Here is a 59,902-nt window from a genome sequence, read left to right as displayed (position 1 = left end):
CAGTGACTTGGCTCCGTTGACAATGGAAAAAGAACCAGTTCTTTGTCAGTGCTCATTTAAGAACTGGCCCTGAACCAGCTCCTGCTTCTTTTTGGTGGAAAGGCCCGAAGTGAAGGATAGCCATGCCACGCCCCTCTGAACCATTCTGCCACCTGGCGACGTCATCCTTCCTCCTCTCGGAGGCCCTTCATGCTCGGTGCAGCTGCGTGTACTCAAAGTATGCGTGACGTAAAAATCGTCACCCGCCCTTTTGCGCAGGGTTCCGCTTGCGGCCCCACTGTGGTCAAACTGGGGTATGGACAGTCCTGCCGAACAAACGTTTTATTTATGTATTTTTTTTATTGAAAAAATATGGCAACAGTAGTGGGACAAGGAGGAAATAGGAAGACATTTGTTCAGTATTCAAAATGCGGGGTATGAGGAGTGGAGAAGGCAGTGGAGAAGAAGAGACCGTCTATACTAGACTAAGAAGTATGGGCGAGAAAGAAGGAATATGATGGAGGGATTGAGGAGAGAAGAAATGGAAAGAGGAGTGAATGAGATACTGGTGTGGGGAGAAAGTGGAAGGGGCAGGGAATGTCTTAAACAAGTTCCTAAAAGCAACGGGGTTATTGGTGGAACTATGGAGCGGTGGGAATTGATATTGACCTTATTCCGGAAGTTTGCGTGGGTGGCACCATGCACGTAATCACACTTCCGGTTTAGCTCCGGGCTACTTGGTTTGCGATACCAGTCTGTTTAATTGTTTGCAATTTAAAGCACAGTCACAACAGCCAGATTACATCGCTGTGGTACGACATCATGGAGGAGAAGTAGGCCAGTGTAGGCTTTGTTTATTTGTTTATTTGTACATTAAAATTCCTCCTGAGCTCCTCAGTACATGTGTGGTCTCTTCCCATGTCGTTCTCTCCATGTTTCTGTGACAGACAGTGAAAGACAAGTAATAGCAGAGTCAGAAAAACAAAGTTTTACACAGGGAAATACAATATAGCAGACTATTGGTGCAACAGAAAGTATAATAAGGGATGTAGGCAGTGTAGGTTTTGTTTATTTGTTTATTTGAACATTATATTTCCTCCAAGGCTCCTCAGTGCATGTGTGGTCTCTTCCCATGTCATTCTCTCCATGTTTCTGTGACAGACATTTGAAAGAACTAATTAGCAGATTCAGAAAAACAAAGTTTTACACATGGAAATACAATAAGCGACTATTGAAGCCTCATCGTTATAACAGGATGAGGCTCCACACTACACATTTCGCACTCCTGGTTGAACAGCAACATCCAACAAAACCAAAATAAACTAGACGAAATAATGAACTATCTGAATCGAGGAACAAAAACACAACACTAGCACAAATCAACACACAACAATTCCAACAATAACCCTCAATACCCTCCGGCAACACATAACCTGAACTCCCATCATGCCCTGCAGCGACCAACTCCGTGATCGCTACAATACTCTTCACCACTAGATGGCAACACAGAACTTTGACGGTGAAATGGAAACTTAACGAGAAAAACAAAAGCCATTTTTTTCCCCACACCTGAAAAACACAATTTTTAGCTCAGTTGGTTAGAGCGTGGTGCTAATAAGTTGAAGGTCACGGGTTCGATCGCCGTTACGGGCCATACAGTTTTTTTTAAGATCATATAAGATAAGATAAGATAAGCCTTTATTGATCTCACAATGGAGAAATGTACTTGTTACATTCTGCTCTTAAGGACACCCGAGATTAGGAAAGACAAGAATACTATAGTAAAAAAATATACCAGTGTTGGCAATGCAGGTTCAGTCCTAACAAGTGGTCAATTAGTGACGTAGATGCAGGGGTTATTGCACATACTGTTGCATGTTACTTTACAGTCTGGTTGTACAGTCTAACAGCAGTGGGGATGAAGGACTTGCGGTAGCGCTCCGTCCTGCACTGAGGGTGTCTCAGTCTGCCACTGAGAGAGCTCCTCAGCTCCTCTACAGTCCCGTGCAGTGGGTGGGTGGTGTTGTCCATGATGGAGGTGGCCTTAACTACCACCCTCCTGTCGCTCACCTCCTTCACAGAGTCCAGGGGGCAGCCTTCCGAAATAAGGTCAAGAGAGAGGTAGAACCAGAAGATGGCGGCAATGCAACATACATGGATGCAAACTGCCGTAAAACGAAGAAGAAGAAGAAGAAGAAGAAGAAGAAGAAGAAGAAGAAGAAGAAGAAGAAGAAGAAGAAGAAGAAGAAGAAGAAGAAGAAGAAGAAGAAGAAGAAGAAGAAGAAGAAGAAGAAGAAGAAGAAGAAGAAGAAGAAGAAGAAGAAGAAGAAGAAGAAGAAGAAGAAGAAGAAGAAGAAGAAGAAGAAGAAGAAGAAGAAGAAGAAGAAGAAGAAGAAGAAGAAGAAAAGTGAGTATGTGACGCTACATACTCACGTGCAGTAGGTGGCGCTATGCACCTGAAAGCTGTTTTGCAACTCGCCAATAAATGAAAGAAGAAGACGAGGAAGAGCTCGTAGAAATAAGACTGCTGACAATAAATTCTCTTCTGTGGTCCTACGCTTCACTAAACAACCTAAAATAATCCAAAACCGCATCTGTCATGGCTAAAATGAGACTCGGAGTTAATAACGGAGAGGTTTAGAGGTCTAGAACGAGAGAGGAGCAGGTAAGTTGACAATGTTTACATGTTATTAGCATTTTAATGCTAACAACATGCATGTTAATTCTGAGCTAGCTCACGCAAGTCTTTTATATTGTATTTATATACCAAATATAAAGCATGTAAACGACATATATTACCAATATACACACACTGTATGGTTACGTGTTGCATTTTGACAGCGACAACGCCCATGACAATATCTTGTTTTGTCATTTAGCTCTTTAATCTCCAGTTTATGTTGCGTTGTATTGGTTTATGCGGCTGCCAGGAAACTAGCTATAACTTGACTATAATAACGTACATATTTACATGGGAATGTTCATTCACACGCACTGTAATTGGTATAATTTAAACGGTTCATGACCAGTTCATGTCCCATAGATGTCATGTTGTCATGGTGGGTTTATCCCCCTTTTCTCACATTTTGAAGCACAATGAAAACACGGGTTACAGAAACACACCACATCCAGTGAAACACAAACAAAGGTTTACTTAATAAGGATGCGTGATTATCTTTGTGCCAGTTTTTCCAACTTGATGGCTTTGAGCCGCAGGATTTGTTGGCAAGTTGTTTGCGGTTCCTGGTTAATTGGTTCAGAGTGAATCTGCTTTGTCTTGTCAGAGATGTTGTGAGCTCTTCTATTGTTTCTGTTCAGGGATGGATCCGTCTCAGAGGGAGCGGATCTCCGAGATAGTGGAGGAGGTGACCACGTCGGGACAGCCCCAGCCGGACCAGGACAAGATGAAGGAGCTCAAGAAGATCTGCAAGTAGGACGACGCTGACGTTAGTGGTCACTGGAGCCAAAGCTGATTCTTATAGTTTAGCTGTTTGTATCGAAACTATGAAACGTGACATTAAAATATCAATTTCCCTTCAAAACTTTAAACATTTTCATTGTTTTTAAGGCCCAATGAGATTAACAAGGAGACCGAGTTTGTTCTTTAAAATCGTCACCCGGCTCAAGGTTCACTCCCCCTCTTCACCTCACCCCTGTGTTCCTCTCCCAGAGTCTCCAACGACTGTATCGACCACGTGTATCACTCGGTGATGTCTCAGCTGAACCAGGACCACGCCGAGATCCGTCTCTCCGCCTTCCAGATCGCCAGCGAGCTCTTCTCCAGATCGCACCACTTCAGGACGCTGCTGGTGGACAACTTCCAGGTGAGTGTGTCGCTGAGTGATGCACCTCCTCCTCCTCCGAGGGAGCTCCTCACCACCTCTATGCTCCTCCCTGCCCCTCCTGCAGGAGTTCCTGGAGCTGACCGTGGAGACGGACCTGGAGAATCCCCTCCCTCCTCCGAAAGAAGTGTCCCGGAAGCTGAAGGTGCTGGCCATCCAGACCGTGCAGGCGTGGCAGGTGGCGTACGGCTCTGCCTACAAGAAGCTGGCTCTGGGTTATCACTTCCTCAAGCAGGTGAAGAAGGTGAGGAGAAACAAACACACACACACACACAGGCTCACGCACACACACGGCAATGCAATCACGATATTTCTACTCCTGTACGACTTGGAGTGTGTGTGTGTGTCTTCAGGTGGACTTCCAGGATGTGGAGGCCCGGACAGTGGCCGAGCGAAGGAGGGAGGAGGACAGATGCACCAAGATGGAGAGGCTCTACAGAGAGAGGGTGGAGGTGGCCACCAAGGACATGGAGGGTAGATACCACCTCAGCCACATCACATGGGTCCCGCGTGTCCACCTCACATTAATACTTGTTTGTCTGTCAAGAGTCCCAGCAGGAGATCCAGGACACGCTCACAGAGATGGAAAGCTGCCTGAAGCTGCTCTTCCCCGACTTCAACCTCACAGACACGCCCCTGGACAACAGCAGCCCCCCGACTCCCACCAGGACCACAGAGGGTCCTCCAGACGAGGACAGTAACCCCCCGAGTCCAGCTCCTCTCAGGACCAACGAGGCTCCTCCAGATGAGGAGCAGCCCTGCTGCAGCAAGGAGCTGAGCAGAGGCGAGAGGAGTCCGGTGAGGGAGGAGGGTGAAGAGGAGGAGCCACCCGATAAAGATTTGTTCGTTAGGAATTCTGGGATCATCTCTCACTCCTACAGTTTGGACCTGAACCTCAGCCCTGGTCAGTTCACTCACATTTGTTGACACGTTACGACATTTTTGAAATGACAAGACAAGACAAGCGGCTGTCTGTCATGTTCAGAATAAGAAAAATGATCACGTGTTTAAAATACAGTTCTGAATAAAAAAGGGCTTTTTCATAAAAGCTGTAGTTCAAAGCGGTTGAAAGTGAGGTAATAGGCTGTGAGGTTATTTCGCCATTCTATTGACCAAATTGTCCGAATGAGGATGAAATGAGGAATCCTGGCAGAACGGACCGAGTTCATCCTTGTGTCGCCACGCAGGTCTTCACCTGAAGGAGACGGAGGACAACGAGCCGGTGGTTTCCACGGTGATCGACCTCCATCGTCTGATCACCACCAAACACCTGCCGGCGGTGCAGAGCTGGGTGCAGGTCGGTCCTCCGTCACACGGGGAGCGAACCGTCGTCCTGCAGTGTGTTTAAAGTGTGTGTGTGTGTGTGTGTGTGCAGGTGTTCACCCGGTCCAGAGCAAACCATCAGCTCCTCAGGAGGTCTCTGGATCTGAAAACGTCTCTGGAGGCTGTTCTGCAAAAACACCAGGAGCTTCACATTGACTACAACACCAGGGTCCGCAGAGTGGTACGTCCCACAATTGCATTGCAGCTCCTGGTTATTTGACACCGACACCAGGTCCTCAGAGAGGGTCTGACCCTAAAAGCCTCAGAGGAACCCGGCAGAACCAGCCTGTGATTGTTCAAACAATCAGGCTTAGAGCCTCTATAGCAGGGGTGTCAGACTCATTTCCACCGTGGGCCACATCAGCATCATGGCTGCCCTCAAAGGGCCACATGTAACTGTAAGACAGTATAAATGTAAATAAATAGAATGTAAAATAAATGTAACCACTCCTCAATTTTAAATAACTCCGACTTCATTACTTATTCATATTACAAATATTACATTTGTATTTGCATAGATATGAAAAAAATATATTAGCTAGTTGCTCTGTTGAGTCTAACTTTGACATACTTCGCTCTGCTTGGTGCCAAAATGTGGACGAATATTGTCTCTTTGACAACCGACTCTCCTCAGAACACTGAAGACAAACTCTTTTTTTTCTCCTGGAAGCACAAACATGTTTTCTCCTTCCCATCGTTCATGAAACATCCTTTCTTCTGCATCCATTTTTCTCTTCCTGGACATTTTGGGATCGTTTGTATTCCTAAATTCTACTTGGTGAAAATTGAATTGATGTTTATACAGTGCAATATTCACGGGTAGTATAATATTTATTTGTTTATTCATTTAATCGAGACGACACACATTAATGAACAATCGTATACAAATTGTACGCAAATTGTAAACGTGTCAGATTGGAGCAAAAATGTTAGTTTACATGTTTAGTATCATAAATTTGATTTCAAATGATTTGATTTCAAGGAGTCTCTATAAAGCTTTTCTACCGTGAACATCTCAGTACTCACAAGTAATCTCTCAAGCGGTCAGTTGAACTGGTGGAAAATAAATCCACTTTATTTCCGAAAACCACCACAGCTGACTGACTGACTATTTAAAATGAATCAAAACTGCTCCGAAGTCAAAATAACATCATCCTGGTAGCACGTTGCTCTTCTGAAATGTGTGTATTCATCCTCTTTGAATCATTAAGGATTCAAAATGTGGATTAAATGATTTTTTTCTTCTCATATTTGATACTTGAATAATTATCTTTGTGCTATTTGTATCTACAGAAGTCAGTGTAACTGACCTGATCCTGCGTAGTTCACTATTTGAAGCCAAAAATAAGTCCTTCAACACAAACCTTTTCCCAATATAATCTGTTATTTTCTACAAAGGGGCCTCGATGTAAGTTTTCAGAAGCGTGGACGTATGTTCAACATTAAATCTCTTCCAGATGTACAACAAAAAATAGAGTTTTTAACACAGAGCGGATGAGGTGGGTGTTGTTACGAAGCCTGACCACCAGGGAGCAGCAGAGCACCGTGCATGACAAGCGCCAGCGTCTTACCAAATATACAGTTAAAATGGAACACATACAATCTGAATCGATCTCTAAATTATTACCATGGAGGGAGGATTTTTTTTAACGTCAAATTAATGAGAAAATATACTCGCATTTGCTTTCTTTTAAGTTTTATTAAAAATAGGATTTGAATGAGAGTTGTGCACTAATTCTCCTCATGTGCACCATCTTGTGGTGTTGAGGAGAAATGCAACTCGTGGGGTGAATAGCGATGCTTCTTTAAAAAACAAAACAAAACAGAAAACATCTGAGGCAAAGTGACACAATCTTTCTTCAAATGAACCAAGAACATTAAAAAAAAGTTCCCGTGTCTTTAAGAGCTTAAAACCGTCATGCAGAGTTTTTACTGTGTTCACCAGAACTGTTCCAGTTATTTAATTTAAGAACTTTGACATCTTCATTAACAACTTAAAACTCCTTCAATTATTTTAGCTGGTCTATTCTCTTGTCCTTTTTAAAAAAAAATCTGTTCATAGCAGTTTTAAACCGGTTCAGCTGCTTTAGGGCTTTGTTTTTCAGGTGAATTCTTTTTAAGTAACTTTTAGCTGATTAGATGATTTAACTATTCCAGCTGCTTTAACTCTTTTAAGTTGCTTTTAGCTATTTTCGTTCTTTCTTTAGGAATATTTGGATTTGTAACTTTTTTTTTTTAAGTAATCTTTTTTGAGTTTTTAAGCATTGCTTCAGATGCTAAAAAAAAAGATGGCGATTATATAATAGCTCCATATTGAACAATTGTAGCTTTTTTTCCAATATTTTTCAACCATTTGACCTTTTTTTAGGCTCAATATTTTACTTTTGGTAGCAATTTCTCTTCCCTGTTTTAACTAAGGGTAAAAGCTTGCATTTTCAAATCTATTTTCAGTTGTTTTTAGTAATGCTGAACTGGCCCCGGTCCTTTTTCGGTGGAAAAGCACGTGAAGCAGCGCCCACTGCAGTGGCACCAAAGTGGAACTCCTCCGTAGGAGAGTTCACCACAGGCCGGCAATGGAAATCATTTTTAATGGCGGCGTTTCTATAAAATCCTCGGGCGCTTTCCCCTCTTCCCTCCTTGCAGAGTGCTCCTCGGGATCAGACATGCAGACTTATTTAAACACATCTGTTTTTACGAGTGTCTTCAGTCACTGAGGGCCCCATTCATACAGGCCAGGGCCTTGTTTACTGCTGATAACCCATCTTATCACGGCACAATGGATGTGGCCGCCTGTTTCCCCCCGCAGATAAAAAAAGAAAGACTATCCCTCTCCGCCCCTCCCTCCTTCTCATGTAGACATTCATCCTCTCAGTCGTGGAGCAGCGGCGTGCGGCTGCTCTGTCTCTCCTCCCTGAAATACACTGTGTGCACAATTATTAGGCGAGTGAGTATTTTGGCCGTCTCGTAATCTTTATGCACGTTTTCCCCAACTTCAAGCTGTATAAACTTGAGTGCTTATTGGATTTAAGAGTACCAGGCCATGTGTATTTGCGTAATGAGCGAGGGTGTGGCCTAAGGAGATCCACACTCTATATCAAGGTGTGCAGAATTATTAGGCAGCTTCTCTTCCTCAGGCAGAACGGGCCGAAAAAGAGTTTTAATGGACTCTGAAAAGTCGGAACATTTAAAAAAAAAAGAAAAGTCTTTCAGAGGGATGCTAAGATATTTGGGCGTGACCACAGAACCATCGAATGATTTGTTGCAAATAGCTAATAGGGTCGTAAGAAACGTGTTGAGAGAAGAAAAAAAGACGCAAATTAACTGTCAAAGATTGAAGAATAAAAGGTGAAGCGACCAGGGAACCCATTATCTTCCAGTGCGGCCAGATTCTAGAACCGCAACCTCCCCCCGGGGTGCCCAGAAGCACAAGGTGTTCAGTGCTGAGAGACGTGGCCAAGGTGAGGAAGGCTGAAACCACACCACCACACAACAAAACACACAAGTTGAAATGTCAAGAAATATCTGAAGGCAGATTTGTCAAAGGTTTTATGGACCGATGAGATGAGAGGGGACTCTTGATGGACCAGATGGATGGACCAGTGACGGACACTGAGCTCCACCTGGACTCAGAAGCCAGCGAGGTGGAGGTGGAGGTGGAGGTGGGGTACTGCTATGGGATGAGCTCGTTGGACCTTTTCGGGTTGAAGATGGCCTCAAAAGTCAACTCCCAAACCGACTGATGGTTTTTTAGACCACTTTCTTCAAGCAGTGGTCCAGGAGGAAGTCTGTATCTTTGAAGAAGACCATGATTTTTTTATGCAAGACAATGCTCCACTGCATGGCCAGCCACAGTAAACGCCTTAGGGATGGAAAAAAAAAAACAACTACTTTTTGCTGCAGGGGGTGCAGTCGTCTGGTGTGAGAGCGAATGAGGAAGGTCAAACCTCTCAAAGAAGTTGTTCAGCAGGGTTGCTTTATCCTTTGTCCTTCTTGTTCTGGTCCAGAAGGCCTTTGATGTCAGTTGCGATCCAGGGCTTGTTGTTGGAGAAGCAGCGTGGCCGTTCTTTCAGGAACCACAGTTGATGTCGTCTGTGGTGCAGTTAACAGCCACCTCCACCTCCGCTTCACCCAGAGCAGGCGATGGAGACGAGCTGTATGCATCCTTCACATTTGCATACAGCAGGTCTATTGTTTTGCCCCCCCCCCCCCCCCCCCCCCCGCCCCGTGTTGCGGTCCACACTTTGGGTGAAAGCAGCGAGTGTCGGGTCCGAATGTGCGCTAAGAACGTAGAGACATTGAGGGAAAAACCCCAAGTGTGTCCTCCAGGACTGGAGGGAGAGGGAGACAGAGCAATGACAGACTCCGCTGTATTAAATTACACTCTGCTCCAGGAGGAGGGCAAATTGGAAGTGATGGACCCACTGGGACTGACATTGTGTGTGTAAATATGTTTTTGGACGCTGTGGTATTCAGGAAGTGTAAGACAAATTAATTTCAGTTTAAAGAGCACAAAAACATAAAATATTGAGGAGATGGTGAACGGCCATATCAGAGGAAAAAGCCCCCATCTAAGAAAATTTCTCTCAGATATTAACAACAAAAGAAAGTTAGTAAAATCATGATGCACTTAAATAAGAGATCATAGAATTCATATTTTCAGACTCGGAAAACATAAAAAAAAAAAAAAAAGCTTTGTGTGTTTGCAGAAGTTCAAATTGAGACAACAGAAAATGTTCCCGTAAACTCGTCTTCCCACCAGATTCACTGTAATTCTGGTGAATTTTAAAGCTAAATGTGTGTGAATTAGGCTGTCTTAACAGTTATTCTAGAACAAATTGTGTATTCCAGGTAAAGAAAGCCACATTTTTGTGACAGTAAAACCTGTGATGTAGGGACGCCCTACAATCCAAGGCGAGGCGTCCCCTGAAGACAGGTGTCCCCCTCTTTGAAGGGACGGGTCATGAGGACAAATTGTAGGACCAGTTGATGTTGAACGAACCGAAGCAATAGTGAACTAATACAAGATGTATAGAATATGAATACATATATATGTATATAAAATTTATACAAAATAATTATTTAATAAGATTTAATTCAATTCAGGGACCACATACAGTTTCAGTTTCATCCTGAGCAACCAGACTGGTAAAATATTGCTTTAATAACCTTTAAATTTACACTTCAAAGTTGTTTTGTCATGGTCACAGTGTATGGAAGGAAATTATTTCTATATTTTTACAAGATCAAACAGTTTGTACTGAAAACGATTACAATCTCAACATAAAGCCAATTTTAATGAAACATTCTGATGCAAAATACAATATAATTTTTCAAAAAAACCCGGTAGAAATCCTTGATAACCTCCTTGCTTGGTGGGACCAGATTGGAGACTCTTGTGGTCGGTTATGTTCTCTGCTGCTAAGGGAAGGTGAAACTTCTGACCCTCTGCGGGGATTTTTTGGGATCGTTACGTTACGAAACCAACATGGAAGTGAACCAAAGGGCCTAAATATTCCAATAATCCGGTCCAGCCCAAATATTTTGACCGTTTCAGTGTCGCTTGAATTTTTTTTTTTAGCATGAAAGAGATTTCAGTGAGAGAACCAGCCTCTTGTTGAAGCAGCTCAGCTCCTCCTGCAGACTCCAGTTTCGGAGCGGTCCCAGCAGCAGTAACCGAGCAGAGCTGCGGGTAATTTCAGCAGAACGTATATAATAATGACTGTTTTGATCACAGATTGAGACAGCCTGGCAGTGGGGGGGGGGGGGGGGGGGGGGGGGGGGCAGACAGCTGAGAATAAGCTGCTTGAGAAAGAAAGATTTGGGAATCTCCGGGGCTGGCTAATAGACCTGCCAGGCTATGTTAGTGAAATAAAGATGTCACCTTATACATCATATAAGCTGACTGCTCCTCAGAGACAAAGGGGGGAGGAGGAGGAGGAAGGGGGGGGGGGGGGGGTAATAGAGTGAGGGAGGAGGAGGAAGAGGAGGAGGCATAGATCAGGGCAGGATCCCTGGGGATCATTTGGCGCTGTTAATGAATGGAAAGCGCAAGGTGGTAATAGAGATGTGGGATGTCACGGCGAATCAGAGGCCAAGCAGGTCGGACTCTGCGGGGAAGCTTGAGGCCTAATTAGTTTGTAAATATGTTGGAATCAATCAGGGTGGACGTGCGCAGCCGTAGATTAGACGGGACGGGAGAATGATTACGGCAGAATATCACTGTTAAGCTCACTGTGTCTCCAAATGTGAACGCCGGCTGATCCGAGAGGTGGTAGAAACACCTCAGAATATCACAGCCTGCTTTAAGAACATTACAAAAAAGAATAAAAAAATGTTGATTTGAGGTAAAGATACTCAAAATCACAAAACTGTGTGAGGAGGAGGCGAGATGTTTTGGAATCTTTTATCAGTTATTGGTCACTTAAAGATGAACTCCAGCATCACTCATAAAATCTTATTAAGTGAAATGTTTAAATGTAGTTTCCGTCGACTCCAGAGGCAACACGCCGGCCCGCCGGCCCCCAAAAACTGGTTCACCAGCGATCAAATCTGACCCGCCGGATGATTTGAACAAAATTGAGGCACCTGTTTCACGGAGGCAATTACACCCTCCATTGACCTGTCAGTAAAATATTGACAGTTGTCGATATGAGGTGTGAAAGAAAAACAAATACACAAATCGTGTTTTCTGCATAAACATATGTAAGCCTTGGCTCATCCACCCAAAAAAACGTCTAATGATGTCGCTTTGGTATGAATTACTAACACGCAACTGTGGTTGATTGGTTGATTTCAAAGACGTGAATGATTGAGATTAGTATTGAGGATAATCCAAATGGAACCTGGCCAGTGAACCAAGCCGTCCACCTATTTGATATCTTTTGTAAGGGCAGCTGAATTTAGTATTTGTAAATTTGCCCCCTCGATAATGTTTAGAGCACCCAAGGAATTTTAGGTGTTTAAAATTGAATGGAAAATCTGTAAATAAGCGGGGGGGGGGGGGGTGTTTACAGTAAGCACACTATACATGACACCAGCCCGACGTGGTTAGAAGAGCGTTTGTGTATAATGTGTTCATTAAGCCGGCTGTTTCCAAGTCGTCCTCGCTTACAGGAACTGTCGTGCGATAATGGCATCATTAAAGACGTTTTCTATTTCAGCTTAAATGTAGAACGAAATCATATGCGTGTGTGTGTGTGTGTGTGTGTGTGTGTGTGTGTGTGTGTGTGTGTGTGTGTGTGTGTGTGTGTGTGTGTGTGTGTGTGTGTGTGTGTGTGTGTGTGTGTGTGTGTGGCCAGGTGGAAAGCTATATTAACCTGTCAAAGCAGACAATGGAGACATCTCTTCAGGCTCTTTCACCTCCTCCTCCTCCTCCTCCTCTCCGTCCCCTCATCCTCCTCTTCCTCCTCCTACTGCTGCCGCTTCCTCTCCACCTCCCATCATCTTCCTTCTCTTCCTCTTCCATTTCTCCTCTTCCTCCTCTTCCTATTATGCCCCTCGCCTTCTTTCTCCTCAGTCTCCTCCTCCTTCTCCTCCTCCTCCTCCTGCTGCTCCTCTTCCTTCTCCTCCTTCCTTCTCCTCTCCTCCAGCTGTTCCTCCTCTGCCTGCCCCGATGTCGCCCTGTGTTGTTTAACCTGCCGCCCCTCCTGCTCCTGCCCTGTGTGATGTTAGTGTTAACCCCCCCCTCCTCCTCCTCCTCCTCCTCCTCCTCCTCCCCTGCCATAGTCCTGACTTATGGCTGTGCAGTAATAATTTGCCAGACCTTGGCAGGCTGAATGTACATTAGCATATAAATAGCAGATGCACTCAGTGCCCATCACAGTCGACTACATTTAATTTTTGGTTTATAAGATTGAATGGGTTTTTAAATGCAGTGCCATCAAACTTGCCAAGAGACAAATGAAGTCAGGGGAGCAGTTGTCTGAGGCGGTGCCCTCACATGGTTTTTATGAAGGATAAGAGTCTTACTTGAGGAGATGGAGAAGAGGGGGGGTGGAGGGGCAGGGTGCGTTGGGGGTTCACACGCACACACACACACACACACACACACACACACACACACACACACACACACACACACACACACACACACACACACACACACACACACACACACACACACACACACACACACACACACACACACACACACCTGTGGAGGCTGCAGAGTGCTTTTAGTGAGCAGAAGCTCACGTTCAGGTTTGTCCTTACTTGGGTTGCACCGATACCGATACCAGCATCGGGTATCGGTTCGTTACCAACCATGAGTACTCGTAATCTTTCTCGTAAAACTGCCACCAATACCCCAACACCCGATACCACTTTATGGCAGCACGTGGTTTATGGCACTTCACTGTTTTCTTACAGTATATGTGGCAGGCCCATTCTAGAACAAATTTTGAATGTCAGTATATCTTCATGTAGTAATGTTGTTCAAATAACGTCTGTGGGAAAAAAAAAAAGTGTAATTGATCCGTACCGTAGCCGGAGCCAAATCTAGTGTGCATTTTCCCCGCAGAAAATAGGTTAAAAAGTAGGCGGGTTTAGAGCTCCGCAGATATGTGACGTTGCAGCAGTCGTCTCAGCCGAGGTCGGCAGATCTGGACCTTATGGATCCTCTGTTGTTGTTTACGTCCTCCACTTTGCACGAGTTGTTTAGTTAACTTTAAAAAAAAATATTTGTAGCCACAAAGCTGCAGCTACAACTTCTGTGTTGATTCCGAGAGAGCGAACGCCAGTCGAACCGGCTTTGTGCCGCCGAAGTCCCGGCCTCCGTTCCCGCCTTGCCTCTGCTCATTCAGGACCAACATGAAAGTTGCACAGCAAAGAAAAACAAAATACCAAACAACCAAGTGCAAAGCTGAATATGTTAACAACAGAGGATTCATAGAGCCGACATATTAAAATGTTGAAGGCGTGTAGTAAATCACTGACTAATCAGCAGACGGCTCCTCAAAATCAGACCCGTTCTATGGTCCTGAGTACCTCAAAGGAAGGGCGGCGGGAAAGCGTCAACCTTTGGCGTGATTGTTTCCGGAAAATCCCAAATTCTGTAAGTGGAAACCTGAACCCTAAAAGACTATACCAGTCCATTCCCGCACTTTTTGTGTGGTGGAAACGGGGCTTAACATACAGCCGGCGGGCCCCGGCGGGGCCATCTGAGGGTCACATCCAGCCATAGGGGTGGGGTAACTTTTTGAAGATCCAACTCAATGCTCAGCTTGTTTTAGTAAAACTAGCAGCGCTCATCCATTATGTCAAATTGTACTTCACATTAAAACACATTTTCTGTATTCACAACATGTAGCCACCAGCTAATGCTAAACATTTAGCCACCAGCTAATGCTAAACATTTAGCCACCAGCTAATGCTAAACATTTAGCCACCAGCTAATGCTAAACAAGTAGCCACCAGCTAATGCTAAACATTTAGCCACCAGCTAATGCTAAACAAGTAGCCACCAGCTAAAGCTAAACATTTAGCCACCAGCTAGCAGTTGCAATAATCTGTGAAATGTGAATAAAAAAACCAAAAAAAACGGGAAGCAATGCTTTTCAGAACAAAAACAACTTCTATGTTGGAATTAAGAGATTTTACTACTTCATGACTAATGTCGGCTTATCTGGCGCATCATAACACAGGAAAATTAATGAGTGAGAATGGAATTGTTTCTATTTACATGTCATGATCGTCGAGGCCTTTTTAATGGAGCGTTGTGAATTAAAGCCGGCTGTATCTTGCTGTGTTAGTGGCAGAAAAAACAACAACCCCTGTAATATCCATCGTGTCAGAGTGAATTGAATGTGTTAGTCCTGGATTATTTGTGGAGTAGCAGATTAATGGAGAGCATGACGTGATTTCAGCCCATTTCCTCCCCGATGTTCAGTTCGTTAGATGGCCTCCTCGGCCATCACAGCAGTTTTATTCCCCAGGTAACATATGGCCGTTCTTTTAGCAGCCGATTCCAGCACATCGCTTTTTATTTGGTTGTTAAAGCACTGCTTATTTTTCTTCCTCTTGCTCTTTTCCCATTAGAAATCTCCTTTCTTTTATCTGTGAGTAAACACTGCCATTACAGTAACACATCTCCCTGCATTACATAAACAACTTTTTTTTTTTTTTTATACTGCCGCACCGAGGAACTCTTTTTATTTCTATCTGTTCCTGTTTTTAATGTTATACTTACCAATATTTGTTTTGTCCCTTTTCCTATTACACTGACACATGGCTGCACTTTACTTTCCCCATCCCTTCTAATTTGTCGGCTAAATCTGGAGTTTGGGTTTACGAAGCCTCTTTTTTTTTTTCTTTTTTTTTATCTCCTCTGTGTTACTGTGTGATTTTCACCCCAGAGAATAAACCAAAGCTCGGTTAAAATGCAAAATAGACCCCCCCCCCCCCCCCACACACACACACACACACACACACACACACACCCTTTCACCCAGCCAGGCAGCAGAGACGACACGCCGGGAATGGAGGCCATATTTTAGCGAACCCTGCGCTACTCGTCAGCAAAATGTTTCTGGAGGAAAGCTAATTCTGCTGCGAGACTTACAGCTCTGCCACGCCGGCCGACAGCACCCGATGCTATCAGGATTAAATTAAGGTGAATTAGAGACAAAGAGGCAGGAAGAGGGGGGAAAAGGGATGATGTTAGGGCAGGATTTTCTCCCAGCCGGGCGATCACTTCTTCGTCTCAGGTCATTGATCAGAGCAGAATAAACCAGCCGGGATTAAAGTAGACGAGCACGAAACCTGCGCGTGGGTGCGTGCGTGGATTCATCGTCCTCCGAGGATGAAGGGGTGCAGCACTGCAGTGGAGTAATGGACAAAGTTTGCTTTGGTGTTTAAAATGTTACACTTGTGTTTATCTGCGGCAGCTGAAATAAACAGAATGAACAGAAATAGTCTGTGGGGAATAAATATGTAGTGAAAACTCGAGGTTTCAATAAATTGTTTGAGTCTGGATTGACATGGATGGATTGTCTAAAAACACGGGATTAAAAGGTAAATTATAACAAGTTCATCAATATTTTCCAATATTCAGTTTTATGATTGAATTTGGAATTATGTAGAAATACATATTCCAGTGAAAAAGTAATAAAAAATCAGAATACAGTATTTAGCGGTGTCCAACTTACTTACCCTACGAGGCGGTATGGCTCGGTTGGTCGAGTCGTCTCCCAATCGGAAGGTCGCAGGTTTGATTCCCATCTCTGCCTGCTTACGTACCGAAGTGTCCTTGGGCAAGACACTGAACCTCAAACTGCTCCCGTTGGCGTGACGGCACCTTGGCATGGCTACAGCCTCATGTGGTGTGTGAATGGGAGAGTGTGATGAGCGAAGTCGCCATAATAATCTTTGAATTTAAACTTTAGTTTTTATTGGTTGTGATGCAGAGTATACAATAGGAAAATGTCCATTTTCATAAAAAAAAACAAAAACAATTGCTCCAGAAAATCACGACCATCTCACCTCGGGTCTCAGTGGCAGACTGATGGAAGCCAGACTGCCATTTTGTGCCGTCGGCCGGTCCGATCGCCATCATGTTAACATTCATGTTGAGTGTGCACTCCAAATATTTTTAATGATAATGTAGCGTTGGATATGAATTCCGTCTGTGTGCATCCTTTATTCTTTGAGAGCTGCCTCCATAAAATATACATTTAATTGTACTTGATTCTATTTTTCACTCCATACGTGTGTACATTTCAAATCATAAAGATGCCTCGTCCCTTCCCAGACCCCCCACAGAGGGAAGGGGAGGAGGATTAATGAGAGCTAATTAGACTTTAATTGTTGAGCTGCTTGTTAACTGAACACTGCTTATTGTAATATGAAGCCTTTTAATTGGTCTACATGTGCTGGATCAAACAGTGCACACAGGTTCTGCGACACGGCTTACTGACTCCGACCTACCGCTCAGCTGTGTGTGTGTGTGTGTGTGTGTGTGTGTGTGTGTGTGTGGTGGTGGTGGTGGTTTCACTGATCATTCAAGGACTCTTCATTTGTAAACTAATTCTTACATTTTAATGGGCTTTATCAGCAGTGGCACACACAGCAGCCCTCTATCACACACACACACACACACACACACACACACACACACACACACACACACACACACACACACACACACACACACACACACACACACACACACACACACACACGCACACACTAATGAAAAAGAGGCCCTTGGGAATATGAGGTTAGTTTAACGTTCGATTTTACTGCGCCTCATAACACTAATCACTGTGATTATTATGCTGCTAAAGTGGAGCGTGTGTCTTGGTGTGTGTCCTCAGCTGTGAAAGGAGTAGAAGAACACACACACACACACACACACACACACACACACACACACACACACACACACACACACACACACACACACACACACATTTGTGTTATGGAAATGACCCCTGTGTGTGTGTATAAGAGGTGTTGTGTTCTGCATTGTAGCCCAGCCAATGGCTAACAGCCTTGGCATAAAATTAAAAACCATAAATTTAGCATTATGCTGATAGCAGCACACACACACACACACACACACACACACACACACACACACACACACACACACACACACACACACACACACACACACACACACACACACACACACACACACACACACACACACACACACACACACACACACACACACACACACACACACACACACACACACACACACAAGAGCGAGAGAACAGGGATGTGCCAGCTCTATGTGTGTTGTTATTTGATGTCTTTGCCTGGTTGTGCGCATCAAGCGTCCTCACGTTCATGACAAACACATCCAATTATGTTTAAAGCAATTTTCCTCAGAACCCTGAGGAAGGATAAAACTTTTTCACGACATTTGTCCATCTCATCCTTACACATAACAGCAAAGAGTTGAGCCTCATTTCTCGATCATTTCCACTTAAATTTGAAACGCTGATCTCGAAATGGGATCACAGTTGGCTCTTTTCCCATTTTTTTAGCTGCAAGTAAAATCTGAAATTCAAAGTGTGGCGGCTTGATACACGTTTTGTCAGTAAGATTACTGCCGTTTTCCATACGTCAGGTAGATTTCCTGTATGTGTTTTATTAAAAAGTCTTTTTAAAATGCTTCTTATTCCCCCCTGAATAAAATCACTATTAGGTACAACCTTTGAGTGTATAAACGAGCATTAAAACTAGCACACGTCAAGCGTCAGTTTCTCTCCTAACCCTCCATCTTTGTGGCAAAAAGTTACACATATTAAAAAAATTGTTAAGAAATCAGCATAAAGTGAATATCTTGACCCGGAGTGTCTATATCTACCGGCGTCATCAGGTGATCCATTCCTGTCAAAATCTTCTCGCGAAGACGAAAGCTAGGATTCATAGAACCATAGTTACATACATAACTTTTGTTCTGTTTCATCCTTCCAGACTGCCAGAGGTGGTGCATTAACACTGAACAATTTATACTAGAAAGGTCACAAAGAATCCTCACCTACTCAAGGGCCTGAAACTGGACAATTCAGCCATTACCACAGACTGGACACCCGCCACATTCACCACATAGAAACGTCCAAAGGTGCAGGATGAGGACCAGATCGCTGCAGTACAGATGTACTGCAAGGGAACGCCCCTCAAGGCGGCCCGTGATGCAGCCATGCCTCTTGTAGAATGGCACTTTATGCCCTGAGGCACCGGGATGCTTAGTTAATGATAGGCGTACTGAAGGACCTCCACTATCCAGGTGAGAGAGTCTCTGTTTAGAAAGCGCGGTCCCCCTTCTACAGCCTCCATGGCAGATGAAAAGGCTGTCCACAGGCTAGCCATCAGTTCCATGTAAGCCTTAAGTGTGGGGCACAACAGCATTGATGGCACGCCCTTCCCCCCTAAAGGCAACCATCTCGATAGGCTGGTTCACATGATGAGGGGGTAACCGATTGGGAAAAAATGAAGGATTTGGCCTCAGACTCACTCCAGAGCCATCAGCCTTCCAGCGCAAACATGCCTGGCTCACTGACTGAGCACACAGCTCCCCAACATGTTTTTTTTCATTGTCACAGCAAGTAGGGAGGCTGTCTTGAGAGACACCCTCTTTAAATCAGTGTCCCAGCGGCCCGAAGGGTTGCTGGGAAATAGATCGAATGACAGTTTGCAAGTCCCATGATGGCATCTCCTGGACCCGGACTAGTCTCAGCTTCTGAGTCCCTTTCAGAAACTGCTTCACCGGATAATGCGAGCCCACTGACTGGCCATCCACCTTGGTATGACTGGCCGAGATAGCAGCCAAATACAGTCTGAAGGTGGAAATAGTCCTGTTTCTGTCAAAAATGGACTGCAGGAAACGCAGTAAGCCACCACTGAACATGTCTCTGGTACCTCGTTGTGAGAGATACACCACTCCACAAATAGCTTCCATTTGTTAGTGTAGAGCTACCTGGTGGCTGGTGCCCAGCAGCCGATTAGTGCTGGGGTCCAATTGCAGGCTGTTCACCCATACCAGAGGGGGTCGCAGGGTAAGAAGCCCAAGTGGTACAGCCATGGATGTCGAGGCAAGCATCCCCATGAGTCACAAGATCGAGCCATACTGCAGGAGGCTCCCGCACTGGAAATGCCGTAGAAGGCTTAAGATAGCAGACACCTGCTCTGGAAAGAGGGAAGCCCGCATTAATGAGGAATCCAGCACCAGCCCTATATACCTCGCAACCTTTCCGGATACGAGGTAGCTCTTGGCATAATTCACCTTGAGGCCGAGATTGCCCATGTGACTGAGGAGAGCCGCAATGTTGCTCAACGCCTAGCAGTCATACAGATAGTGGAGTATAGTTACTCTGCTGGCCAGTAAAGGCCTTTTTATGCTGCCATTGTCTGTGAGTGTCCGGGAGTACGCAAGTGTCCGCCAGTGTCCCTGGGGCGCACGCGATTGTGGCCATGCTCCACTCTGGGCTCACTTCTGTGCGCATCTCATAACGTAACAATCCTGAAAATATCTCCGCTTCTCCTGTCCAGCATTTTCCACCGTTCCTACAGTTCTCAGCCGTGTGGCTATCTTGATTTGCTTTTAATTAGTAATTCTTCAGACAAGGAGATAGAGGATCTCCTCGCACAAATGTCCGGTAGGCTTTGGCGCATGCGCGATCGGCCCGCACAAGGGTTGGAGCGGACACTCGCATACGGGGGCGAATGACGATTCTGACCTCACGAGTACCTTGCGTACTCGCAGACATTGGTAGCCTGAAGAGGCCTTAATGGTGACAGAATAGCTGCCACACACCGGGCAAATTTACATGGGGCCAGAAAGAGCCCAAACAGTAGAACCCTGAACTGATAAACCTTGTCCATGACCAAAGGAACTGTCTGTGATGAGGGGCAATGGGAACATGAAAGTATGAGTCTTTCAGATACACTGTCACCAACCAGTCTCCAGGTAAGACAGTTTGAAGGATGTTTGCCTCACGCAGCATATGGAAGGGGAGAACTTTGAGAAACCCTTCAGCCCCCTTAAATCCAGGACTGAACGAAATCCACCCGCTTTCTTGGGCACAAAAAAGTAAGGGGAGTAAAACCCGCTGAGGCAAGCCTCCGGTCTCACTAGCTCGATGGCAAGAAGGGTGGTCACATTGTGACATAGCACGAGGGATTTCGTGGGATCTGACCACAGTGCGTTTGATCCCGCTGAAAGTAGGAGGCTGACGTCGGAACTGTAACGTGTAACCCCTGGATAATGTGGACACTACCCAAGAGTCTGTGGTCTGTTCTTCCCAGCAGCGGAGTTGCTCCTGGGAAAAGAGTGCAACTCTCGGCCCCTGAGGTTCAGGTTCTACCTCCCTTGCCTCTTAGGGCCCTAGGGGGCGGCAACTTGGTCCAGAACCCTTAGGCCCCTGAGCATATGAACGTGCTGCTGCACAGCATTGCCGATAACCTGGCACAGTGGTCTGTGAGCCCCTGCACTGCCCAGACATGCGAGCGGACAGCAGTGGGTGACCTGCCGCTGACTGGCAAACTGTTGCCTTGCCTGACCAACCTGCACACTATGCTCCAAGGCTTGCGATGCCACTGGGCCAAATGTCTGGCCTGGAACAACCTGAAGAGAATGTGGTGTTCTGTGGCATGACTTGGATAGGGGGGACTGTGCCAGCCAGACCTGGTGATGTGTTACCAACTTATCATCGACATCAGCCTGCCCAACTCCCTGGTCTTAAATACTAATGTCTGTACTGAGGCATCGCTGAGGGACTGGGCCGGGGGCAGTGTGCATCCGGGCAGGCTTCACTGGAGGGAGCTGTTCCAAGCCATAGCTCCCAGCATCTGTACCTGCCACGTACTGTGGTATCCTAGCCACACTTGAAAAGGGAAAACAGTGAGTCACAGCTCCGAGCGGACGAGAATAGTTGAGGTGCCAACCTTAGCTATGAGCAACAAGCCATGAATAGCAAATACAGACCTGCTATCATAACCACAATCGTGAGAAGATAGGAGGAACAGATCACCTGAAGATGCCGATAGATATAGACGCTCCGGGTCATCCAGAGTTCACGGGTGACTTTGTTGATATAATTAGTCGACCTGTGCATGAGCAAGATGGAACATCCCGTGCTTAAAGCACCACCTCTGGCAGTCTGGAAGGATGAAATAGAACCACATTTTTTTAATGATACTGCCATTCCAGTATAAACCCATGATTCACCCAGGAGAAACGTAGTTCGGTTTGAGTTTTTTTTTGTTGTGTTTTCTTATTGTGGGTTCATCAATGAAGTACCTGTATCATCATCAGATGTATGTTTGATGAGGAACATGAGGGTGAACTGAAGGGTTTCTGTCGTCTACGTGAGATGCGCTATTTTTAAAGTCAAGAAAAAAATTCAAAGTGCTCCTGTTGTGTTTGAAATGAAGCTGACTGTGAGCTAAAGCGGAGCTGCTCTTCATCAGATGAAAGCTGGAGACGACGACGACGATGATGATGACGACTTTGAAGAGGTTCCTGAAAAAGAAGGCTACGAGCCTCACATTCCAGAGCACCTACGGGCTGAGTACGGTGAGTTTACAAACGCACACACACACACACACACACACACACACGCTTGCTTGGCTGCGCTCCTCCGATCTGCCGGCACGTGCATAAACAGTCAGGTTAAGCTACAAAAGGAGACCTGCCGCTGCTCTAATCTACGGAGATTCACACATGTGGTCTACAAACAAACAGGCACATGCTAACACACACTCTTCAAAGGGCTGGCCTCCACCAGCTGGCGGTGTGCAGGTGAAGGGCTCTCCAATGCTCTCCAACTGGATTTATTTGTGTGAGTGTCACAGCAAGTGAAGATGAAGCAACTCTCAAATGAACGTCTTCAGGACACCCTCATTAGCGTTCCGTAATCTTTAGTTTTGTCTGATCTTCTCGTTGAACTTCCTGTGACGCAGAACAGCTGATTTAAGGACGGTTCTGTGCCAGCTGTGCAAGGATGTAGTGCTGCATGCAGCGTGGCGCTCCGTGGCTGCACGTCAGAACAAATGGATTGTAAATAGAGAGCAGAGCAAGAAGGGTTCCGCATTGCCTTGTTAGATTCAGTCTTGCCCAGGATTCAATAGCTTGTGTGAGCAAGTCTTCCTCCAAGCTACAATATCAGACTGTAGTGTTCACTGATGTTCACTGATGTTCTACAGATATCAGGAGCAGAAAACTCCTCTGTCTGTTTGATTTGCACTGGTTCTGTTTTGTGTGCTGTGGAATTGAACCTTGGTAAAGCTGTAAAAACGAATTTTTTGAGCAAATATTAATAAAAACATGTCGAGGCCAGGCCACTCGCTTTCTGTGCTTCGTTCCAGTTGCTGAAGGTCTTAAGAATTTATGTTAGCAAGCTTCAGAAACTCTGTGGCAGCATCCAGTTAATCTGTTACCAACTCGCTCTGAGGAAAAATAAAACCATTCAAATGTATTTCTCTCACAAGAAAATCATACCTTATATCTAATATATAATCAATATATAGAACCGAATTATGCAGAATACAAGTCATACTTTTTTCTTTGTTGTCGGCTCGTCCTTTTATGACTAAAAAGTTCAGATTACTGCAGTAATCTGCACAGGAAAGTTACAATAGATATGTGCTTCCCACATATTTTCAATGGATCCTAAGAACTTATACCGAAAAAAATTATTACTAAATTTGCCATATTATAAGTTACTCTTTCTTCTGTTGTCTGCTCCTCATGCAAGTGACTTGACTTGTCAAAATCAGCAGTAACTCTCCACTAGATGTCACTGTATGACAGCAGAAATCTGCTACAGTAAAAAAAAAAAAGAGAGAGCTGCTAAAGTGTAACTCGTCCCGGGCCGGTGAGGAGCTGACCTATTTTCTCACGCCGTCTTCTGACTGTTGAGTGTTTTTTTTTGTCTGATTTGGAATGCAGTGCAGCTTTTGTAATGGAGACAGATAGTAGCTTTTCCTCCAGCATTTTCCCTGTGTATCACTGACAGATGTGCCCTGTCAACACATCCATTTCCCTTCTCTCTCCCTCTCTCTCCCTTTCTCTCCCTCTCTCTCTCTCCCTCTCTCTCTGTCTCTCTCTCTCTCTCACACACACACACACACACACACGCACACACACACACACTGTCGTCAGCAGCTTCATATGAATGGCTGTTGTCTCGCTGCTCCCTCTCACATGCGACCTGGATCATGTCTAGCCTCCAGGCAGCATGCTGGATTACAGATCAAATGTGGAGATCAATAACCCGGTGCCAGCTTGCTTTATTGCTACGTCAGCTACATTCCCACTTTTCCTTTTTTTTTTTTTTCCCCTCCTCCATAAGTATCACACGGTATTACAATGCTGTTATTATCCTAATCAGCCGGCAGGACGGCGCTCCGGGCCAGAGCAAGGGCGTGCTGGCGCTCCTCCATCACTCGTATGGAAGCAAATGTGTCGCCGTGTGTCTCACTGCGCCTGACTGTATTTATGTGCCCGCCTTAATGACACCGTCAGAGATCATACTGTTGACACAGCACGCATTGTTGGATCTGCCGTGCTGTTGCGGCCACGTCGGCGCCCTCTGACCTCCGCCTGGCGCTTAACAGCGGCTTCCCTTGGTCTTTGCATTCACACCGAGCCTCGTCTGTACCTGAGCCCCCCCACCCCCCCCCCCCCCCCCCCCACTCCCCTCCATCACTAATCAATTAAATCTTACACTAATTAGATTGTATCTGATGGCCCAGACACACCTGACAGCGACGCTACAATACACTACAGTGCTGAGATATATTGGCATTTTTACAGTCGGCTGACTTCTGAATGTGGAGACGTGCATTCCCACACTCACTGTGCAATAAAAGAGCTGAAACAATTGTCATGTTTTGGGATGCTATTTCTACGAAGAACTCTGCTCGTGAGCTAAATTTGTTGGATCAGTCATTAAACGGTCAATTCCACTGTACTTCTATACACTTTAGTGGAAATCTTAAAGCGAGGCTGAAAGACATCATTTTCAAATAGCTCCGGTGTTTGATGCCACAAATATGTCAAAGACCACATGGAAGCTGACCTCCACACAGTTTCCCAGAGCAAATTGTAAAGACGAATCTAAACAAGCACGTGAGATCGTCCAGCGACGATTGTTCTCCCGTCGTCCTTGGCGAGGCATCCTTTTTCCTCCTGTCATATCATCCCCTCGTTTTTTTTCCTCTCATCACCGTGGTCTTTCTCATCACGTTCATCATTTTTTTTCTATATTTTCTCTCTTTGTTTTCTCCTCTCCCAATTCCTCCAGAGTTCATCTGCTCCCGTCTCTCTCTGTCTCTCTCTCTCTCTCTCTCCCCCCCTGTTTTGTCATCCTGATTATCAGTCCTCTTATCCCCCTCTCTGGTGTCAGGACATTCTCTCTCTCTCTCTCTCTCTCTCTCTCTCTCTCTCTCTCTCTCTCTCTCTCTCTCTCTCTCTCTCTCTCTCTCTCTCTCTCTTCTCTCAAATTAACATTTTAATTACAAGCCCTGCTTAACCCGGGAAAATCAATACCTCTTTCCGCCTTTCCTCTGCCTCTCTTTCTCTCCAACCCTCTTAACCCCCAATTTTTTTTTCTCTCTTTCTCAAGCAACCCCCTTGGATGGACACGCGCACACACACACACACACACACACACACACACACACACACACACACACACACACACACACACACACACACACACACACACACACACACACACACACACACACACACACACACACACACACACACACACACACACACACACACACACACACACACACACACACACACACACACACACACACACACACACACACACACAATCCATCTGTGTGCATCTTAACCACAACATCCAGACAAACCTCTGCCATTTGGCCGTCTGAATAGAGCAGATTGAGTCAGTATTTCACCATCCGACACAGAGAGGATAGGAGGGATGATAAAAGGAGAAGAGAGAGAGAAAGGGGGAGGGGGGGGGGTTAATTGCCGGTCACTTGATTATTGACATATTTGAGAATAACTTTTAAGAAGTAAACTGCAAAAATTAGTTACAACTAAATGTAATTGTGAAAATGTCTGAGCAGCGAGTGTTTGGCCTCAACCTGTGGTCCAAGACCCCGGCAGAAGAGAATAAGACGCTCTAAACATGAACAAATAATTAGCATTATCATTCCTACGGACAGACGACCACACTGGATTGCTATCCCAGTGACTGTCCATCTGTAAAACTAGCAGGTCCCAGGAGAATGTGGACTGGGAGTCATGACTCTGGCTTCTAGAGCTTGACGCCAGCAGGATGTTCTGGGCACGGCACACACTATTTGTGCTCCTGGGATGATTTCGTTTAGATGGATGGATACATGTTGGGTGACGGTGAATGGATGGATTTGAGTTGAGAACATTTGAATCATTAACTGAATAATAATGACCATCATCGTAATTGTTTTAGGTGTGATTATTATTAATACGATATAATACAACGTTGTAATTATATCTCTGTGGCAAAATCAATAATCTAAGACAGAATGATCATTAAAACTTGACACTTCAACTCTGATATAATAACTATGACAACCAGAGTACCGAATGCTGGTATAGAAAAAAAATTATATTTCTTGGTTATATAGTTTTTTAAAAAATGTGTGATGACATTAAAGGTCCTTTCAGACTTCAATAGGTTTTGAATGTTTTAGCTTGCATGGACTCGTAGCTCACTCACAAGTGAGTAGAAGACAAGAGGAAAACAAAGTGTAACACTAAAGCTCGAGTGTCAGAAGTCAAACCTTTCAAGGCAAAATTAGAAATCAGACCGGGAATTTGATCACTCAGTACAAGTTGGTTTTTTGTTTTTTTTTTGTTGCTCCCAAATGTAGTGTAAGTTGTGGGACAATATATGCAGCGAGCGTTTCCCCCGCTGTGCTAACAGAAAGGATGAAAACACTGTGGCTGTGTTGAGTCTCAGAAGTGTGGCTCAGTCTTAATAATGTGTGGGATCATCGTGCTGGCAGCTCTCGGCTTACTGCTCCCCTCTGATCTCACCTGCTGGCTGGCTTTAAGCTCTGCTCGGCCCCCAGAGACCACACACACACACACCCACACACACACACACACACACACACACACGGAAACAAACAGCCAAATACGTAAGTTAAGTTTAGAGATTTTAATTCACGCTGCTGCCGACGTGTCCTTTCTGCTGTAAATAATTCAGGTCTGATTATTTGAGCTCTAAAAAAAGTCAAGAAGCAACAACACATGTTGGAACGCTTGGAAGTTTCAGCAAGTCTGCAAATAATTTGATGGAGTGAAATGGAAATCTCAGTACAATAGACCGCGTCATCACCTTCTTCTTTTTGTTGTTGAAATCTACATTTATTGCCTGAAAAGTCTCCAATCTCATGTATCACAGTGTGAAGTGGCAATTATTTCTCATGACCCTGTCAAACTGATATGATGATGATAAAAAAAAAACTGTCACATGAACACGTTCAGCTTCACTGGATCCGTTTACACCTGTGTGGAAATCAGTTGGGACATGAATCAGCACCTCGAGGTCTGAATATAGATTTATGCTGGTAAAGATGGCCATAATGTCAGAGGCCGAACAGGAAGCTGCGTATCCATGCTCAATCTGTTTTCCTGCCTCCAGGTTTGGGTCCTTCTCCCTCCAGCTCCACTGCACCAGCTGCACAGAAAACCCCTCCGAAGAGACCCACACCGGCTCCAGCTCCCCCTCCACCCTCCACCTCCTCCTCCTCCTCCACCTCTTCCACCTCAAGGAGGCTGAAGCGACTGCAGGAGGAGGAACAGGACCCAACATCGGCAGTGGCCACACTGCGCCTCCTCAGACAGAAGCTCCCTCCGCCTCCGCAGGGCAGGTGAGGAGTCTCTTCACCAGCTTCTGCTCTCCTACCCTCACCTCCTCTCCTCTCACTCACGGCACTCATCGGCTGCTCACAGACAGGAAGTAAAAAAAAACTTTATTTTAATATGAACCCTGTGGATTAGGTGCAGTATTTGGAACTTTGAGTCTTTGATGTGTCTAATCTTAAAGGAGTCATGTCTCATAACTTTTCAACACGTGGTTCATTTTGGTCCACAAACATTTGGACTTTTTTTTGCCCCAAATCCAGCTTGTCCTTGATTTTCATCCAGTTGAATATTTGATCATTTGAGCCTCATTCAGAATCAGGAAGCTGGACTGGCTCCTCCCACATGCCCATCTTGGGAAGAGGAGGTACTTCCTCTCCTCATGCCATGTGCCATTGTTTACATTCTATTTGTCACTACATTATGGAGAAACACTGTTGAACCAAACCAATAAGAACCAGAATGTGACCCAGAAGTAGTCATATAAAGGCATATAAATCACAATACTTTACTTACAGCTCCCACATTTGCTTTCTTAGAAGTTTTGCGGCGAATCCAGCGTCGTTCTGACAGAGGTTCTGAAAACACTCCTCCGTGAGGAGCTGGGAGCGACATACAAAACTTTGGTCTTGATAGTAGATTCCCATTAAAAAATTAAATGAATCCACTGGGTCTTCACAGGCTCAGACGACAGCAGTGAAAATCGACTCCTCTGCTCGTTGATACAATTAATAAAGGTGCATCTGGTGCGTATCTTCGCCATGTTTGTTTACCTGCAGCCTTAGCAAGCGGAAAACAACGCTCGCGGAGCTGCAGACACCGAGGCTTTGCTTTCTGATTCACTGGTTGGAGCGCACACTTTAGAAACAATTAAACAAGCCAGAGAAGAAGATGACAGGCTTTCTTCACTTCTGGAGTGTTGTTCCCATGTCACTGTAGGAAAACCATTAGAAAGTGAATTTTGCATGATACGGCCCCTTTAAAGGTTTTCTTCACACCAGCATGTCTGTGATTTCGACATCCGGTTTCTCTTCTGCAGTGGTTCTTCGGGTCCCAGTTCGTCTCAGTCCAGCTCAAGCCAGGAGGCTGTCAATGCTCCAGTGGTTCCTTTTGGTTTGGATCTGTACTACTGGGGTCAGGAGCAGCCCAACGCTGGAAAGATCGTCAAGTAACAGCGCACACACACATATCCTGGGGTTTAATTCTGGGTTGAAACTTGATAAACTCACCGTTTCCTTTGCCCTCCCTCCTGCAGGGCGGCCTCTCAGCACCAGTTCTGGGTCCCCTGTGAGGTGGAGGAGGAGGTGGAGAACAAGGACCTGTTGGCTGAGAGTAAGACCAGGTACATCTCCTTCCCTGGCAGCTTCACGCCCGTCAGCCACTCCTGCCGGGCGCCGCTGGAGAACGGGAAGCTGTGTCCGAGGCAGGACCGAGTGAAGGTATGCACCCTGGCTCGGGGCCCGTCACCTCGTCTGCCGCCGCCGCCGGCGCCTCACCCGGGACTCTGTCCACTCTGTTCCAGTGTCCTTTCCACGGACGCATCGTTCCCAGAGACAAGGCGGGTCGACCCTGCACGCAGGAGGACCGGCGGAGGGAGGAGCTGCAGGAGAGGAAGAGGAGAGAGGAGCAACCGCCAGGTGAGAATTCACATTTTGACTGTGAGACTCTTAAGACTAGCTTCCTGTCGAGGCTTTACTAACTGCTTTACTCACTTTACCTTCAAGAAAGGCAGCAGAGAGCCTCAAAATAATGCACTATGCAGTTTTTTTTTTGTTTTTTTAAATGTCTGCCTTAGATTTGATAACATCTTGGTCTGTACAAATCTATTTTTGCTCACCGAAGAGCCAGCAGAGCCTCAGCCTCCCTCTGGGATCTCTGGCGCCCCCTCAAGGTGTTGGGGCCCGGGTGTCAAACGCATTTTAGTTCAGTGAAAGTTCATCTTGAGCCGGCCAGACCAGTAAAACGGAGCCATAATAACCTACTAATTTAAACTTTAACGTTTTTTTGGTTGTTGATGTTGCCGTGCAGAGTGCAAGTTGAGTGTTTTGTTTTCACAAGACGTTTTGTAATTCCTACAGGAAATGACTGTAATCTCAACATGAAGCCAATTTGCTGAAACATTCCTCTGCATAATATATAGAAATGTCTAAATAAAAAAAAAAAACAACTTCTATTGCTATTCATAGAAGCTACATTCAGAATCTGCAGTGTCTGTGTGAGCTGGACTGGCTCCGCCCACACATGCCCATCTATGGGAAGAGGCGGAGTCACTGTCTTTGGACTATCATTTCTTAAAAAAGGCGATAAGTGTTTGAATAAGTGAACAGAGGGGCTTTCTTCATGTCTTTCCTCTCATCCACCAACAGTGATATTGATCGCAATCTCTGCTGACTGTGGATTGAAGAGAAAAACTGTCTGTGTGTGTGTGTGTGTGTGTGTGTGGGATGTCCACCAGCGGCCTGCAGTGTCTTGTTAACAGTGTGTGTGTGTGTGTGTGTGTGTGTGTGTGTGTGTGTGTGTGTGTGTGTGTGTGTGTGTGCACGCACGCGCGGCTGTGGCATGCTGTCCAGTGAGTTGTGAAATAGCATCTTTTGTTACCAACTACACTATCGATCCACGAGTCACACACAAATCAATCTCTCAGTAGGGGGGACAGTGGTCTGAATGAGTTGATGGACCGTCAGCCGCGGCTCCTTCCACACACACACACACACACACGCGCACACACACACACACACACACACACACAAGCATATATAGAGGGGTTAAACAGTGGCAGGTGAGGGACTCTTTGTCCTCTTGTTATTAAAGACTTTCCTTCTTTCATTGTCGTCACAGTGTGTTTGGGAGGAGTGATACCTCGCAGCCCGGCGGAGAGCCGGGTGAGGATGTGCGCTCTTCAAATAACTCCTGATCAAACGGATTTACTCCCAACAAGACCAGCGGGAACTAAACAAGTGAAACGGCCAGAAAATATTCACAACTGAACACAATTTACACTCCAGTGCTTTAAAGCTTGTCCCGGGGTCGGCTGTATTATATTGGCCGCGTTGCGATTTATTTGACACGGCCGAGTAAATAAATCTCCGTAGTAACAACAGTCCAAACAAGAGATTACCCTGAAGTCTGGTCTGATAGTAAAGACATGCAATGGAATTCATTTTGGCCGATAAATATTTATTGTCAATAAAGAGCTCCTTTTGTGTTCTTAGGTTGAAACTAAATCTTTCCGTCGCAAAGACAATGTGCACAATATCAGTCCATTCATTTACACTGGCTCCTCCTTCTTCAGCCACTTTGTTTGGTCTCCATCCACCAATTATAACAAATGGAAACAGTTGATTATGTAGAAAACAGTCTCCAGGATTTGATTTACGCTCAGCCAAATGTTTTGCATTTGATGTATTTTCTTTGATGAGCAATTCTAGAGTCCCACTTAATTTTGAAATGATCTTCTTACAAGGTTCATCTTGGTAACGTTTACAAATTCCTGCAGAATCTGGTTTTCAGGTGAGGCAGATCTTTGTGCTGATGAATTGTGTGATCTTCTTTTACAAAGAGTTTCAACATGTCTGACATGACACGTATCACATTGCACCGGACCGAACCGTAACACTTTAAATACAAACTGGACCTAAAGAGACATTGACTGATAAATAAGGACTTTTCTTTGATAATTAATTGAAACAAATCTCTATGCAGACGCCCAGATAAACCTTGGTAATTCAACCTAGAAGACGTTCGTGAGTTTGTACAGAAAGTCTCTCTCTTTGTGCCTCGGTGGTATTTTGATGATGGGAGTGTTTAGCCTGGTGTTGATGAGACCGTCAGAAATGGACTGGCTGAAATGACAAGCTGCGATCTGGGACCTGGATGTTTAGCGTGTTTTGAATCTTCACACAGCGGCCGTGGCGTTCTAACCTCAGACTGAGTGGGGAGCCTGTCCACTCTTCTGGATTCAGTCGGCCTCTCGCAGACATGCCGGGTCCATGAGCTTAGTGGTGCGTAGCCCAGAGACGACTGAACCAACCACACAGCCCTGTGTGTGTGTGTGTGGGTGTGTGTGTGTGGTGGTGGGGGACCCCAGCTGGACGGGCTAAGAGGTGTTGACAGAGAAAAGAGAACTGCTGCAACACTGATTAAATCCAGACGACTGATTTTGTGTGCAGACCGGCTCTTCTTTGTGGTGAGGAGCACATCAGTACCGCTCTGCACACACTCTCCTCCTCCCACGACCAGCGTTTGCAGTTCTAGTCCACAAACGTGACTCTTCCACTCACTGTCCCTTCGCAAACGTTCCCTTTCATTAATGTTGAGAACGTTTAAAGTCCACAGGAACAGTCAAGACTTAAAAGAGCTGCACATGTTGTTTAGTCCTTTCAGGAATAAATGCATGGAAACTCTCTTCAGACATATTTGACAACTTCTGCATTTTCTTTTCTTTTTTTCCCCCATTGAAGGATGTGTTTTATCGTACTTATTGGTTTTGTTTGCTAACTGCGTTTATGAGCTACTTTAATGAGACTTACACACACACACACACACACACACACACACACACACACACACACACACACACACACACACACACACACACACACACACACACACACACACACACACACACACACACACACACACACACACGAGGAGCAGTAATTGAAAAGCAGCTGGTGTATTTAGGAGAATCATTAGTGCCAAAAGAGTAGCAGCTGCATTTACATTCTGTGTGTGTGTGTGTGTGTGTGTGTGTGTGTGTGTGTGTGTGTGTGTGTGTGTGTGTGTGTGTGTGTGTGTGTGTGTGTGTGTGTGTGTGTGTGTGTGTGTGTGTGTGTGTGTGTGTGTGTGTGTGTGTGTGTGTGTGTGTGTGTGTGTGTGTGTGTGTGTGTGTGTGTGTGTGTGTGTGAGATAGTTGAAGGTCCAGTCAGACCTGGGGTCAGAGTGGCAGATTAATAACCCTACACACACACACACACACACACACACACACACACACACACACACACACACACACACACACACACACTGGGTTCAGTGTTTTGACAGAGCAGAGCCCGACTTCAATCCCGTCACAATCACTGTGTAATTACTTTCCATTGCTGCAGGTTTATCTGTAATTCCTCTGCAGTCCGTCATTAAGCGGCAGTGTCTCTTCGTTTAGACCGTCATTACTCTGCATTACAGCCGCTTTTACTTTTATCAGCCAGAATTATGACGTTACACTTTTCATTAACACCAGAATTGGATCCAAATGAGGCTGTAGGACACAGTGTTTACTGCCGGCGGCCTGCAGGCCCGGCCAGCGGGAGCTCATTTATGTTATCAGCTGTAATTACTTCATTACACTCCTCAGTCAAATTACTTTTCTTTTTGCGCCAAGTTTTTTTTTCCGAGGCTGTAATAGGAGCAGATAGTACTACTTAATTACACACAGATTGTGCGCTGCTCACCCTCTGAAACTCTTGTGCTTTTAAAGAGACGTGTCACCTGCCCACCTCCAGCCGGCTTCACTTTGAGGTGCTCGGTTTTGTCTGCCAAACACGTTGAGACATGGAGGCTGGACAGAGAAGGAGGAAATGTGTCTCAGTGGGGCGGGTTTACAGGAGACGACACCGAAATCTGGATGTTTTCTCAGGTTTCTTCAAATGTGAACGTTTGTTTTTGCATTTTTTTTGGTGCAAATTTACAAAAATAAATACCTTATTGGTTTTACAAGTTAAGGAAGGTAGAAAAATCATTTGATCTTGTTTGAACCTGAGATACTCATTGATTACAGTGTTTTATGTTACAAATAATACAAGTTTGATGTTATGAGTTGCATGAAATGAAGGGAGTAATGAGTGATGTGAAGTAACGCTCTTATTTATTTTATTGTCACACTAAATAAAATCCCAACATATCGAATAAGTGTTTTGTCCATAGGCTTTTATTTTATTTGTTTATTCATTTATTGCCGTGAGGCGAGAGCGCTAATCATGTGCCACCGTGCAGCGCTTCATGGTCACATGGTTAACCCTTAGATGCACACGTGGAGTCAAAAGTGACCCCACGGGTTGTTTTTCTACAACATCTTTAAAATGGAAAGTTGTAATATATTCATATTCCAGGTATTACTCATAAAACATGTTTGTGACATGAGGCCATTTGCATTTTTCTTTATTTTTTGTCAAAGTTGCATCAGAGGTGTGGGACAACATCACATGTGTAAGTGGGACAGTATTGACAGTCAAAGTTGCATTAGCTGTATAAGATGACATCAGATGTGTAAGTAGGACTGTCAGAGTTGCTAAGAATTAAAGTTTCATAGAAGTTTCCATAGGAACTGCTTGGGGTCATTTTTGACCCCACTTGTGGAAGAGTGGGGTAGTGATACAAAAACTGTAATTTCTTAAAATGAATGAAAAAATAAATAAAACTGCAAATGGCCTCATGTCACAAACATGTTTTTTGAGGAATACTTGGAATATGAAAATATTACAACTCTTTGTTTTAAAGATAACAACACAGTATAGTGCAAAAACGCATTGATTTGAATTGGGGTCATTTTTGACCCCAGTTGTGGAAGAGTGTAGGTATTAGTAGGTTGTGCATCCAAGGGTTAAAGAAACACTGACGGAGCCTCCAGTTGTGTTTGTCCGTGGTCACGGTGGCTCTGAGGTTGAGGTTTGCCGAAGATCCTCCGTCTTGTGTTGCAGACTGGTTCGACCCGGAGCTGATGAGGGACATCGAGGCCGCCACAGGAGAGGACCTGGGCTCTGACCGGGTCCCGGGAAAGAAAGGAAGGGGCAAGAGGAAGAAAAAGACCAAGTACCCCAACCTCAGTGACCTGAAGCAGAGCAGCAACACGTCGCGCTCCCGCCTGGAGAAGAAAGTCTTCAACAAGTACGTCCCGGCCTGCTGGCCGGAGCCACGTCCTGCTTAGCGCACGCCACCGTCACCTCGCTCACCTCCGTCACCGGCCTCTCCTCCTTTCTCCCTCCCGCAGGAGCAGCATGCGCAGAATGGCTCAGGTGATGAGTAAGGCCGACCACAGGAAGCACGAGAAGTTCTCCAACCAATTCAACTACGCCCTCAACTGACCCGCGTCACAGACACCTTCACTTGATCCAGCCTGCAGGTACAGTGGCCTCCACCTACAGACACAGTGGCCTCCACCTACAGACACAGGGGCCTCCGCCTACAGACACAGGGGCCTCCGCCTACAGACACAGTGGCCTCCACCTACAGACACAGGGGCCTCCACCTACAGACACAGGGGCCTCCGTCTACAGACACAGTGGCCTCCACCTACAGACACAGGGGCCTCCACCTACAGACACAGGGGCCTCCGTCTACAGACACAGTGGCCTCCGTCTACAGACACAGGGGCCTCCACCTACAGACACAGGGGCCTCCGCCTGCTGTGTCTCCTGTGTCGGTCACAGTCAGCTCTCACCTGATTGGCTGATGGTGAATGGTGATGGTTTTTATAAAAGCTTCGAGTGCCGTCATCCGTTTGGTGCGTATTAAAAAATGACGGTTTGTAGGACGTCATCTCTTGTCAGGTTTTTGTAATTTTTTTATTTGAAAAGGGCTCAAATTTGATCTGCTCAAGCATGTTCTTTTTTCTTAGATATGTTTTTATTGAAACGTGTTCAAAGTTCACTGACCGAGCTGCACCTCTTTGTCATAATGTCCATGATTTCCATGCATTTACATTCCTTTTTATTTTATTTTTTTTATTTATTAATTAATAAAATTCATTAATTTAAAGTTGTTCCACTGTGTGATTTATAGTTTTTCTTCTGCTGTCCTGCTTGGTGCTGGAACACTGTGAATTTCTCCATTTGTGAGACGAACTTATCTTATCAGTTCGGATGAAATTAAAGAAATTAGTGTTTCAATAAAAGGGTTAAATACCAAGAAGATGAATTCAGTTTTCTGTCTTGAAATTAAAAACCTTTCATAATATAATTATTGTGTGTTGTCAGAAATATATCTTCTGTGTTTTGTGTCACATCTTTGATCATTTTCCCACCTTTTATCAAATCAAATCACCTTTTATTGTTGTTGCACAAGTACAATGGAATTGCTTATCAAAGTTTGGGGTAAAAAACAGAGACAGAAGAGGTGAGAAGAGGAGAAAAAAAAAGGCAGATTTCAAACTGTGCTCTAAGAGAGAGAAGGACAGAGCTTCCGTTTTAACATCCAGGAGAAATAGAAAAACACTCCAGCCTCCGGCTTCTGGACGTCTGAGAGAATCCCAATGTGGATAAGATTTGTTTAGTCTTCATGCTGCTCCAAATCGGCGGCCATGTTTTTTTTTAGCCTTCCAGCCGAGCTCTGATTTTCCACGTCGTCCATGGAAAGAATGGCCAAACACAAGGACCTCCAGGAATCTGGCAGCAAACGTCCCATTAAGACATGTGGACTCTCCCTTGATCGATCGTCGTCTTTATGGTCTTCATGTCTAAGAAAATCAACACTGAATTGCTGTCACATTTCCAGATTCTCTACTGTTTTCATATTTAAGGTTATTGTACAGATTAAATTGATTATCTATGAAAAAGGAAACCGACTTTTGTGTTCTTGTTAAATTATTCAACACGTTGACACATCTTCATATTTCATCTAAACCCACATCAAATGTGAGATAATAGTGACGTAATAAATATGCTGATGGTGTTGCTGGGAATCCACTGAGTGTTACTTCTTTATTCACCTAACGGACTAAAAACACAGAAATGTAATCTGCTCTTCAAAAAGAGCCACTCTGAATTATTTCTGAACACCAATCAAACCAGAGGAATGTCCTCACAACAGGAGAATGGCTATTATTTTTTTTAATGTTTTTTATTGCTTTTATCTCTTTTTATATTCTTTTGGACACCTGGGACAGTTTCTTATTCGGTACATAGGCTCCAGCCAGCGGATTACATTCACCAGGGATTTAATTCTGAAGCTGTGGCTCCACGTGAACCGTTCGGCAAGATTGGTGAAACTTCCTGAGGAGACACGACACCGGCACTCATCCAGCTGCACCTCGGACACACAACAGAAAGAAAAAAGAACCGGAGAGGAAAAAGGAAAAAGTGCAAAACGAGAGCTCGACTCAAACGGAAGGTGTTTGAATATCTAGGAATCCAGATTACATCTACCCACAAGGAATTGTATAAAGCAAACGATCGACCTCTACTGTAGAAAATGACACAAGACTTTTGAAAAAGTTTTATACCTCTTTCAGGGTCTCCCAATAGTTTTAAAATTACATTTCTTCCTTTATTTTGAACAAAATGCCCCCTTGAATTAAAGATAAAGCAAGACGACCGTCACCCCTTTTCCATGGGTGTGATGCTGCGAACTCCAGTTGATAAATTCATACACAATCACAATCCAGGATTTACTAAAAATATGGAAATAACCCCACCAGATCCCAACACAAACTATTGAAGATCTTTACTTGTCTCCTTTGAACCCCGTCTAATCTTGAGTCAACATTTTCTACTTGGAATAGTTTGGGGATTCAAATGAAGGGATTGTTTTTACCTCATAAGGATCACTAGGTTCAAGGTATGTCTGTGTTGTGCAGTCCACCCATAATGGTGGGATACCATCTATGTTGTGTTTTTGGCAGGTTGGCTATCGATAATGATTAATAACCATCAAAGATAGTAATTAATATTTATTGAACAGTTAATCTGATCTACATCAGAAACCTCGGAGCACCACCTGTTTAACAGGAAATGATAGCCAATTCAGTTTTATCAGTCTCATAAGATATACTAATCAGTTAATCAGGAATTTGAATTAATAGTTAAATTAATTACAATTACCAGACTTAACAGTAAAGACTGAAGGATTTTGGAGTTCTTGACACAGAAGAGGTCGACATTTCATTCACCTTTGTGCTCATTAATAAAACGGCAAATATGATTCCAAAAATTATATTTATTTACAATGAAAACAAATAAAACACAGATTCTAACTACCGATATACAGCTTGGTGTGTGTAAGTATGTGTGTGTGGGTGGAGACAGAGAGAGAGAGGTGGAGGGAGTGTGTGTGAGACGTGATGGAACTACAAAACAAGATGGTGGATCACAAGAAACTACATTCAAATGGAGGTTATCAGAGAGCAGGAAGTCTGTCCTGGGTCTCCACCATGTGCTGGAGAACATTATCAATAGAACTCAGTCACTGTAATAGAATCAACACAACATCATGAAAGTTAAAGTTCTATCATAGCATCAGGTTTAACTAATCTCAGGTATTTGCCCAGTGGTTGTTTCCACTTCCTTGATGTCTTGAAGGAGTTCAGTTGTTGTCCAGGCTGGAGGGAAGCTGGTGTCTTCTCCTGTAGTTAACACCTCCTGCTAACTGTGGTTAACTGGTTCTGCAGGCTGAGGAGAAAATGAAGTTGGTGATTCAGTAGCAGTCATTCTTTATAGTGTCCTGGTGGTTCCCTTGTCCAGACTGAGGAGCTGGTCACTCAGGTCTGTGATGGTTCTCCTGCTTGTTGAGGAAACACAGAGGTTCTGTGAGGCGTCGTTTCCCCGGTCTCGTCCTGGAGGAACCGGTTGGTTTTCCTGGTTGATGGGAGATCAGACTCTGGGTGCTGGTCTCTGGATCAGGGGAAGGTCTGACCCTCCTGGTCGGGTCAGCAGAGGAGCTGAGGCCTTTGGTTGCAGGCCTCTGGTGTTAGCTGTTAGCCTGCTGGGCTACAGCTGAGCTGCTGGGATGCAGCTCCTCCCTGGTGTTCACAGGACCAGAAGACAGGAGTGCCGGAGTGAATCTCTTCCCAAGGCTTTTGATGAAGGTTTGAGGGGTTTGAAGGTGTGAAATCCTGAGAGCTTCAACCAATTGGTGACTGGCTGAGAGCATGGGGGGGGGGGGGGGGTCAGTTTCCTTTGAGCAGAAAGTGGGGGAGGATTTGCATGGGTCTGCAGTGGCAAAAGGACCTCCTGCTGTGAGATGCTCAGGGACAAATGAAGATTGTCTTTCATCAGAAATGAACAAACTTCCTGTGGTCTTGTGAGATCCCAACACGAACTATTGAAGATCTTTACTTGGACGGTAGATTTGTCTCCTTTGAACATTTACAAAAGAGATACTATCTCCCAGTTAGCCACTTTTTTTTAGATACCTTCATATTAGAGATTACATTTGGAACACGTGAAAGGGTTTGAAGGTTTATAGATAAATGTCTCTCTCTGTCTCCATATGAGAAAAAGTTTATTTAATGTATATAATATCTTACTTAAAGAATCCTCCCTGTACACAAGTGCTCAAACAACAGTAGGCACTGCCTTTTACAATACAAAATAATTAATAGACTTCATTTCTCTAAAAAAAAAAAAAAAGTGACACAGTATATATTCGTATTTACCACATATCTGTGACAAATGTTGTGTCTCTGAGGCGGACCCCATGCACAGCTTTGTTTCATGCTCAAAGAGTACTTCGTTCTGGAAGGATTTTTTTCAAATCATATCCGAAATGATTAATAATTCACTGGAACCTGACCAGTCCCGGCGTCATGAGGGGGCGTAGAGAGTTGGAGGCGGAGGGTGGAGGAGGAGGAGGTCGTTCCCGAGCGCATGACGGACCGGTGTTGTTCCAAAAAGTGAACAACTTTTATTAGGATTTCCAGCCACAATGTAAAAATATACTGAACTGTATCATGTATCACGTTTGTATAATACTAATAATAATATAAGCAATATAAAATCTATAATTCCTTTATTTTACATGTAACCCATGATAAATCATGTCAATTGCAGTTCTTTTTTGCATGAACCTTTCCCAGAGACTCACTTTGTTACCGTGTTCATACAGTTTAGTATATTTGTACATTCTAGCTGTAAATCGTAATAAAAGCAGCAGGAACAGAACAGACATCCCCAGCGACAGACAGTCAGTGTTGCTCCCCACACTGCAGCTTTACGCACTGTTTATGTGTTCACTCTGAAATTAGACTGGTTGTTACACACTTTGGAACAGTTGCTAATACCTTCTATCCACCGCTCTGTTTCACTTGAAGATGAAAGTTTGACATATGAACACGATTCTGCTGATTCAGCAGTAACGTCTCACGAAAGAAACGTCTATACCACTGCAGCTTGGCTATTTATGATCACGTGGATCTGTAAGTCTGATATTTGAAGACATTAAATGTATGAGGACCCATTTTGTGTGTAAGCAACCTTTATAAATGAGGCCCCAGTCCTTTTTCTTTTTAAATGTATTTGCATTGACGTCCAGACAAGACGTGAATACAACATTTTTTGACTTCTGGCTGCTGAAGAGGCTGTTTGCTCAGTCATTTATCTTATGAACCCGAGCATATTTTAGTTTAGTGAGAAATGACATTCTGAAAATGATAAGAGACAACTACTACGTCTATTTGGAGCGTTTAGGCGTCAAAGTTAAAGGGAATATTGCTGAGATATATATGGTTAATGTTGTTCATGAAATAAGACTACGTGGATTTTCATTCAGGTTTGGATCTGTTTGGAACCAGTAAGAATATTTATATAACTGAAATTTTCTTTAATTCAATAAGATACATTACATTTCCGCGTAGTTAGACGTGGAAATTTAATGCTAGTTTAATGCTAATTTAATGCTAGTCTTACTATGCTAATTTCCCCCATCTACTTTCATTCAGATACTGGTAGTTTAACACTCATATCCCTGCAGTCAGAGGTGTATTATGTAATATTTTGTATTTTTAACCTTTTAACAATTGGCTCACAGAAGAAAACCAGTGATTTCATCCAAATTATATCCTGCAAACGAGCCTACTAACCCACTAAATCCAGCACCTCATCTTCAGTCCATACAGAAGAATGATTCAACAAATAATATAAACAAAGAGAGATTAGAGCTAGCTTCAATTGGTTTCTCTCTACTGCCACCTATTGCTCTAAATCTGTATTACTTAGACTCTACACGTGGCTCCTTTAAATGCCGATCAGCGTCTTGAGCCAAAACCTTCACGGAGGAAGACCCCCCCCCCCCCCTCCTCCTCATCCCCCTCCTCCTCCCCCTCCTCCTCCTCCTCCTCCTCCTCCTCCTCCCCCTCCTCCTCCTCCTCCTCCTCCTCCTGTGGCTGAAGAAAGTTCACTTGTCTCTGTTTGGTTCTCATGGTTTTAATATCAAAAGATGATAACATGTCGAGTTGAGCGATCAGTACATCCACGAGTCTGATGGAAACTGGCGACAAACTCCATAAATAAAGAGAAAGTGAAAACAACCACAGCTGGGAGGTACACGGTACTGACAGTAGGTCAAGCCATTCCTTATGTCATAAATATTCAGTATTCGGACAGACTTTTTTTTTTTTTCTCCTTAAAAAAACCTAATAGACGAAATCAGTCTATTACATATTGAAAACAGCATTTGGAGAAGGGAGCTAAATGCGGATTTATGTACAGTTTCTGGTTGATATTCACATTCTATCAAAATAATCCACTGATGTGACAGTGTCCGGAGGTTGGTAGTAAAAAGGTGGTGGTGAGGGGAGGGGAAGGGGAGGGGGAGGGGGGGGGGGGGGGGGGGGGTTCTGAGAGTCTGTGGAGGTGCAGCCTGTCTACAGGTGTGTGCTGTAGAAAGCGGGGGCGCCGTAACTCTGCGTCCCCAGCATGAAGGGGGACAGGACGTGGCTGGCAGTGAGGAAGGGCAGCTGCACCAGGCTACCCGCGGGGGGGTGGTGGTGGTGGCCGGCGTAGCCCGCGTGCATGGCCAGGTGCCCGCTGACCGGAGGGGAGGGGCTGAGGGGGCTGAGGCCGCCCATGCCGCCTCCCCCTCCCCCGTTGCCTCCCACGCCCCCCGCTCCTCCGGTGGGGGCGGAGGTGTCGGCCCCCGGGTTCTGTTTCTTCCACTTGGTCCGCCGGTTCTGGAACCAGATCTTGACCTGGGTCTCGGTGAGGGACAGGGACAGGGCCAGGTTGAGGCGCTCGCACACCGACAGGTAGCGCGTGGACTTAAACTTGTTCTCCAGGGCCACCAGCTGCTCGTAGGTGAAGGCAGTCCGGGCCCTGCGGGGCTTCCCCGACTTGGAGTCGGAGCCCGAGCGTTTCCGTTTGGGCTTGGCCCCGGGGCCCCCGTTGCTCTGGGAGCTGCTGATCTGGCCCCCGGAGCCACCGCCGGGGCTCTTGGTGTCTCTGCTGGGGTCCTGATGACCGTGCTGGCCCAGCTCTCGGTCTCCATTACTGGGGAGAGCTGAGCTGCTCTCCTCGCTGCTGTAGGGCTCGTCGGGGGCCTCGGAGTCGGGCGTCCCAGATCTGTGGCAGTCGTCCTCATCTGGACTTCTGTACACAAAGCCGTCCTCTGGAGAAAAAAAAAAAACACAGCAGGGACACGTCAGCATTTCTGTTAGCCGAGACATATAGAAGCATCGTGCAAGTTGCATTACTTTCATTTCAAAGCTGAAACGTGTTCAGATCAAACAGATCGTTTCCTGAGTGCCGCTGAGAAAGTTCCTTGTTGTTCTTCACAGGCCGATCATGGAGAGATTCTAAAACGTTCAGCCTGTTGTTGATTGAAATGAAATGTCAAACGCAACCGTGTGTAACGCAGTAACCGTAACAGAGGTTTACCCTGTTCATTATGGACTTACATACTTGTATACTTATTACAAATATGAATTTGTTTTATATTTTTCAATTCTAAAGTTTGAACTATTTTGATAATTTTGTACATTTTCGAAAGTTTATTATATAAAGATATTTACGACTTGCACCATCACTTTATTGAGTACTGAGGTGTAATTAAAATGGCTGAGGCCAGACACATATCCGTCCATTTCTGTGGCCATGTGAAAGCTCCAATTGCGATTTTCTTTTTCCCCTCGTCATGCTGTCTAGATTTTATCGGCTTATATTTAACGGCCACTTGAGAATGGATCTACATGGGCTGCCCAGCTTTGCCAGATATGGCGGTGTCCCCCAGTTGGGAAGCCAAACTCTCTTACTTTTTAACTATATTTACTTTGTGCAGTTGTGTGTTTATGTCATGTTCATTATTACACATATAATTTTTTTTTTTTTTTTTTACGATTTTAACATGATTCCTAAACAGGCTGGGATTTGGGCTGGTTTTTTATTGAGGTGTGTGATTTTTTACATTGTTTGGGCTGGAAACAGTGGCTCACATCTGGCAACCCCGGTGCTGACTGGCGGTGCATGTGTAAGTAGCGTGCTCATCGGGACTTCACGTCGTCTACTGCGCATGCGCTCTGGGGCCCGAAAACATCCGGTCCGATCACATTCACACGGCAGGTCGCATTTGAAATGATCGCGCAAAAAATCCAGAAAGAAATCCGTTCCACAGTTTGCAGCCAGCGAGCAGGCTAACGTAGCAGCACTGTGCTATCTAACTTTTCATGACAACATGTCGCTGTTTTTATACTCAAAACACTACAAATCATTGACGTGGATGTTTGCAAAACCGTTGCACAGCGAGGCGGACGCTCTGCCGCCAGACGTCGCCGTTTTAAAACACCAGCTCGCTGAGGAGAACCACACTGACCACGTCCTCAGCTCCTCCACACCGTAGCAGGTGATTCACACCTCCGTGAAGCTGCGTCCTACTCCACGCAAATAGTCCCAATCGTTTGTGCTGCGTTAGTGCTGGAAACATTGCAGTTTGTGCTGCGTTGCTAAAGAATTTCCCCAGGAATTAATAAAGTGATTCTGAGGTTTTAAAGATAGAACGAGTTGACTATGGGATGATTACGATCTGAATCAGAGTGGTGAGTTATTGACCTGGCAGGTCCAAATGTATAGTGAGGGTATGCTGGGAAAGGCCAGCAGAGGAGTTTGTCTGACTTGGTTTCCACTCCCACCTCTGTGAAAAATACTCCCATGTACCAGAAAAGGTTGGGGACATGGATTCCGAGTGGACCTCCATTATGGAAGCGGCTATGCAGAGCTGTGGCCAGAAGCTTGGAGGTGCTTGTCATGGTGACAACCAAATGACCCACTGGAGGACACCAGTACTCCGGGAAGCTGTTCAGATAAAGGAGACCATTAGAGCCTGGTTTTCTCAGGAGATTCCGGAATCAGCAGACAGCTATCGGCGGGCTAAAAGGGCTGCTTGTAGCAGTTACGGAAGTAAAATCTGTGGCACGAGAGGAGTCTGGAGAGGCCATGGAGTGGGGCTTTCGTTTGGGCGCAAAGAGCTTCTGGGGCACAATCCAATGGCACAGGAGGGGTTGGAGTGTTTCTTCTCAAGCTGTGTTCAACAAGAGAGGACATCTTCCACCTTTGAGTAAAGATATCCTCCACCTGGAAGACAAGACTTTGAGGATTTCTTGAACCTGGGGAACATACCTCCCTTGCAGGAGGCCGGATTTGAGACTTCTGGGGTGTCCTTGTTCGTTTCCCAGATGGGGGTCACCAGGGTAGAAAAATCTCCTCGGTGGCCCCAGGAGTGGAAGAGATTTTTTCCATAGATTCTTAGGGCCATGGATATTGTGGGACTGTCTTGGTTGACACACCTTGATAAAATCACATACTGTAGACCTCAGGCACAGTACCTTCAGAATGGTGCTCCGGGGTGGCGGTGCCCTTTTTCAATAAAGGATGTGTGCCATTAATCAGGGTTTCTCACTTCTCAGCCTCTCTGACAGTCTATGGGGAGGTACTGGAAGGGAGACTGACCAATAGCCGAAACTCAGATACAGGAGGAACAATGCAGATTCCATCCTGGCTGTGAAACCACAGACCAGCTCTTTACCATGTCACAGACTACCGAGGTGGCATGGGAGTTTGCCAATCCAGGCTACATGTGTTTTTTTAGACAAAGAGAAGGCCTACGGCCGTGTCCCCTGCAATGTCTTGTTACAGGTGCAGTGTGAGGAGTATAGACTACCTGAACCGCTGCTACAGGCTGTCTAATCTTTGTACTTCCAGTGTGAGAACTGTATCTCTATACTCTGCATTAAGATGTACTTGTTCAAAGTGAGTGCCAGACTCCACCAAGGTTGTACCTTGTCACCCCTTTAGTTTGTGATTTTCATGGACAGGGTGTTGAGGCACAGCAAAGGCCTGGAGGCCATCATGACAGCTATCGGCTGTCATGGAGGCAGGACTGTGAGATCGGCCACCAGTTCGACCAGGTCGCTGCAGTGATTCATTCATTGTACCGGACCGTTCTGGTGAAGAGGGAGCAGAGCCATAAAGCAAAGCTCTCAGTGTACTGGTCAGTCTACATCCCTACCCTCACCTATGGTCGTGAACTTTGAGTCATGATAGAAACAATGAGATCGCAGGAACAAGGGGCAGAACTTTTCTCTGCAGGTTGGCAGGCCTCACTCTTCGTGATAGAGTAAGGAGTTCGAAGTGGAGCCGCTACTCCGCCACATTGAGAGCAGCGACTTGAGGTGTTTCATCTGATCAGGACGCCCCTGGTTGCCTCTTTGTTAGTGGTTTACCAGGCATGTCACACACTGGGAGGAGGACCTGGGGTCGGAAATAAAGATGTCTGGACTTCTCTACTGTCTGTACTGCCACCGTGACAGAGGGAATGGAGATGGATGGATGGATGGATGGATGGATGGATGGATGGATAACTCCTTACAGAGCCACTACTTAATTACATAAATGTTTAGTGAGTCACGGGAAAAGAGAGCAGACCGTTTTGACCACAGGCTTGTGTTGAGTATGTGAAGCATTAAAACCTAAAAATATTATACCCGCACCCTGATCATAAGGGCTCCAGTTGTAGAGAAGGTTCTGTTACTTTCAAGTACTGAGTGTAAGTTCTGATTTGAAAATGGACATTTTGAGAAAACCTTGCATAAACTATTGCTGGAATGTTTGCATGGATTCTCACAGCAATGTGTGGATTTGTTTTTTAATCTTTCGATTGGTCTTGTGGGTGGTCAATGTGAGACCACAGCTTGGCTTCACTTCCAGTTTTTGTGACTTGTTCCCGAAAAGAAAACGACCCTTCAAGTGAAAAGTGGAAACAAGCCATTTTTTCCCCATAGATTGAGCATAGATTGTCTTTCCCAGGGCAGAAAATGTGACATCAACTATGAATGTGGTGTTTTAATTCGTTAGCGTCCTCAAATTAAATCTAACTTCATCTGAACATTTATTCATAAAGCATTTCATTATAACACATTTTTTCAAATAGCATGTTACGACAGCCTGAAGGAGACCAAAGCACATCATATTAAGATATTAAATACAATACAATATGATACGATGTTGCAGGTATTAAAAGCCAGTGTGAATAAGTTATTGGATTCATTTTAATAATAAGTATTTTTCTTGGATAAAAGCTTCTGGTTTTGTCTGCTTGACTCTTAAAAATGTGCTGCTGGACATTTGATTTGGACGAGGGTGAAGTGTGTTGTTTTCATGTTGTTTTTCTATTGATTTATTGATTAAAAAAACTTTCATTTCTAATAAATTGTCATGTATGAAAACCTATAATTAATATGGACTATATTGTCTAATAGTTGTGGGTTATATTAATGCTATTGAGTTTCACTAATCCTTTCATCCACCCACGTCCTCCTGACATCCTGACAGTGACCACTAGAGGGCGATAAACAATAGGTCCTCTGAGGGAGAGGATCCGAAATGAAATGAAATATACTTGTGTTAATGCCTCTGACAGGGTGGTGATTAATTAAATCTCCAAATAATACAGTTCGATATTCTATATAAAACAACGTGTGGTGACTCGATAAAACTGTGAAACAAATACGGGGAACTTTAAAGATGGTCAATATGCTGGGTTACAAAGAAAAAACTGAAAAAAGATAACAGCGGGCACGTGCACACGCACGCACGCACGCGCGCACACACACAAACACACACACACACACACACACACACACACACACACACACACACACCGAATTAAATTGGTTGTAATTTGATTTTATAGCACTCTGGAATATTCAATATAAACTCACATTTTTCACTTTTGGTTTTTGCACATTAAATTGTCTTTTTACTAAATTGTTAAAAAAAAAATTCTGAATCTGAAAATCTGAATCATCAGTAACAAGAACATTTCACACACCCTGTGTGTGCTTTTGGATTGGTTTTATTAGATTATTCACAGACAAACTGCTGTTGTCATGACGGTTAAACTATTAGTATATACATTTTTATATATTAAAAAACTGTTAAAAAAAACTATATAAAAAAAGAAATGAGCAAAATGATGGGCAGAATTAAATAAATACACAGGAATTGTTAGTGAGCATTTGAGGCCTAAAATTGTGTAAAAGAATTTGAATGACTGCATTTTCATGGATTAATTTTGCTGAATCTTTACGAATATAATTTTAATCTCAATTGTTTTAACTGTTATAATGATAGAATGAATCAAATGTTAGTTTATTTTTATTCCACTTTGTTTTTATTCAACTCATAAAAGCTAATAAGCTGCTTTTTATTAGATCAATCTTCAGATAAATTCAAACCCAGCGGACAAACCTCAATATCTCACATATCTATATCACACACACACACACACACACACACACACACACACACACACACACACACACACACACACACACACACACACACTTTTTATATGAAGTTTGTTGATCGAAAGTTAAAAAATAAATAAGATGAGAATTTGTTTTCCACAGCAAAAGACAAAATAAACAATTTGAGAATTTCATTTAGGGAAATGTTAAGTAGAAAGCAGATTGCTGTAGAATTTTATATTTATTTAACCCACAAAAGGTTTAAAAACACACTTCTATTTGACCAGAATTACTGCTTTAAGTGAGTTGAATGTGTGGAATTTTATTTTATCTTTTTCTATTTCTGTGCATTCAGCACTTAATGCTAAAATAGTGGACTTTTATGTCGCTCATACTGATTTAATGACAGCAGATTGTATTGAATCTGATTGATGGAAAATGTAATTTTACACATATTTACAATACATTTTTAGTCGTTACGATGAGTTTTTTTTTTTTTCATTTTAAATATGTGCACTGATAATTGTAAATTGTGAAAGGAAATATACAGAGTAGTGTTGTAAAGATTTATCGGGATTTTCTTTAAATATACACAGCAAAAAGCCCAGAGTTGATCATTAATTAATTAACTCCCACAGTGTCTATTTGAGTCGGGACTGAAATAAACACTGTGGGAGTTCATTTAACTCTGGGCTTTTTGCTGTGTATATTTTTAAAAAGAAAAAAACAAAACATGTCAAAGATAAAGAGATATGAACATTGATGGACTGTAATGAAATGTCTGAAACAGATATTCACTGATCAGTACAACCGATCACACACACACACACACACACACACACACACACACACACACACACACACACACACACACACACACACACACGGAGGGCGGGGGGTGGGGGTGGGGGGGGGGGTTCCTACCATCTCTTCATCAGTGTTTCTCTTTCAGACTCTTCTCATCTCCACGTCAAATGGATCTTCAGAAAACGCAGATTTCTCTCAAATAACTCTCAAACTTTATTTTCTATTCTATTCTGGAGCAACGCCGTAAGAAAATCCTTCTACCGTAAATAATTCTATTCTATTCTATTTCTATTCTTCTTTTTTTTGGACAAAAATGACGGGTCTCAGATTGATTTAGATAAACGTGGAAAACGGCATCGACGTGATTGACTCCAGGTTAGTATTTATAAATAAACATGTTTAAATTAAAGATAACGGCGCCTGTCGACACGCGTCAATATTGAGTTGCTGATTGGCTGACGAGCAGTTTGCGTTGCATATAAATAGTTAATAAAGAGGATTGTAGCGTATTTGTTTTCTGAGAAAGAAAAACAAAATAAAGCCTTTTTATAAATGTTTTAAAAATGTGTGGCCTTAATCATCTTTATTCAGTAATTATATATATATATATATATATATATATATATATATATATATATATATATATATATATATATATATATATATATATATATAAAATAATGAAGAGATTTGACTTAAGAATAGCAGATGATTGAACTGGAGAAAAAGTTTCTGGACTTACTGCTGGGGTACTCCTCGGCCCCGTAGCAGCCCTTGGTGGTCTCCAGACTGTGCTCTCCCCCGGGTCCTGGTCCTCCCTGACCCCCTGCTCCTCCGCCACCTCCTCTCCGGTTCTCCGCTCCGTACGCGCTGCTCATCTCGCGCTCCGCGCGGTGCCCGGAGTGCCGCCGGTGGCTCGTGAACTTGTTTGGATCCAGGATGTCCAGGACGGAGAAGGAGGTGGTCCGGTGCCCGGTGGGGCCCTGAGGAGGACATGCTTATTATTATTATTATTATTATTATTATTATTATTATTATTATTAGTTGTTGTTGTTGTAGTAGTAGTAAAATACGGTTTATTTTATGATTAAAAAAATAATTGTCATTATTTTTTATTTTAATTATTGACATAAACTACTGAGATTGGGCCTTAATGATAATAATAATAATAATGATGACAATAATAATAATAAATACAGTTGTAGCACGTTCTTTCCTTACACACAGTTTTACTGCAAACACAAGCACACACCATGTGTATTTCTTCCCGTTGCTTTCTCGCTTTTCATTTTTAACCTGGATTATGTTTGTAATATTTGTCCTTTTCTTGGACTATAAAAACCATCATTAGTTTTTAATTCTTGGGCTCCACTTAGTTTTTTGTCGGAGTGCCCCCCCCCCCCCCCCTTCAGTCTGACCCTGCCTGTGTTGATCATGTCTATGTTGCAAAGATGTTTGCAGAGCTTTATGCTCTGATTTATGTGCAAACACAAAGCTGCATATGAGCCGATAACTGGTGTGTGGGGGGTGGGGGGTTGGGGGGGTGGGGGGGTGGGGGGTCATCGTGGATCCCCGTTCTTCTTCTCTGATTAGGATCGTCGGTTTATTAACGAGGCTCGCCCGGAGCATGTCGACATGAATAATCCCACATTAATAATATTATGATTGTGAATAATCCGGCGAGAGGAGAGAACCCCGGACTATTAACGGGCCTGATAACGAGAACGATCATAGTGAGATTACAGGAATAATCCTTCATTTAGGAGGGAAGAGATTAGAATAAAACCATGACGCGGAATAAACACATTAACACAGGGCTCTCACTTTTAAATGATCTTGAGCTATTTATTTATTCATTTTAGATTTTTTTTTTTTAGATTACACTTTAAGGTCATTTCGTTTTTTTCCTTTCTCTTTCTTAAAGTGAATTACAAATGTTTTAAAGTATAATTATTGATCCGCGCGCCCCCGATACCATGACGAAAACACGCTAACACGTTTCTGCTATTTTAATTAATCCGACTGTTTTTAATAGGCCTTAACAGACCAAAGTTTAACTAAATAAAGCACAAAAATACCCTAAAAAATTAGACTTACATTTACATTCAGTTTTCTACGATTTTTTTTAAATTATTATTTTTTTAATGAATTTGTTCCATTCTTACCTTTTCAAAATTTAATTAAAACCTTTTCTCCTGACACGAGGGAACATGTATGAGGCGGTATATATTGTATTCGCAGTGTATTAACGACACATAAAGAGCAGAAAGAGTTCCTGGATGTACCTGCTGTGGCGGGGCTAACACCGGGTTGGTTCGCGGGGGCTCCGTGTGGTTCTCCCCGGCCTGAGCGTCTCTTCCAGCGGGCACCGCTCCGGGGAAGAGCCGCTTATCCCCGCCTCCGTCCTCCAGCAGGCCCGCTCCGTCCGAACACATCACCATGGTCTGCACCCCGTCGCGCTCTCCCCCGGCACCGGCACCGGTTCCGGTCCCGGCTCCGGCCGCCGGTGCCGATTTGTCCCGGCTCATCGGGGACTGGACAGCCTCCGTCCCGGGTCCTGGTACCGCTCTTTCCCGGCTGATCACCGCGGTCTGGACCGCGTCCGTTCCGGGTCCCGGTACCGCTCTGTCCCGGTTCATCACTTCACTCCCTCTTTCCCATAAATGTTCACACTCCCGGTAATAATAATAATAATAATAATAATAATAATAATAATAATAATAATAATAATAATAATAATAATAATAGAGCTATATAATAATAATAATAATAATAATAATAGTCATGTCATGAGCTCCAGTCTTCAGCGGGAAAAGTTTCCCTCCACGGCCGCAGAGCAGGTCTCAGGTCTCTGGGCTGCGGCTCAGCAGCTCGTCCCTGTCAAAGTTTGGATTTCCCCCAGGTGTTGCCTCCGGCTCCGCGGCTCCTCCGTCCTCATGGTGCGGCGTCCCGCGCAGTGTCCCGCCGCTGTCCCCCGACCGGTGCAGTGGAACCCGCTGCCCTGACAGGCGAGGAGGTGGGACGGAGGCTGCTGAGACTCTCTAATGGTTCACTCCGGCGGCTCGCGCCTTCTCTCTCTCTCTCTCTCTCTCTCTCTCTCTCTCTCTCTCTCTCTCTCCATTAGTTAAGTGAAGTCCCCCTCTCTCCTCCCCATCGTTTCTGCCCCCCCCCTCCCTTCAACGCCTTTTTTGGCTTTTAGCCGCCCCCCGAGGACCCTCTATCATACAATCACATTTACAGTGTGTGTGTGTGTGCGCGCGCGCGCGCGCTTTCCTTATTTATGCATTCCTATTCAACTCCGCGGCTTGTAATTGGCTACAAATTAATCCCACTTGTACTAATAGGCTATTATGTGGGGTGGCCGCGCACGCACGTGCGTGAGGTGCCCGGGCAGCGCCGATCCCGCCATCTCGAGCACGAGAACAACCGGAAAGAGGAGAGCGGGAAGCTCTCGCGGACGCTCCTCTCGTTTGTGTGATAGTGACGTCCGAGCGCAGTCTGGATTCAGGTGCACTGGTCACTCATATGAAACCAACACTTGGTAGAAAAATAAAAAAAAACATCAATTGTTGTCATGTGTGTCTTTATTATTTCTTTATTAGTGCCTTCATTAGTCCCCAGGGGGTAAAACTGCCTCCAGCACAGGAACACACGCAAACTCCTCACAGGAAGGCCATTATATTATATATTCTCAATGTGAGGCCTGAGTGCTGGTCACTGTGCAGAATACCTATACTTTGTACAAAAACATTCAATTCAATTCAATTCAATTCAATTCAATTCAATTCAATTCAACACAGTCATCTCAAGGCACTTTTACAAAGAAAAACCAACTGCATCTACATGAGCAAGCATAAGGACAGTGGAACAGAAAAATGTGTGTCATGTGTATCACCAAAATAATACTCATACTTTGTGTTTATATATGTTTTTTAAGGATGGTTGTCATAGTAACAACTCTTCTTCCAGAGATGGTCAAGTGTATATCACTGATACAGAAACTTTGTGCAAAGACCTTCATGTGTGTAGTGTGTTTCTCCAATATATTACTATAATGCTGAACCTGTAGTGTGTAACGTTGATATAATGCTGATACTTGGTACAAAAACCTCCATGTGTCCAGTGGATATTACGAATATAACACCAACACCTGGTGCAATAACCACAATATGCAATGTGTATAATTGGTATGACACTTGGTACAAAAACTAATAGTCCTTATCACCGATATACTGATACTTTGTACAATAGCTTCAATAATAAGCTATTGATATATAATGTGTGTAACCCAGGGGTGTCTAAGGCCAGCGTCCTGCAGGGTTTTCACAACCGTGATGATGACATCATCATTAGAATCAGGTCTGCTGGAGCAGGGAGAGGCTAAAGTGAAAGATTCTTTGTATGCAGCCTGTATCATTGATATACTGTATACAGGAACTTCTCACAAAAGCGTTCATGTGTCGAGTGTATCACCATTATGGCACCAACACGTGGTACACAAACCTCAATGTGTAATACTGGTGTAATACTGATACTTTCCACAAAAAACCTCAGCGTGCGTAAAGTGTTTCATCAATTATAATGATACTTTGTACAAAAGCCTTAGTGTTTGTAGTGGAGTATCACCACTATAGTACTACTAATACATTTAATAATCACAGCGACTTTGATCAAATTTAAGTATCGTTCTGAATTCACCGTCTTCTTTATTTCTAGCCATTACATATGTTTTAATATTTGTATGTACTTTAATGCAGTTAAGATGTCGGACCGTTTTTAGTTACTTCAGATGTTTTAAGATTCAGATGTAGATGATATAGATAGTTTTAGCTGATTTGCAGTTGCGGGTGAAGCGTCTTTAGGACACGACACAAAAACACCTTCTTCTGGTTGCCAGCTTACAAGTAATAAACTAAACTAAACTAGATGAACTAACTAACTACATGAACGAAGCAACATAAACACAACCAATACCAACAGTCGCTCTGTGACGCTACATATTGTTAAAATGGCAGCTGTATGCGGGAGGTGTGGGATTTGTTTTTAGAACCGTGAGTGTGAGTGGCGTGGCTTTCAATGTCAGTTAGTTGTGTAGCTCACTATAATTTGCCGTCACTCTCAACAAGTCCACAATGAGACCCTCCTGTTATTGTCGGCGGTCTTCCTGTTGTCAGAGATGCAAGAAGCTCCTGGCTTCAGACGCCCGCTGAGCCGTGGAGCTGCGGCTCTCGCTGCCGTGAACCAGTGTAATGATGGCCGTAGTGTGACCGCGCAGGCTTTGCCTTGACCCCTGCTTTAAACGAAAGACTGTATTTCCAGACGATCTTCTTATAACTATATTACTGCACAGCAACAAAATCACAAGTGTTTATGAACAGTCATAAGCTGTTATCAACTGACGTGGTAAGAAAAGGGGATTTAAGGCATTTTATTTTAAATTGTAGCCAATAAGAAAAGACACCAAGACAATGACATGATCTCAGTTCTAAACACAATAATCACATTGGAGAAGAAGAAGAAGAAGAAGAAGAAGAAGAAGAAGAAGAAGAAGAAGAAGAAGAAGAAGAAGAAGAAGAAGAAGAAGAAGAAGAAGAAGTTTAACAACTTATTTTAACAATAGTTTAAGAAAATGTGCGAATGTCTATTATCATAATGTATAATTAGATTAGCATACATGCAGTTTTTAAACATTTAACCTCGACACAAGTTGAAGAATCCCCACATTCGCTTGGTCGCAGAAGGTTTTTCGGCGGGATACGATGTGGAAATGGTTAAAGTGGATAAATCAGAGGTGAGAGTTCCTCCAGGTGAGCCTGCAACAGGCCTCGGCCGTTTCCCCACCGCAGCAGGAGTGTGTGCAGCTCCACAGTTGCAAGGTTAAGGCAGTAATTGATGTGTAGCTGATGTGTAATGCGTTGGCCCGCTCCACTCTGCTCTGACTGGTGCATCCACATGAAAGGGAGCTCTTATCTTTAATGCAGATTCCAGGGCAGGGCCTCTCCTCAAAACTCAATTACGGCCTGAATAAAGCCGGTAATGTCCCCGCTGCAGTGAAATATTGATTCCTAATCCTTGGCAGTCATTACTATGCCAGAAAATAATAGACCACAGAATTGGATTTTGATTTAACACACAACGTGTTTATTCTAATACTCTGGACTTAATATTCCGTTGACTCTCATTTTCAGCCACAGAGGAGACGGGAGCAGTGATGTAGGCTCTGACGCCATGCACATTTTTTTTTTTTTTTTTTTTTGTATTATTGTAGAGCGCATTAAAAAGAAAAAAAAAAGAAAAAGAGGTGATGCAACATCTTTCCTGTCCTCCTCCCCGGACCCAATACACAAGGTCAGCTCCATGTAATTGCCTTGCTCAATGATCCTTGGGAGGAAGAAATTAAAAGTTGAGGAAAATAATTACTGAAACAATGAGACATGATTAGCCAATCAGAGAACCGCGGCCATTTGATCTACTTCCTGCTTCCACACTGAGGCTTTATGGCTTTATTTTAAAACAGTAAATATATTAACTACATTAAATATCACTGCAACTTATTCACCTTGGAAAATATTAGCATTTTAACTCGGCTGGAGGAAACTATAAAGCACGGTAATGGCAGTGCTACGGGGGAAACCGAGGAGGGAGGGTAATAACTGTTGTTATTGTTCTTAATGTTATTGAACCCACAAAAATCCAGGCAGTACTGGACACCAGAGATAAACCTCCGGCTGGCGTGTCCAAAAGCACCTCTGTGCTCAGTGTTTGACCTTTGACCTCTGCTTCAATTTTAAGCGATTGACAACCAAGCTGCTTTCAAATGGTCAATGAGGAAAAGTGACTGAAATCTTCAAAATTCGAAATGAAATACTACAATACTGATTAGAAATAGGGTGTTAATTATTCATCATTGATTAATTTATAGCATTAACCTATTTTTAGTATTTGATTTATGGAGCTGGAGCACAGCAGCTCCTGCTGCGTCACATCAATGCATTTCGCTTTAACATCACATTCACTGTGATATATTCTAATATTATTGTGCATGCTTAGGAATAGTTTAGTTGTGATACAGTTATTGCTGAATAATAGTTGACTGTATAAACATATTAGTAACATTTCAACTTTAAACCTGAGAGTATAATTCAACATAAATACAGTATTTAAAGTGTGAGTAGATTTTTTAGAGGTACCATCTTATTACAACTCTAAATTTAAGCAGAATTATTTATAAAGAAGGAGAATGTCAGAAGAATAATTTTTTTTTCTTTCTTCAAGTTGGTAGCATCGACTCTTTAATTCTCTTTAATTGTCATTTATCTTATTATCCTGAACGTGTCAGTTTACTGTGTTTGGTCCAGTTATTCTACAGGTCCAGGAATGTGTGGTAGTGTGAATGTGTGTGTGTGTGTGTGTGTGTGTGTGTGTGTGTGTGTGTGTGTGTGTGTGTGTGTGTATGTGTGTATGTGTGTCTTGTGCCTGTGATTATTCTAATGAAGGTTAACGAGCCCTGTTCAGCCTCCTCTTTATTAAATTAATCTGAGGCAGTAATGAATGATAATTACTATAATTGGAGCTGCTCTCTCACTGCGGCTGTCTGATGGAGGGGTGTGTGTGTGTGTGTGTGTGTGTGCGTGCCACAGCTCTCACCACACGCTCTCCCCGCGTCCTCTCCCTCCGCTGTGCTCGTCATCATTCATCCCTCTGTTGGAGCTAATGATCAGTGAGCGTCTCGACGCAGGACTCGGACCGGCTGAAACCAAACCAGTGATCAGCTTGATTCTGATGGAGCTCCACATCTCCACCATCCTCCGACATCCATGGAGGATCTCCAACAGCTGCTCAAAATGGGGGGAAAACTCAAACTAAAAAAACGGTCCATAGCCAAGTTAAACGGTCACACATTACAGGGCTCCCTCGTGCACCACTTTCTGTTATCACCCATTTGTATATTCATACCCCAAGTATACACATTGATACCCAAACATCAAAGAAAATGGGATTTCTTTCTTCTTTAAAAAAAAAAAAAAAAAGACAAACAAATAGTAGAACTTAACACAACAGGTATAAAATCATAACAAAAGCAGTTAATAAAAAAACAAAAAACCAATGTGGATAACTGTGCAGTTTGCATGCCAGGTCCCCGGTCAGGTGTCGTTGTGTTTCTGTATTAAAAGCTGCCTGCTCCTTCTCTCCGTCCTTCTTCGTGGCTCAATGTCTCGATGAAGAAATGTTCTCCTGTGTGCAGATGGTGGTTGAGCAAATGAAGAGAAGAGCTGATGATATGATGGGATTTTAAAACAATTGTGATGTAAACAAACAGCTAATGCGAGATGACACTTGAAAACATTGTTTAATTTGACCTCAGAGACCTGGACCAGCTGCAGCTGGGACTCCAGAGGTCCATGGGGGGGGGGGGGTGGGGGTTTGTATATCCAGGGCTGTCTTGTGGACCTGTGGTGGTGCCGGAGCAAACGCTGGGGTTGCGGTGCCTTGCTTGAAGGACCGTCAGCTCAGTTGCTTCATTCAACTCATTTGTTAATCCCACTGGCAGGGGTGAAACTTCACTCCGGCTCTTCACGAGCCTCAATGACGTTTAAAATACAGTTTAAAAATACCAGTTAGTTGCTTCTGTCACGGTGCAGAGCTTGGACGCCACATTGTTGACTTTATATTCGGTTACTATACTCTTATCTCCATGATCAGAAGATTTATCTCTGAGATTGAAGTATTTATTTTAACTTTACCATGTGTTTGAAAAAGATGGTCAGTTTACTGAACGTGGGCACTAAATCACTGCAGTAGTATTAATATTACAGTACAACAAATTAAATAATGTTATTTATTGTCATAATGAGAGCAGAATAGCTGCAGTGGTAAATTTATCTCACAATATTCACGTATAAAAAAAAAAAATCTATCTTTAATTGCTTCTGTAAAAAAAAAAAAAAATCTGGTTTTTAAACATGAAAAAGATCCAGTGGTTTCATCCTGTTTTCTATTTTGTGTCTCCAGGTTTTATATTTCAAATGAGCTCTCCTCCTTTTCTGCATTACGGGAGTAAACCCCCCCCAAACCACCACAACCACACACACACACACACACACACACACACACACAGTTAGACACACAGATAGCATCTGACCTGAAGAATTAATTAAATATGATAGCTGATTAAAAATAGCATAACTAATAGTGTAATATCTCAAGCTGTCGTCTTTAATAGTCAACATTGTGTGTGTGCGTCTTATCTGCTGCAGACAGACGCTCTCACTATTGATTCCTGTTCATTTCAGTTGTCAGCTCATCTGGAATCATTAAACTCTGCGTCTACCTCGCTCGCCTGCTCATTTTCTGACTTTCACTCCTTCATGTTTCCTGCTGAAGCTCTAAAACGTCCGTGCAGCACAGGACTCTGCTGCTTCCAGTTCTGACCGTCCTAAATCGTCCTCGGTGCTTTAGGACGCGCCCGGGACCCGGGGTGGGGGGAGAAGTGGGATAATAGACAACATGTCTCAATAATATATTAACTCTGCAACCTCCAGAATAGTTACTGGGATTTCCTTTGTTTATAGCATACAGACATTGCACACACACACAAAACGTACTAGTCAAGTCAAGTCACTTTTATTTGTGCAGCACTTTAAAACAGCGGTGGCTGAAGCCTAAGTCCTTCACATAAAAGGCAAAAATAACAATAGAAGAGCAAAATACAGTAAAAACAAACAGGAAGACTGTCAACAGTAAAAGCAGGCAGAGAGTCTCAACCACGGTTAAAAGTCAAGGCATAGAAATGGGTCTTAAGATGAGTTTTAAAAGTGGACAGTGAGACCTCGGTACCTCCAGAAGCAGCTGATCAGCTGACCGGAGGCACCGAGCAGGTGGTGTCGGGGTGGAGCAGCTCAGACTGGTAGGGCGGAGATTCAGAGATTTAAGCTGGACTGAACCACTGCCCTAATCTGAGAGTCCAGTTTAAAATCCCTGTCCATTCTAAAACCTCGGTTTAAAACCACTGGCTTCAGGTGTGGACCGAGGGGACCCAGGTGGAAAGGTGGGGGTTCACAGGAGCCACTGGGCCCCAACACCATCACCTCAGTCTTGTTTTCGTTGAAACGTAGAAAATTAAAAGTCATCCAGGCTCTAATGTCATCAAGGCATGGCAGAAGAGGTGACAGTGAGGAGGCATCTTTGTTTTTGAGCTGGACATAAATCTGGCTGTCATCCGCATCACAGTGCAAAGAGATGATGAGCCTCGTGAGACCAGAACCCAGGGGCCCTAAAAATGAGCCCTGTGGAACCCCATATGTGAGAGGAGCAGAGGAGGATTCAGAGACAGCAAGGCCAACACACATGGTTCTGTCTGCCAGATAGGACCTAAACCAGGCCAGTGCAGTACCACGGATGCCCACCAGGTGTTGCAGCCGGGAAATCAAGATGAAGATAAAGAAATCATGGTCCACGGTGTCGAATGCAGCAGTCAGGTTCAGCAGAACCAGAAGCACATGGCCACCACCATCATTAGCCTGGAGGATGTCATTAATAACGTCGAGCAATGTGCTGTGCAGGGCTTTAACACCAGACTGAAAAACATCTAAAAGTCCCTTAAATTGTGTGTGGACGACCTTCTCTAAAGTCTTTGAAATAAAAAACAGCTTGGAGATGGGCCTAAAATTAACCAAGACAGCCTGGTCAAGGCCTGGTGTCTAAAGAACACGCTGCAACACTGCATGTTTAAAAAGCACAGGATGTCAGGGACCGGAGGTGGTGGTGGGGGGGGGGGGGGGTGGACCCGAGCGCCGACTCAAAACTCAAAGCCACCTTTGTCCAGTGGAGAACCATGGCCTCGGATTCAGAGGTGCTGATCCTCATCCCAGTTGCTTCACACTCGGCTGTGAACCGCGCCAGTGCAGGACCACATCATCTGCAAAGAGCAGAGACGAGATCCTGTGGTCCCCCCATTTCTAGGTCTATTTCTATAACAATGAAACAAACAGAGGGAGAACGTCACACCAAAATAATAGAAAATGAAAATGTTCCTTTTCGTCACAAAATGAAAAGAAAGATTGTTTATTAAACCTTAATTTTGTAAAAGTGAGTTAATGATGACCACAGAAGAGTTTTGTGGTTGAACTTTGTATTGGATGATGAAAGAATTACATCTTTTCTTTCACCTCCTTTTTAAGAATATTAGCATCTCATAAAGGGTTAATTTAGAGATTAAATGTAATTATTTGAATAAATTAAATATAGAATAATCCCTACGGTTTCAATAGGGTGCAATGCACTGTCAGCGTTCGGACCCTAATAATGTTGATTCAGTTTCTTCTTCTCGTTAAAAACCTAAAAAATTATGTTAAAATATTCTGTTTAATTGTTATAAATGAGAAGAAAAACTGTCAGGACATTATGATAATATTATTATTATAATAATATAATAATTCGAATTTAGAATTCTCCAAATGAAAATGCACGAAAGGGAAAATAAGTATTCATATTTATTATCAAAACCAACATTTTTATAACTGAATTTGTTTTCAAGTACAGTGCAAATCAATTCAAGTTAAAGTAAGTTTTTTCTTTTGTAAACTAAAGTAGAGGAACCATTGATGAGTCTCTGCTGTGTTACTGAAGGAGCTGAAGCTGACGAGGAAGGTGATGATAATGTGATGAAGATGATGATGAGCTCTCGCAGAAAGTGAAGTCTGCCTCCATAGACCATCAGATCTGCACAACCTTCTGGCTCGTCTTCCTCCTCCTCCCTTCCTCCAGTAAATGAGTCCTTCATATTAAACAGACTGTCTCCTTGTATTTACCTGTTGTCATGTTGTCCCTTCTGTCTCTAAACGTTCACAATCCTCCTGTGCAGAAAGAAAAGAAGAGAACTCACAAACTGTAAAGAATAAAACAGATACTGCTGTCAGCTGTTTTACATCAGGATTCTCAGAAATCACTGAATTCATGTGAAACTTCTTCCAGCTCAAACCTCCTGCTCTGCAGAATGAAACACATGTTTGATTCCTGACCATGTTGATTTCAGCAGAAGATCGTTTTAGTGTTGGAAGTGGACAGAATTGTCCTTCATGGGAGGACCGGCTTCAGTGTATGATCCAGCTTCCAGGTGACCACTTTTCCCATCTTCCAGGACCTTCGGTAGCTGCTGACCAGCAG

At 43.9% G+C, this 59,902-nt stretch overlaps 2 protein-coding genes across 2 annotated transcripts; one reads left to right on the top strand and one right to left on the bottom strand.

Moving 5' to 3' along the window:
* Positions 1 to 2,505: 2,505 nt before the first annotated feature.
* On the top strand, positions 2,506 to 35,612 carry uvssa (UV-stimulated scaffold protein A). Its single transcript, XM_080502623.1, has 15 exons — positions 2,506 to 2,644; positions 3,298 to 3,409; positions 3,650 to 3,803; positions 3,889 to 4,065; positions 4,175 to 4,295; positions 4,369 to 4,725; positions 5,009 to 5,118; positions 5,197 to 5,325; positions 22,065 to 22,170; positions 27,269 to 27,497; positions 28,529 to 28,657; positions 28,745 to 28,928; positions 29,012 to 29,126; positions 34,185 to 34,371; positions 34,475 to 35,612. The coding sequence occupies exons 2-15, from the start codon at positions 3,300 to 3,302 to the stop codon at positions 34,566 to 34,568; spliced, it is 2,202 nt and encodes a 733-aa protein (XP_080358749.1). The 5' UTR covers positions 2,506 to 2,644; positions 3,298 to 3,299; the 3' UTR covers positions 34,569 to 35,612.
* Positions 35,613 to 41,059: 5,447 nt separating this feature from the next.
* nkx1.2lb (NK1 transcription factor related 2-like,b) lies at positions 41,060 to 50,376 on the bottom strand (the record flags this gene model as incomplete). The annotated part of the gene is made up of 3 exons (XM_080501782.1): positions 41,060 to 41,799; positions 48,480 to 48,720; positions 50,023 to 50,376. The coding sequence occupies 3 exons, from the start codon at positions 50,374 to 50,376 to the stop codon at positions 41,060 to 41,062; spliced, it is 1,335 nt and encodes a 444-aa protein (XP_080357908.1).
* Positions 50,377 to 59,902: the final 9,526 nt, after the last annotated feature.

Source organism: Blennius ocellaris (assembly GCF_963422515.1).
Source record: "Blennius ocellaris genome assembly, chromosome: 9".
Taxonomy (NCBI): Eukaryota; Metazoa; Chordata; class Actinopteri; order Blenniiformes; family Blenniidae; genus Blennius; species Blennius ocellaris.
The sequence above is the reverse complement of the archived record's forward strand: the minus strand, read 5'-3'. Positions and strand labels throughout refer to the sequence as shown.

Excerpts from the sequence above, each read along its gene's own strand:
- uvssa (XM_080502623.1), top strand. The coding sequence starts at position 3,300 with ATGGATCCGTCTCAGAGGGAGCGGATCTCCGAGATAGTGGAGGAGGTG. Across the intron at positions 3,804-3,888 it reads TGCTGGTGGACAACTTCCAG|GAGTTCCTGGAGCTGACCGT; the intron begins GTGAGTGTGTCG and ends CCCCTCCTGCAG. Across the intron at positions 29,127-34,184 it reads GAGAGAGGAGCAACCGCCAG|ACTGGTTCGACCCGGAGCTG; the intron begins GTGAGAATTCAC and ends CTTGTGTTGCAG.